At 32.4% G+C, this 72,089-nt stretch overlaps 3 protein-coding genes, 2 non-coding genes and 1 pseudogene across 5 annotated transcripts; 3 read left to right on the top strand and 3 right to left on the bottom strand.

Moving 5' to 3' along the window:
- Positions 1–13,032: 13,032 nt before the first annotated feature.
- Positions 13,033–13,106, top strand: TRNAV-AAC. The gene has a single exon. It is a non-coding gene; the product is annotated as a tRNA-Val (tRNA).
- A 2,706-nt stretch (positions 13,107–15,812) lies between these two features.
- TRNAV-AAC lies at positions 15,813–15,886 on the top strand. The gene has a single exon. It is a non-coding gene; the product is annotated as a tRNA-Val (tRNA).
- A 6,379-nt stretch (positions 15,887–22,265) lies between these two features.
- LOC124924278 (U-box domain-containing protein 52-like) lies at positions 22,266–26,336 on the bottom strand. Its single transcript, XM_047464337.1, has 11 exons — positions 26,123–26,336; positions 25,963–26,057; positions 25,771–25,892; positions 25,490–25,695; positions 25,363–25,426; positions 24,979–25,282; positions 24,248–24,349; positions 23,746–24,174; positions 22,789–23,258; positions 22,416–22,704; positions 22,266–22,337 (listed from the first exon to the last, which is right to left on the bottom strand). The coding sequence occupies exons 1-11, from the start codon at positions 26,334–26,336 to the stop codon at positions 22,266–22,268; spliced, it is 2,367 nt and encodes a 788-aa protein (XP_047320293.1).
- A 2,238-nt stretch (positions 26,337–28,574) lies between these two features.
- LOC124926792 (glucan endo-1,3-beta-glucosidase 6-like) lies at positions 28,575–31,131 on the bottom strand. The gene is made up of 2 exons (XM_047467090.1): positions 30,797–31,131; positions 28,575–29,829 (listed from the first exon to the last, which is right to left on the bottom strand). Exons 1-2 carry the CDS (start codon positions 31,129–31,131, stop codon positions 28,719–28,721), a joined length of 1,446 nt encoding a protein of 481 aa, XP_047323046.1. The 3' UTR covers positions 28,575–28,718.
- Positions 31,132–39,888: 8,757 nt separating this feature from the next.
- Positions 39,889–43,923, top strand: LOC124924277 (annotated as a pseudogene).
- A 3,101-nt stretch (positions 43,924–47,024) lies between these two features.
- Positions 47,025–48,234, bottom strand: LOC124924276 (protein ANTAGONIST OF LIKE HETEROCHROMATIN PROTEIN 1-like). The gene is made up of 3 exons (XM_047464336.1): positions 47,854–48,234; positions 47,521–47,776; positions 47,025–47,476 (listed from the first exon to the last, which is right to left on the bottom strand). Exons 1-3 carry the CDS (start codon positions 48,232–48,234, stop codon positions 47,025–47,027), a joined length of 1,089 nt encoding a protein of 362 aa, XP_047320292.1.
- Between the last annotated feature and the right edge of the window lie 23,855 nt (positions 48,235–72,089).

The following is a 72,089-nucleotide window of genomic DNA, read 5'->3' as shown; positions in this document are numbered from 1 at the left end:
GTGTGCATCAAGCCCTTTCTTCAGCTTATCACCCACAATCTGATGGTCAAACGGAAGTCGTCAATCGCTGTCTGGGAACATATCTGCGTTGTATGGCAGGACAACGCCCGAATCAATGGGATCAATGGCTTCCCCTTGCGGAATGGTGGTACAACACTAACTTTCACTCAGCCACTCAGGTTTCTCCTTTCGAAGCTATATATGGGTATAAACCCCCAATTCATACACCCTATCTAGCAGGAGATTCTCGAATTGAGGAAGTAAACCGCACCTTGTTGAATAGGGAAGCCACCCTCCAATTGCTCAAGTTTCACTTGCAAAGAGCCCAAAACAGAATGAAACAGATTCATGATAAACATCGAACAGAAGCAAAGTTTTCTGTGGAAGATTGGGTTCTTGTTAAACTTCAGCCATATCGACAACTTTCTGTAAGGAAAACATATCACAAACTTTCCCCCAAATTCTTTGGTCCATTTCGTATAACAGAACGAATTGGGGAAGTAGCCTACAGGTTGGATCTAGGGCAGGAAGCTAAAATTCATAATGTTTTCCACATATCACAACTGAAAAGTTATCATGGAACACCGAACAGGATTGAAGACATACCTAGTTTGGTGGTTCCAGACTGTATCCCGGAAGAAATTCGAGCTGAAAAACACTTGATGAAGGAAGGCACTCGGCGTCGTCAGTTGCTCGTTAAATGGTCAGGCAAAGAAGAAGAAGAAAACTCCTGGGAGGATGCTGAGACGCTGGCTATGGAACACCCTGAGAAAATCCTAGAATGGGGGCAGACAAGGAAGAGGTCGGTGAGACTTCGTTGAGGTCAACGAAGTGTTGAAGAAGAGGGTATTGTTACAAGACACAATTAAAAATATCAAAGGGCTGAGAATCTTACACGTGGAGCTGCTGAAGCCGTTGGATCTGGAGAGCAACATTATCTTTTCTTTCTTTTTAAATAACCATTTGGTTATTCTGTTTTACCTTTCTGCATTTATTTCCCTGTACTGTTTATCATTTTACAAAGTGGTCCCTAGTTTGTTAGGCCACCTCAGCAGTTAGTTGTAACCAAATTAAGAGAATCTATCTGAGCACTATATACTCAGACAGATTTCTCACGTATGGATCATGTTGAATGTTATGAGCAGTAGCTCTTTCTTTTATCTCACCTCCTCTCTATCACAACCCTGATTTCTTCATCTTTCTGGTGAAGAACTACCTTCTCTTCCCATCTTTTTCTAGTAACTGTGTATCAACTTCCTTTTTTTTTGTGTCGATTCTATGACTCGGCGGGGGATGATTGTCATCGCCCCGACGAATGCAATGACAGACCATGACCGTTGCTTCCCTCGCCGTCATCGGACTAGGGAACATGGATACACTGCTCCGAACGACGGTTCAAACCGCTAGGGAGGAACAACCAACTAGAACAGGAAGAAGTTCGCCCTAAACTCTAGACTAGAAGTCTAGAATAGACCCCCGCTCCCTGCAACCTCTATCTCTCTCTCCCTCTCATTGATTTAGAAATACAAGGAAAAAGGAATAGGAGGAGTCGTAGCTTCAAGTTCTTCAAGTAGAATTCATTCATTCATTTTGGGCAGTTATATATGATTGCTCAAACTAAAATTTTATGTACTATTTGGAAATATTTATATTATTAAATTTTTTAATATATAATTAAAAAATTCATAACATTATTTAATCTAAATTAAACACAATATCAAAAATTTAAGTAAATTAAAAAAAAAAAATTGAACTTAGTGTTTCTGTCGGTCATAGTGTTCATTAGTGTTTTTGCCCTTAGCTATCTTGTTTAGCTGGACCGATGATTGTTAGTTGGACCTCCTCAGTCCTAGGTTAGACCTCTGAGTCCTCAAAAACATCATGTGCAGGTTTTTAATTTTTGTTTTTAGCTTGGATTGTTTGATCCAAGAGCTTGAGTAACTTCACAAAACTCCCAAGAATATGTTGATCATCATCTCAAGGTATCAATCAACCTCGATGATGATCAAATCGTTCAAAACAGTTTGTGATCAAAATTTGGGTTTTTGATTTTAAAGTTGTTTTGAGGAGAAATGAGTTATCCAATAGCTTCATTATATCTTATATACTTTATTGGTACCAAATCAAGAATACTACATGTTCGTTTTGACCAAATCAAGAACTCAATAGTTTCAATTATTTTGAAAATTTTGATTTTTATCAAACATGATCGGGATGAATCAAACATAATCTAAACAGTTGTCTAACATGATTACAATCATGTTGGGAAGCTTTTTAGATTGCGATTCAAGAGAATTAGCCTAAGAACAACAATTATGTTTTTGTTTTTTTAATTCAAATTTAGATTTTTCTATTTTAGGTTGATTGATTGTCTCTAACCTATCCAGAAAGTTTATAAATGATTCTTTGATCGATTTCCAACCATAAAACACCATAAACAACAAGCATATAAGCTTATGCAATTTGAAATATAAAAATTTTAAATTCAAACTGTAAATATGAATTAGAGGATGATTGTAACTTACCAAGGATTGGAGAACACTCTTAGATCCTTAGGGAAGTTTTTGGGATGCTTAGATCCAAGTTTTAAGGCCTTAAACCGAAAATTTGAAAAATCTGAAAGCTTGAAGCTTTAATGACGGATATTTGATTTTCTTCGATTTGAAAGTGGAGAGTGGATCTCTTGCCTTCGGAATGACTTAGAGAGAGTATTTATAGCATCCCTAGGTCGGTTGATATCGAATCAGCCAAAAAACATTAATAATGTTTTGGTTATTCTTGAGTCAACTGGCCGGAATAGGGATGATTCATCCCTATTCTTGTAGGAGAAATGATCACCGGGGTAGGGTGATCATTCTGCCTTTTGAATCAGCCGAAAAGGTTGACTAATGAGGGAGTTCCACTTTTGAGAAATCAAAAGTGGATTTTGATTTTATCTTCTCTAGCGATCACGATGAAGACGAAGGTGGAGCATGAAACGACATCGTTTCATGCGCTTTAGCGCGACGTTTTTGGCGTTTGGCGTTCCATTAGCAATTTGGCAAACGAGCGTTAGCCAATCTTGTGAGATGCGGATGTGTGCCTCTTCGGTTACAGCCGACTATGCGGGCACGCTTGGGACGTTGGATGATAATTCAGCGTCCATCCGATGGACGTGGTTCCTACTGTAGAAATAAATATGTATTTCGGCTACACCCGATTACAGATTTATTTTTATTTTAAAACCTTAAGAGTTTGTTTGAAAATAATTTGTCTTTCACCCTTTTGGCTTTAATTTTGATCTTTTTTAAATACACAAAATATAAAAATAAATATGGAATATATTTTACTAATTTATTTTATTGTTTTTTTTTTATATTTTAGGATTAAATAAATAATTTTGGGGGATGAAATTGGTACCTCATTTCATCCTAAATTATTTTTTTTAATCACTTGATTTTTTTTTCTAAAATTATTTTAAGATAAATGAGTACAACAATGTGCGTTGTGCGACGCCATTTGTACACCTATAGTATTATGTGCAAAGATTAGTCAATGAGGAATGACGATCTGTTCCAAATTTGAGCGATAATGCAAGAGGATGAACCTAAGTACATGGGATCGATCATTCTCCCCGACGATAAGGTCCCTTTTGAGGGATATGCATCATGGGGATGAGGAGAAATTCTCAATTGAGTCGACGCTTCCTCTTGTTAGTGATTTTTTATGCTCTCCAACTAGGGTGAGTGGACTCTCTCTTATCATTTATCCATAGAAACAAAATCCAGTTATGATTCCCAAGACCTAATCGTTCGTCGTTCCCGAACGGTCAAGCCACGTCGAAAGTCTTTACGTGCCTACTATACTTATATAAATACGTGTTTTCATGTAGTTAGATAGACGCCCACATGTACATTCTGGTATTAAAAATGAAAAAAAGGCATCACGTTTGCTTTTCTTTGATGTTTGTTTTACATGTATGTCTACGCCACAACCTTAGCTATTTGGATAACCATGAGATATTCAAGTTACACAAGATGCCATCTTTTGAGGACAATGACTTATCCATAAAATTCATAATCAAACCAAAAGTTCAATACCTCTTATTCTTTCGAGTGGAACAACACGAAGACGATGGTGATCTCGATAAGAAAGAGATTTGACATTTGTGTCAAAGTTTCTACAAGAGAAATGCCAAAGTAAACAAATAAAATGAAAGGCTAAATGACGAGTCCACCAAAGAAACTCTTAAATTGAGCTTTAGTTCGTATTGAACTTCCATAGATTGAGCTGTGGGCATCAATGAGAAGCTATGCTACTGTAGAATCGAAGCAAAAGACAGATCAAGCCAAGCCGATTAGCGAAGGGACGAAGGATGGAACGTGAAAAGTCGATTGTGCGCCTCTTAGAAAACTGAGCTTTGTATGTTCGACTTTGTAGAACATTTAACTGTTGTTCTTTATTTGAATAGCCAGAGTTCGGATTGATCTTTCAGGAAAGGAGGAGCTCGAAGAATACTCAATTTTCTTTTTCTTTCCATTGAACGTAAAATCTTTCTTATACTTAGGTGCATTGTAAGGAGAGTACGAGTGTTGAATTCTTGCAACAATTTATTGTGTTTACTACTAACCCCCACTTTCAAATACTTTAATTTAAATAAAAACGACGAGTTGGAAAGTGTGCGCCTATTTCTTCTTAGGACACGTAAATGCATAAATGATGACACGAGTTGTCATATGATTGATTGACTTCTCTTTTTAACCAACTTTCTAGATCTACAGGTTCTTCATAACGAACCAAAAACGAGATCCTTTAATTGAAATTGTCATAAAAGTCACATAGTTTATTAGGCTTCACATTCACAACATTTGCATTACATATAGACATTGAAGGGTCATCACTCCAAAAGACGTGTTTATGCCATTTTGACTGTCCATTGCTTCGAGACAAGGACGATCATGTCATTGGACGAAGATTTTTCTCGATCCACATAAAGATCATGAGAAATGGAAGGACGAGAAAGGAAATCGTTCAAAGTCCTATACATTGGTATGCTCAACATCATGGATGTAATCCCATTTTAATTATCCCTTTGAAGAATCTTTGAATTAATTCAAACAAATGGAGTAATTAGAAAAGTTAACCATATGACAATGGAGAAATGCATTATGGATATACAAGCATGCAAAAAATGTTATCTCGATGTAAAAATTGAGAGATGGTGCATCCCATTGATGGGAGGCCTATTATAGTTTCATGGAGTCTTGACAAACTACCATATATATAAACGATGACATCTCGAAGAAACTCAAGTATGCGAAGATGATAAGGATGAATATGTGAGTAAGGATGGTCACACTTATTTATCGACCTCCAATTGAGGACATAATCTCTTAATCATGACCCACAACTTCAGATCCCAATAGCTCGACTGAAGATCGAATACAAGGACAAGAATGTACATTGTTCCTTAATGTCTTATACACTACTACGCTCAACAAACTTGAAGTGCCCTCGTTAAATTCTTTTGAAGAACATTTAATTCCATTTGAACAAAAGGGTAGCTAGAACAACCAATTATATAAATGGAGCAATGCATTACGGATAAGCAAGCATGCGAGAAATTCTAACTCGATATACAAACCGAGAGATGATGCACTCCATCAATAAGAGGCCTATTATAGTTTTGACGTGGCTCTAACAAGTTATTCGTACGAAATCTCGGAGCGGCTCAAGCAAGTGACGATGTTCAATATAAATCTAAAGTCGACAATAATTGTGTTCATCATTTTATTGGTCTTCAACTAAGACATGATCTCTCAATCATAAGCAATAACTCTAGGTCCCAAGACCACAACTACATCTTAAACTCTAAAATAATTCATGTGGAAAAGACAATGAAGTACGTTCCAAAAAAGTTGAACACAAAATTAGGACATGATCTCTTGATTCTAAGTAATGGCTATAGGTCCATGGAACGCGACTAAAGCTCAGACTCAAGAACGATGCTCACGGAATAACAATCTCAATGTCTACTCAAGCAAGTGAGTCAAACGTTCATGGTAAAATCTAATAAGACTATGAAGGATCTCCCGAACAACCTAGGGACACAATTCATTCCCATACTTGATTAATGGTACACTTGGAGGTCTAAAAATGTCATGAATGAATAATCTGAAAATAATCGACCCTTCGTTGGATTATATTTGCATATGCATGCATTAACATCATTTGCATCAACAAAAAAAAATAATGAAAATGATTATAACAACATCAACAAGAATAAAATCCTAGTTTTATGCTAAGGGTACTAAAAAATGATGTTGAATGAAAAACAACAAAAAAAGGTAATAAATAAATTATAAAAAAAATAAACGGTAATAAAATCATAGTTCTCATGCTAATGAGTTTTCTATTAATATAAAATCTTAAGTTCATACACTATGACATCTTCAAGAGAAATAATAAAAAAGAAAAATACAAAAAAAAGAAAAGAAATTCTCATACTCACGAACTACGTCAATGACCTGATTCTTTGTCTAAAGATACGTAGACAGCTTATTCACTAGGTTTGGTCATAATCGTAATGTCTCTTTATAAAAAAACAAATAAGACGATATTCCTAATTTCAATAAATAAATAATAAAATCCATATGTCAAAACTATGGACATTTTCCGGAATAAAACGAATATGAGGTCCAACCCTAAAAAATAAAAATAAAAATAAAAACGATTCGATGTAAGACATTTATCTCCAATAACATTTTAAGCCATCCAAAAAAATTAAAAAATTTTAAAATAAGAGATGTGATGTAAGGTGCTTATCACCGATACCGCATTTTAAATCATCCAACAAAAAAAAGAAAAAGAAATAAAGATGCGGTGTAAGGCGTATATTTTCGATAACGTGGTGTAAGCCATCTTAAAATTAAAAAAGAAATTGTTATAAAAATTAAGTCGTTTACCACAAGTAGCGCATTCTAAATCATTAAAAATAAAAACATAAAAAAACCTAGTTCACACTAGGGCTTTCCAAAAATAAAAAAAAAAACTAACAAAAAAAAAAAAAAACTTTAGTTCAGGGCATTCAAAAAAATGAAAAACGAAAAAAAATAAAAATAAAACACTAGTTCACACTAGGGGAATTTCCAAAATAAAACCAACATTTTTGCACCTTAACTATGTTTCGACCTAATGCATCTGTCAAGAGAATACGTAGGCAGCCTTTGTCTCGATGCCCGATTGTAACCATTCATTTTTCCATAAAATATTGTGAGGAAATGTTGTCAAGATCCCTCTCTAAAAAATGAAAGACAAGAAAAATGGTTATTAGAAAATAAGTACGAGTCGAGATGAGGCTGTCCATTTGACGGTCGTTTCAAAAGAAACTCGATAATTTCCTAGACGATTCGAGCTAAGAATATTACGATTATGAAAAAAAAAGGGGGGAAAGTTCGTGGGAAAAAATCAAAGCTTACACTCAAACCACGTGAATAAAGAAAATTATTTCGCTTCCTAAAAAAGAAAATAGAAAAAGTTTCAAAATTGGGAGTTCACTCCAAACTTGAGGCTTGAGATAATAATAATAATAATAATAATAATAATAATAATAAATTAGTCAAAATAATCATCAATGTTGAGACTTTGAAATCATCACTACGTGTTCATATAGACTCTTGTATTTATTGCCCAAAGGCAAAAATGTGAGTGTATCGATTATGTCAAATATACCAATGCTACTAAAAAAGAGCTTCTCTCATAGTTGAGATTTTGAAATCAGCACATAGTACTTATCTAGACTCTCATCTTGATTGCTAAAAGCAAGAGCATATGTGTATCGATTCTATCAGATATACCAGGTCGCCACAAAACAAAATAAAATATATATAATAATACTCAAAGTGGACGAGACATTGAAATTACCACTTGATGTTATTCAGACTCACGTCTTAATGTGCCTCAAAAGCAACATGTGTGTACATATTTTGTCAAGTAGTATCATGAGTACAATAAGAGCTTTCTCAAGACGAGAATGACGAAGAATCTCAAAAATAAAAATTATTTAATAGAGGAAGTGAGACGAAATTACAAAACACGTGAAAGCTTGAATTAAGACGTAAGAAATGATATTTGGGCAACAAAATTCCCTTTAAAAAATATATATATTTTCCAAATTATTGCGAGAACACATATTCGAGTGCATTTTTGATAACCTTCGTATCGAACGAAAATATAAGAAAAATCGGTCTCCTTTTGAGACGGTCCAAAAGAAACACTCGAAATTAGATTTTGAACATGTTTTGATCCGGGGTTTGTTCTAAAATGAGAGAGAGAACAAGACACGCTTTTAACATGCAATGAAAAAAAGTGAAAAGAATTCTAGACAAGTGCTAAGGGAATTTTTCAAAAAAAAAGTGAAAAACAAAACCTAGACAAGTGCTAGGGGCATTTTCCAAAAAAAAAAAAAACCTTAAGTCATGCACTAGAGACATTATCCAAAATAAATGAAGCATTGAAGCATTCAAAAAAGAGAGAGAGAGAGAGAGAGAGAGAGAGAGAGAGAGAGAAAACCCCAAGTAATGAACTAGGAGAGTTTTTGTGAAAAAAAAACAAACAAAAAAAGAAAAAAAAAGTCATGCACTAAGGGCGTTTTCAAATAAATAAAGTATCGAAGTCTTTAGAGAAAAAGAGAAACCCGAAATCATGATGAAAAGTACTTTCTTTTACAAAAAGGAAAAAATAAAAGTAGTCACGACCCAAAAGTTTAAAAATCCAAAATAAACTGATGAAACAATCTGATACAATCTACTTAGGATTACACCCTCTAGGTTCCCTATTTCTAGGCTTTTGTGAGATATGCACACTAACAACCAACAAAAGATGTATTTTTGTACAGAAGTTCCCCACTAAGGCATAAAGAAGCTACAAATATTAAGTAGTAAGTCGCTTGTAGGTCATCTTCTTAATGTGATACCATGGAAGTAAATCCCTAACCACGTCATCGTTTTGTACTAGAGGCTTAGGTAGGGCTTTTCTCATCCTCCGATATTGAAGAGTAGGGCCCATGTAGTCGTTAGGAACTGTTGGGGGAGGCGTCTGAGCTTATCGAGCAGCCAAATGTAGAGTATTAAAGGTGAGCCTCTTTTGCTTATGGTAAAGATTAAATATGATTCATTTAACCCCATTAGTGTCTCCGCTAGGATAATACCTAAGGGTTCCTTGTTCCCTCTAAGTAGATGGTAGGCCACCTTTAGGATTTTAGAGGATGGTTTGTCATCCACTAGAGTTAAGAAGAAGTGAGCCAATAGGATCGAGACTATCATCATGGATGAACCCAAGGTTAGAGGAACTTGTCCATTTTTTACTTCCATTTTCGGAAGTCAAGTGTAGCCTTTTTCAAGATGGTTTTGGATGTTGTTTTGATGTATCTGTATTCCTCTTGTTGTAGCTTTCTTAATGACATCAATTCTACAAATGGTTTGAGGTGTAGAATGTTTTTGTTATCAATCATTAAGATGGCCCTGAATTCCTCTATGGTTGGGAACATGTGCCTTTCTCCCATGAAGAAAGCTCAGGCAGTAAGGCTCCACTCCTCTACATTTGCATCATGAGAGTTTTTTTTATCTTGAAGTTAATAATCCTCATGATGGGAGTTAGTCCATAAACCCTATGGTTCCACTCGTTTTTGTGAAAGTTGTCAATGTAAGGGATTAGAGCGATATCGCTTAGCATAGACATCGTCTGAGATTGAAGATTAAAAACAATTTACAAAAATCTATTTTTTTAAACATACTTAAGACGTTCATTAGACTACATATACATACACATAATATATATATAGTAGTCATGTAAGGGTTTGAGTGGCGATGTTGAGTTGTTTGGGCACGACAAACAACCAGCTTAGAGAGAGTATCCATGATTTTTGTGCTAAGGGGAATTATAAGAGAGTATCATTCACCGATAGTGGAAGGGGATTACTACCTCCATAAACTAAGAAATATCAACTCAATTAGGAATTTTCTCCCATCTCCACAATGCATACGTTCTATTGGACGGCTCATTGCCAAAGAGAGGAGTTGATCTCATTCATTCTAGTTTTTCCTCTCGCAACATCACTTGGTTCGTAATAAGTTATTGTTTCTCATCAACAATATTTACCCATAATTTGTAAAAGTATCGAGCCCTATCGTGTACTTCTAAAAGTAATTTATGGTTATGTACCCTTTGTAGGCTTAGACATTTATATATGAAAATGTACTTCTGAAAGTTTATGTATCTGTTAAGTGATATATCTTTAAAGACGTGTCTATTAAGTTGAAAACGTAATAAAAAAAAGTTTTTGAAAATCTAAGTTTATATTTTCAAGTTAAACAATTTAATCCCTAGTAGAGTCGCTAGAGAGTTGTAACTCACGGAAAACCCTAGTCCTGGAAAAGCTCGAGGTTCGAGAAATTTCAACATTGATTTGTGTGTTAGAAATCTTTTTTATAAAACATTATTTTAAAAGATTTATACACATATGTCCTGACGTTATGGAATTGATTATAACAATAATTAATTTTGATCAAATTTCAAATAATCTTTTTAGATTTAAAATAATCAAATTAAAATTTGATTAAAGAAATATGTATTTAATTAAAAACAATTAATTTAAAATATTATATATTTGATAAGAGTCGCCAATTGTTTTTGAAAATCAATAAAATTATACGTTTATAAACGTATTTTTTTACCAGAGTTTCTTTTTAGTTTAGTATTTGGTGATATCTAGGAAAAGGTTTGCGCGTTATATCCTTCGTACATGTTTAAAACGGTCTCTACTTTATAAAGTTTTGGCTTTTGAAAATTAGTTTTATTGCGTTTTGGGTTTAGGATTTTATTACTTTTTAATAATCAATTATTTTTCTAGTCATAGATATGCACATGTTTTCGTTTATTAAAATTGTAACAACAATATTTAAATGCTGGTATCTGAAGTTGATGTAGACGATTAGTGATGAATATATTTGAAAAACATTAGTTTTTTGGATATTATAATTTAAAAATAAATTCCAAACAGGTCCTTATCAAAATATTTTTTATGAAAATATTATAAAAATATTTTAATGCTTTTCTAAATTTTAGAAAATTGTTTGGATTTCTAAAATTATAAAAATAATTTTGAAAAATTTAAAAGTTGAACCAAATAGGCCCTAGGACCGGTGTTCTCGGTCCTGGGTGCGATTTCTATCGGTCCTGGGATAAAGATCTCGATTGAGGTGCGGAAACTCTCGGTCGGGGTGTTGAAGACTCTCAATCAAGTGCGGAAGTCATTGGTTTTAATTGCGAGAGTCATTAGTCTTGATTTAGGAGACTCTCGGTCACATGGATGGATCATCGGTCGGATGCGGTAGTCCTCGGTCTTGTGTTAGTCTTAGGCTAACTTTCTTCAGTCCTTGGTGTTATAAACACCCAATCTTAGGTTAGCCTTAGGCTAACTTTACTCGGTCAGAAGTCAAGCCTAAGTTAACCTCGAGCTATATTTTCTTGGTTAGAAATCAAGAATGGGTTAGGTTTTCCCTGGTCTTGGGTTATCCTTGTGCTAACCTTCTTCGGTCGTCAAGAACATTAAACTGCAGGTTTCTTATTTTTGACAGGGGTCTTGATCCATTGATTCAAGGTCATGGGAAGCTTTGTATAGTTCCCAAGATTATTTATAACATCATTTTGAGGTATCATTCGATCAGGATGATGTCCCATTCAACTCAAACAGTTTTGAGGCAGAAAATGGGTTTTTGATTTTTGGATTTTATTGAAACGTAAAGAGTTTGTCAATAACTTCATTATGCTTCATATAATTGAAAGAAATCAAGACATGAAAACTAGTTGTTCATTTTAACCAATTCAAAAACTGAAATTTTTATTTTTATAAAAATTTAGTTTTTGATCAAACATGATCGAAATGGATTGGAATTGGTTCAAATATGTTTCCAACATCTCTAGAAGCCCGATTTTGAAAATTTTCAAATTCAAATTTGGGGTTTTCTTATTTAAGTCACTTGATTTTATTTTGTTTCAGTATAAAGCTTATAAATGATCTTATGATTGTTTCTCAATCAAGAAATCAGATAATAAGGTTGTATATGAAACTAGCAAAGCTAAAATATAAATTTTTAATTCATACAAATAATTCGTATTACATTGTGATTGGAAACTTATTTGGAGTTGGAGAACACTCTTTTACTCTCAGGGAAACTTCCTAAATTAGAGCATTATAGCCTTATACAAAAATTTCAAATTTTCAGAAAAGTTTGAAGAGCTCTAATGGCGAATTAATTTTCAGAGTTTGAAGAGTCTGAGTGAAGACATTTTATATTTTTTTTATTACATTAGTTTATTAAATTTTAATAAATTTTCGATAATACATTAATGGCTATGAGTTTCAATAGATTTTGTTTAATAAATTTAAAAAACCACAACATGATTTTGTGATGTAGTTGGTTTATCACATCATTCTATCACATTGAATGTCTCTGATTTGAATCGGAGCGAAGCCATTTTATAATTATTTATTACATTAGTTCGGTTCAAGTTCATAAAAAACAATTTATTAAATTTTCTATAATACAATGATGGCTATGGGTTTCAATAGATTTTGTCTAATAAATTAATAAATCACAACATGATTTCGTGGTGTAGTTGGTTATTATGTTAGTCTATCATACTAAAGGTCTCTGATTTGAGTCCGGGTGAAGCCATTTTTTCATTTACATTATTTCGGTTCAAGTTCACAAAAAATTAGTTTATTAAATTTTCGATAATACATTAATGTCTATGGGTTTCAATATATTTTATCTAATAAATTAAAAAATCACATCATAGTTTTGTGGTGAAGTTGGTTATCACGTCAGTCTAACACACTGAAGGTCTCGAGTCCGGGCAAAGCCATTTTATATTTTTGTATTACATTAGTTCGGTTCAAGCTTATAAAAAATCAGTTTATTTAACTTTCGATACTACATTAATGGCTATGGGTTTAATAGATTTCATCTAATAAATTAAAAATTCATATATGGTTTCGTGGTGTAGTTGGTTATCACGTCAGTCTAACACACTGAAGGTCTCCGGTTCGAGTCCGGGCGAAGCCATTTTAAATTTTTTATTACATTAGTTCGGTTCAATTTCATAAAAATCAGTTTATTAAATTTTTGATAATACATAATGGCTATGAGTTTTAATAGATTTTGTCTAATAAATTAAAAGATCACAACATGGTTTCGTAATGTAGTTGGTTATCACGTCAGTCTAACACATTGAAGGTTTCCGATTTGAGTCTGGGTGAAGACATTTTATATTTTTTTATTACATTAGTTCGGTTCATGTTCATAAAAAATAGTTTATTAAATTTTTGATAATACATTAATGGCTATGGTTTTCAATAGATTTTGTCTAATAAATTAAAAAATCAAAACATGAATTCGTTGTGAAATTGATTATCACGACAGTCTATCACACTGAAGGTCTCCGATTTTAGTCCGTACGAAATCATTTTATATCTTTTTTATTACATTAATTTGGTTCAAGTTCATAAAAAAACGTTTTATTAAATTTTCAATAATACATTAATGGCTATGGGTTTCAATAGATTTTGTCTAATAAATTAAAAAATCACAACATGATTTCGTGGTGTAGTTGGTTACCACGTTAGTTTATCACATTGAAGGTCTCTAGTTTGAGTCCGGGTGAATCAATTTTATATTTTTCTATTACATTTGTTCGGTTCAAGTTCATAAAAAAAGTTTATTAAATTTTCGATAATACATTAATGGCTATGAGTTTCAATAGATTTTTTCTAATAAATTAACAAAACCACAACATGATTGTAATACACGTCATTCTATCACATTGAATGTCTCCGATTTGAGTCCGAGCGACGCCATTTTATAATTTTTTATTACATTAGTTTGGTTCAAGTTCATAAAAAACAGTATATTAAATTTTCTATAACACAATAATGGCTATGGGTTTCAATAGATTTTGTCTAATAAATTAAAAAATCACAACATGATTTCGTGTTGTAGTTGGTTATCATAGCAGTCTATCATACTGAAGGTCTCCAATTTGAGTCCGGACGAAGCTATTTTTTTTATTTACATTATTTCGGTTCAAGTTCATAAAAAATCAGTTTATTAAATTTTCGATAATACATTAATGGCTATGGGTTTCAATAGATTTTATCTAATAAATTAAAAAATTACATCATGGTTTTGTTGTGTAGTTGGTTATCATATGAGTCTAACACACTGAAGGTCTCCTGTTTGAGTCCCGGAAAAGCCATTTTATATTTATTTATTACATTAGTTCGGTTCGAGCTTATTAAAAATTAGTTTATTAAATTTTTGATACTACATTAATGGCTATGGGTTTAATAGATTTTATCTAATAAATTAAAAAATTGCATATGGTTTCCTTGTGTAGTTGATTATCACGTCAATCTAACACATTGAAGGTCTCTGGTTCGAGTTCGGGTGAAGCCATATTATATTTTTTATTACATTAGTTCAGTTCAATTTCATAAAAATCAGTTTATTAAATTTTTGATAATACATGATGGCTATGAGTTTCAATAGATTTTGTCTAATAAATTAAAAGATCACAACATAGTTTCGTGGTGTAGTTGGTTATCACGTGAGTCTAACACATTGAAGGTCTTCGATTTGAGTCTGGGTGAAGACATTTTATATTTTTTATTACATTAGTTCGGTTCAAGTTCATAAAAAATAGTTTATTAAATTTTCGATAATACATTAATGGCTATGGGTTTCAATAGATTTTGTCTAATAAATTAAAAAATCAAAATATGATTTCGTTGTGAAATTGGTTATCACGGTAGTCTATCACACTGAATGGTCTCCGGTTTGAGTCCGTGAGAAACCATTTTATATTTTTTTTATTACATTAGTTTGGTTCAAGTTCATAAAAAACATTTTATTAAATTTTCAATAATACATTAATGGCTATGGGTTTCAATAGATTTTGTCTAATAAATTAAAAAATCATAACATGATTTTGTGGTGTAGTTGGTTACCACGTTAGTTTATCACATTGAAGGTCTCCGGTTTGAGTCCGGGCGAATCTATTTTATATTTTTCTATTACATTTGTTCGGTTCAAGTTCATAAAAAAAAGTTTATTAAATTTTCGATAATACATTAATGGCTATGGGTTTCAATAGATTTTTTCTAATAAATTAAAAAAATCACAACATGATTTTGTGGTGTAGTTGATTATCACGTCATTCTATCATATTGAATGTCTCCGATTTGAGTTCGAGCGAGTCCATTTTATAATTTTTTATTACATTAGTTCGGTTCAAGTTCATAAAAAACAGTTTATTAATTTTTTTATAATACAATAATGGCTATGGGTTTTAATAGATTTTGTCTAATAAATTAAAAAATTACAACATGATTTCGTGTTGTAGCTGGTTATTATATCAGTCTATCATACTGAAGGTCTCCAATTTGAGTCCGGGCGAAGCTATTTTTTTTTATTTACATTATTTCGGTTCAAGTTCATAAAAATCAGTTCATTGAATTTTCGATAATACATTAATGGCTATGGGTTTCAATAGATTTTATCTAATAAATTAAAAAATTACATCATGGTTTTGTTGTGTAGTTGGTTATCATATCAGTCTAACACACTGAAGGAGTCTGGGCAAAGCCATTTTATATTTATTTATTACATTAGTTCGGTTCAAGCTTATAAGAAATTAGTTTATTAAATTTTCGATACTACATTAATGGCTTTGGGTTTAATAGATTTTATCTAGTAAATTAAAAAATCGCATATGGTTTTGTAGTGTAGTTGGTTATCACGTCAGTCTAACACACTGAAGGTCTCCGGTTTGAGTCCGGGCGAAGCCATTTTATAGTTTTTATTACATTAGTTCGGTTCAATTTCATAAAAATCAGTTTATTAAACTTTTGATGATACATTAATGGCTATGGGTTTCAATAGATTTTGTGTAATAAATTAAAAGATCACAAAATGATTTGTGGTGTAGTTTGTTATCACGTCAATCTAACAAGTTTGAGTTCGGGCGAAACCATTTTATATTTTTTTATTACATTAGTTCGGTTTAAATTCATCAAAAATCGGTTTATTAAATTTACGATACTACATTAATACTACATTAATAGATATGGATTTCAATAGATTTTGTCTAATAAATTTAAAAATTCCAACATGATTTCATGGTGTAGTTGTTTATCACGTTAGTTTAACAAACTAAAAGTCTCTGATTTGAGTCTGGGGAAGCCATTTTTTTTACATTAGTTCGGTTCACGTTCTTAAAAATTAGTTTTTTAAAATTTTTGATAATACATTAATGTCTGATTTTGTCTAATAAATTAAAAAATCACAACATTATTCCGTGGTGTAGTTGGTTATCACGGTAGTTTAACTCACTATAATCAAAAATTTCAAAATAATTGAAACTATTGAGTTCTTGATTTGGTCAAAACGAACATGTAGTATTCTTGATTTGGTCAAAACGAACATGTAGTATTCTTGATTTGGTACCAATAAAGTATATAAGATATAATGAAGCTGTTGGATAACTCATTTCTCCTCAAAACAACTTTAAAATCAAAAACCCAAATTTTGATCACAAACTGTTTTGAACGATTTGATCATCATCGAGGTTGATTGATACCTTGAGATGATGAATTCTTGGGAGTTTTGTGAAGTTACTCAAGCTCTTGGATCAAACAATCCAAGCTAAAAACAAAAATTAAAAACCTGCACATTGATGTTTTTGAGGACTCAGATGTCTAACCTAGGACTGAGGAGGTCCAACTAACAATCATCGGTCCAGCTAAACAAGATAGCTAAGGGCAAAAACACTAATGAACACTATGACCGACAGAAACACTAAGTTCAATTTTTTTTTTTAATTTACTTAAATTTTTGATATTGTGTTTAATTTAGATTAAATAATGTTATGAATTTTTTAATTATATATTAAAAAATTTAATAATATAAATATTTCCAAATAGTACATAAAATTTTAGTTTGAGCAATCATATATAACCGCCCAAAATGAATGAATGAATTCTACTTGAAGAACTTGAAGCTACGACTCCTCCTATTCCTTTTTCCTTGTATTTCTAAATCAATGAGAGGGAGAGAGAGATAGAGGTTGCAGGGGGCAACGGGAAGCGGGGTCTATTCTAGTCTAGAGTTTAGGGCGAACTTCTTCCTGTTCTAGTTGGTTGTTCCTCCCCAGCGGTTTGAACCGTCGTTCGGAGCAGTGTATCCATGTTCCCTAGTCCGATGACGGCGAGGGAAGCAACGGTCATGGTCTGTCATTGCATTCGTCGGGGCGATGACAATCATCCTCCGCCGAGGCATAGAATCGACAAAAAAAAAAGGAAGTTTAGTTGTTATTCTGTGAGCTTGAATGGAGATTCTTAGTTTTGGTGCCATTACTTAGGTTGCTTAGGGTTTATCGTAGCGTGTTCGAATAATTTGGAGATGAAATTTTGTTTTTTCTTCCTTACTACTTTGTAGATACTTTTATTGGATGATGACAAAACTGTGGCAGATGGAGATAGTGACTGTACAAGTTCCGACTCTCCAATCATGGAATAAATCCAGATGGTTAGCTCGCAATCATAATTTCCATACATAGTCTTGCAAACATTTATTATCATAAACTTCTCTCCCTTTGTTTGTGTTAATAATTGTCACAAAATTCTCAAGTAATTACAGAGATACAATTTTTATCTGTTTTCAATCCCAACAATTTTTATCTATTACAGTCTCTCATTTTGGATTTTGTACAAAAGAATGTCCTTCTTTTGGGTGAGCTATTCTGATTCAATTGATAGTCTATGTTTTCTTATTTGCTGACTCCTACACTACGGATTGTCCAAACCATAACCATGGGTTTCATCGAAGATTAGCGTTTAAGAATACATATCTTTTCTTTCCAAGGATCTTTTAACTTTGTTCATTTTTTTTTTAAGATTAGCAAATTTGGATATAGATGCTGGATGAAAATAGGGGGAGTGGAGTGGATGCCTTACCTGTCTGAATTTCATGTTTTCTAGATATGTATGGTAATTGGTAAATGAGCAAATCAGCAGGGTACAACAAGTAGGAAGGAGGGAAGACATTATTCCCACATTGCAAGATTAGAAAGGTAATGTTATGAATTTAATTGATTAGAATTCAACTTATAATCGCGGGGCTCAGTAGCATGGGCCTGTAACCCAAGCGGGGGCTATAATGTGACTGAATAATGGGTTCAATCAATTGGGTGGGGTTCGGGGTTGCTACTACTTCCCTCTCTTTGCAGTGGAAGGATAACGGGCCGGTGCTGCCCAAGCCCTATCAGCCCATTGGTTGGTCCTAATTGGACAGTCACTTTTTATTATTTTTCCATGTGTTATTTGATTTTTTGAGTTCTAACAGGTTTGTATATCTCTTCTCTTGCTTAATTTGTTTGTGTAGTAATTGTGCATGCCAAGGGAAGTCACACATACTGATTTAATCGTTAATACTGAAGAAGAACATTTTGTCATTGAGAAAACACCAAAATTAGAATAAATATATAATACGTCCCATGTAATTTTGGTGTTGCTTGTTCTGAGAACCAGAAGGCATGAATGGAAGAAGAATTGAATGAATGTCGGAAAAGAACAATGCATCAACTGATATGCAACCCTTATATTTATTTATCTATTAAAAAACTAAATTTTGAGTGCTGGGATTAGTATCATGCCTCAATGCATGTACCCAAAGTTGGGTTATTAAAATGACTGGATGATTTGGTAGGTTTCTAATTGTTCACCAAGCGTTTTGGTTAGGTCACTGTTCTTGAAGGATTTAACGTTTCGCTCTCTAATAAGTAATTTGAATATATTGTCTGTTTTTAATAAGTAATTTAAATATATTGACATTTTGCTGACCCCTTATGCAAACTATAACTGTGTAAGAGAATAGTAGTTTTTTTCTGATTAATAGTGGAATGTTGGTCTTATGCTGCATCCAAATTAAATGACTATTAGATTCAAATACTTTGTTTGTCACTCTCAGCATAGAGTATAGGTTTGGCTCCATTTAGAAGAAAGAAGTGTGATACTGTAATGAAAGATAAAAAGCAGAGCATAAGCTTTGTTGAATGATATTAGTAGGAAAGGTGCTAGAAATCTCACATTGCTAGATTAGAAAGGAAATCTCATGGATATAATTGATATCTAGTGGATCTAAATTGATAACCACTTTTTCTAAGCTCCTATTCCCATTGCTAGTTACTTTTTATTACTTGTTCATTGATTTATTACTCTATTTCCTTGTAAATAAACAGTGCTAGTTACCTTTTTTTTTCTAAGGCCCCTATTCCCATTGCGATTTTTCAACAAGATTAGCGTTTACTAATAGTCTAATACCTATCTTTTCTTTAGATTGTGATTTAGATGAGAATGTTTTGAATTGATAATAATCCAATATTTTGTCGAATGATGTGAGGTCATGTTAGCATCCTACATTAAAAAAATATAGTTTTGGAGGAATGGGTTATCTTTGCTGAATAAGCCAGACCAATGATTCCATTGCCTTTGGTTGGGAACAACAAATGCTGTATATTCATAATGGACAGCAATGCAGCAGTAAGACAAATTAGACTTTATTTTGCAGATAGTGCTGGTAATTGTTGACATGTTGATTTCTGATTCGATGATGAACTTGTTTTAGAATGATATTTAAAGTACTGTTGGCATGAATTTATCATCATTGTTGTCTTTTGGATCATCTATAATGTATGCATTATTTTCACATATTATGCATTGCAAAATAAGGATATAATATTTATGTAGGTTGAATTATGCTAGTAAGGTCATGTGATCATGAGAAGAGTACACCAACCAATAACCAGGTTTTCTAATTCCATGGGAGACATGATCGGCCAACAAGCACAGTGTAATCTCAACTCTGTTGTAGAGTTTTGAGTGCTAGTTCATCATTTTGATGTTTTTCTAATTTATAGTGTTATAATGTTTTTATTAGCTTGTTTTCAATGCTGATATGCGACTTTCACGATTTTTTGGATAAATGAAAGTAATTTCACATAATTTAAAAAATGAACAGGTTTGTTTCTCCATAAGGATACATATCCTATGTTCATCTGTGCAAAACTTGGTTGTAGGCATATGTTGACGCATTTGGATACCGTGTTTTTTGGGATATTGAGACCAAAAAGCAATGGATTCTCGACGAGGAAGGGGGAGTGGATGCCTTACCTGTCTGAATTTCGTGCTTTCTAAATATGTATGGTAAATGAGCATATCAGCAGGGTACTAGAAGAGAGGAGGGAGCACATTATTCCCACATTGCTAGATTAAAAAGGTAATGTTATGAATATAATTAATTACAATTCAACTTATATTCGCTGGGCTCAGTAGCATGGGCCTGTAACCCAAGCGGGGGCCATAATGTGACTGAATAATGGGTTCAATCAATTGGGTGGGGTTCTGGGTTGCTAATGCTGGCCCGCCCGTTCCAAGCGAAGAGTTAGGACCACGGGTCTGGGCGAAGGTTCAGGCCTGTGTTCCTTTAGAGTGGAGGGCACAGCGCCAGGCTGGTTTCACAGAGCAGCGACTACTTCCCTCTCTTTGCAGTGGAAGGATAACGGGTCGGTGCTGCCCAAACCCTATCAGCCCATTGGTTGGTCCTAATTGGACAGTCACTTTTTGGGTAAACCAGCTCCCTTTATTTTCTAAGGTCTTCTTGAATTCATCCTTCAACATCTCTTTCTGTTTTTCTTCTTGCATGATCGAGTATTTGCTAAAACCTAGTTTTGTTTTCATGCCCGACAGAAATGTTAAGAGTGTTATTGTGAAGCGTTAGCAAACGTTGTATGTTTATTCATTCTTTTATGTTATTGCTCTGCTTCATGAAATTAACCCAATCATTCCATTTAACTTTCTAGAATCGAAGAAATACGATTATTTTACTTCCTCAACTTGCATTAGAAACGGGAATAATATTTGTAGCTGATGATTGATTATAAGGAGATTAGAAACTGTATGAATTTGATTTAAGATATTGAAGTGGAGGCTATGACGGTTAGGGTTCTAGCTTCCTAAATTCAAAAAGAAAAGAAAAACTAGTGTTTTGGTTGTCACTATGTTATTCATTTCTTAAGAAAGTGATCTTATTAGCCTGTTTACATCCTGAAAAGGGAATACTTCAGTTCTGAAGCTAACTTGAAGTCACAAAAAGGGCTTCCTTGGTTCATTAGTAATCATTTGCTTGCCTTTTGATATGGTTTGTGACTTTCAAATGCAGTTGATACCCTGTTTCTAACTATTATTTCGAAAGATAGTTGATCTATGCATTCAAAATATATTATTGCTTGGATGGTTTAAGAGCTTTATGCTTCTATACGATATCTTCACCAAAGGTCTTGTTTCTTATCGATTTTCTTTTTTACATAGTAAGCTCACGGTTTGTGCATTACCATTTTACTTTAAGGGGATAAAGATCTTGAGGCCTGGAATAAGTTTTGGTGAAGTGAAGATTAAGGGAATTGAAAGAGAGAAAGGAATCCCCTCTTTTAGGAAATAAATCAACCTGAAACTATTTAAGTAAGTAACATTTGTTGATTTATATTTTTAGCTAAACATTTAACTTGTTATATATCTAGTTCTTATTGTTTATTTATTTTTGTTTCAGATATGAAAATTCGTATGTTGATAAATAAAGTATTTAGGGTATGTATTATACTTGAGTTATTGTGGACTCCTGTAGTTGTTCAACATTTCAACTGTCTTTTCTTACATCTATCTATTAGAAAACTTTATTTAAACAGTTATTATCTATTACTATTTGCTGGTACTGATAGACTTGATTTTCGTAGCCATCTTTCTAACAAATCAAGTTTGCTCAAGTTACTGTCTTCTTACTTGTCTTTGTTTAATTAGTTGCTTAATTCACAAGCATGTGAAATGCGAAATTTTGGATATATAGTCAGATCCAAAAATGACAAATGGACTCTATATTTGATTTGTCAGATGGGGTCGAATATAGGGTATTGATAGATAATAAACTGATCTATTAAGTTCATATTATATTTAGCCAAATAACCGAACCAACCCCTGATGCTTTGATCATCCCTAACATGAAATAGTATTGGAGAAATAAAATGAAGCATCTAAAATATGTATCTTTCTTGTTGTGTTGACTGTCGATTCAATTTTGGTATTCTCCACCATTCTTGTATCTCTTCGGCTTGGTTAGTTAGTTACCCATGCTGATATTGCTTCTCGAGCTCTCGTACCCAGCTGATCGACCATATGAGCTCATTTCATCCTTCACAAAACATCATGTAAGATTAGTTAGACAAATTATTACTTACAAAAAATGTTATTAAGATGTTTTTGCTCTTACACTTGTTAACGATACTTGGCTTTGGTTATATGAGCCACTGTAGCCTTCATATGGTGAGTAAGACACAGTATGGTCAGCAGCAAGTTTTCGCAATCTCTGAAGTTCTGGCATTACAACTTTGCCTAAGTCAGGCCGATCTTTCCTTCGCAGCTCTACACAGTTGAGTGACAACTTCGCAAATGAAAGCGCCTCCTCAACCGGCCAATTGGGCACGGTTGGGTCCAACATTTGAGTGAAAGTCCCCTTTTCGATCGATTTCTCAACATGGTGAGCCAAACCCATTGGAGACCTGGCGGTTATTTTTTTAAAAAGTGACTCTTTTAATTACACATAATGAAACTACCAAATGAAACAACATAAAAAAAATTCAGACCTGGCAGTTATTATCTGAAGGAACATGATTCCTAACGAATAAACATCGGATTTTACACCAAGCATTCCGGTTTGTTGATACTCGGGATCTATATAACAGAATGTCCCGGCTGTCGACGTCATTCTATATTGAGTGACGGTGTCTGCTACTGAAGGAGGGACTAGTCTTGCCAAACCGACATCGCTAATCTTGCTCACGAAGTTGTGATCTAGTAAAATATTTCCGGGTTTTAGATCACGATGGACAATTGGCTCCGGTTTGGTTTGGTGGAGAAATAATAATCCTACCGCGATTTCACTCGCTATGCGAAACCTTTGTTGCCATGTTAGAGATGTGGTGTTTCCTTTACGTAGAAGTCGGTCTTCTAAGCTTCCATTAGACATGTACTCGTAAACAAGACAGCCATATTCCGGGCAAGCACCTAGTAGTAGGACCATGTTTGGATGCCTTATGCAGCTAAGCACTTCAACCTGCATCCATCAAATTGTTGTCATCAGTCTCGTAACCAAATTCTTTAGTTGTATCTTGATTCCACTATGAGCTTGTTTGAAGTGGGGATTCTTAAAAAATATTCGAAAAACCCGGTTTCTTTGTGTGTGTATTGTCCTATATGCCCTTTTAATTGTAGATGAAAAGTCAATAAAGGTATTTTAGAACTTTTTTCTTTTTATTTGCGACCCTGTTTATTCATGGGGTGGTTAGCATGACCTCAACAATAATTCAAGACCTTGTTTGATCTTGGATATTTGAATGACTAAGTGAATATTTTCAAATAATCTTGTTTGATGTAGGTTATTTTGATCAAATGTTGTGATTGATGATTAAATGGTGTATTGGATAGTGATTTTTTTGAGATTAATAACTCAAATTAAAAAGGCAAGAATAACCTTTCATCAAACTAATTCTTAATATTTTACTTGATTAGTTGATCGATAGATAAGTGGTTTAAAACTTTACCTCACGTTGAAACTGTGATCTTCCTTGTGCAGCATCAGGCCGGAGAACCTTAACTGCAGTGGGTGTATGATCTAGGAAACACTTGTAAACCGGGCCATAACCGCCTTCACCGATTTTCAACGATTGGGAGAAGAAATTTGTCGCGGATTCTATCTCCTCGATAGAGTACCTCCTGTAACGTACATCGGTTTGTGCTAACTTACTCATTACTTTGTTCCTTTCTTCTGCTTCCTTGAGTGCTTTCATTTCCACACTTATTCTTTTCTGTGATTCCAATGCTGCTATCCTCTGAGCAGCTTCTGCATGTTCCATGGCTGCTCTAGACTTTGCTCTTTCTCTTTCAACCAATGCCAATGCTGCTCCCTCTGCTATTTTTGCCTCTTCCAACTTCATTTCTTCTTCCAACTTCCATCGCTGGAGTTCCTTTGTCTGCAAAATAAGCCGCATTTGCATGAAATTTCGAAGTTCATAGTATATAACATGGTTTTTCTTTTTATTATACCTTTTGTTTTGCTGTGAGTGCTTCTTTGCAGGCTGAGCTATACATGTCCATTGTTTGCTTGAGTTCTTGCTTCAACCGCCTCATTTCTAGTTCGACTTCATCCTGGTAAACATTCTATACTTAAAAAAATCTTGCAGATTAGGCATTATTTTATTTGGGTGTTTTGTTATTATTTCTTTTATTCATGTTGCATTTTCTTTCTTCAAATTTCATCACTAGATCGTTTTGCTTACTGAACTTTTTAAAATTGCTCAAATTACTTTTCATATTCTCTGTAATTGTATGGATAGAGCTTACATCATCTTGAGAAAGCAAAACAAGCTATTTGATGCAAATTGAGTATATTTGTTATATAATTTGTATACAAGTAGAGGATTCTGGTACCCTAAACGATTTTATTTATTTAAATATATTCATTTTATCTTTTTAGTAACAATAGCAACAAAAATTACTTTAGTGTAGTTCATTAAATAGTTGAATTAGGTTCAAGAGTTTGTTTAATCTTGGTTTTTGTAGGGTTTTTGGAATTTTGTCCAAAAAAACCTTGGTTGATAAAAAGATAGGTTATTTGGGTGTAAGAGTATTTTAGTTTATGAAATGAGTAATTTGATAATTAAAAGGATAGTGATGTGATAAGAAGAGAATATTTAAAAAATTGGGTGAAATCCCAAAAACTGATATCAAACTTTGACGATTTTATAATATTAATTTTCAAATAAGCACAATTTTACCATTGATTGGGTAGAACATGATCTATCACTGTCATCGGAACATAGCGAGAACCTGTTGGGAGTCATGGCCTCAATTGACTTTCGTCCTCCATAGATGCTGTTATACTCAAAGCTGTCTCTATCAGCATCTGATATACTTGACCGAAATGGAGGTGTGCGACTAGAATCCATGCTATCGTAAAACGAAGGAAACAGATTATCAACGCTCGGCCTGCCCGAGCTTACAAAGGATATGTCATTGTCCGGAGGAGGAAGCTCTGGATACGCCATTCCATTCAAACCTTTTCGATGAGTAAAAGGAGACCTATGAAAATGATCGAACCATCTTATTAGACTAAATAATTTTTTTCATTTTTGTTTTGCATTGGATTTGGTTTTGAATACCTCATATTGTCTAGATCATGCAACATGCTGGCTGTTACATGTTCGGTCTGCGATCTCGGAATTCCTGAAGAGATTGAGTCGAGTTTAGATTGAAGAAAAACTCAACAACAGAACAACTGAACCGAACCTTTAAAGGCACCAGCTACGGATGAAGAATTTGACTGAAATGATGGGTTGCTTTGGTATAAAATTTGGTTGCGGAGTTGAGAAACAGAAGGTGCTGGACGAGTGGCTGCTCTTGTTAATGAAATCTTCCCTTTGGAGATAATGTAGACGGTGCAGAAATCGGCCACGCCTTTTGAGACTGTAGTTGGAATATCTGTTACTTTGAACCTGTTATCGTGTTACTACTTTTTCATCAAACAAGATGTTTTTCAAATAGCTCAAATGATTTCCCGCTAACATTACCTGAGAAGTCCATTTTTTGTGGTGGAACCGAGGACCAAAATTTCTATCCCAGATTGGGTAACATATTCCGTCAATGCTTTTACAATGTCTTGGTCGTGCAACACGACTTCAAAGCATTTTAACTACACAATTACAAAACATGAATGCATGGATATTGTGGACAGAATGGTAATCGCAGTTATTTCAGCTTACATCTTTTCTGGTGCAAAAACAACGAAAAGGGAGAAACAACTCCTTCATTGTTGAATCTGTTTCGGAATGAGATGACAAGCTTTCTTCTGGAATTCCTGCCAGTAGAGATCAAATTAGTTTAATTCACGGAGAAACTAAACTAGGTTCGTCTTGTTCGTACTTGGTGTGGCAATAGATGGAGAAGAATGGAAAGAGGTTCCTGATGGTTTAACATTAACATGAATTAGAACAACAGTTTGGCCTTTGTTAACCAAATTATCCGTGGTCCATTTGAGAGCAACTTGGCTGCCTTTATCCTTGTCAATGGCGACTGCCACTAACTTAGTACTCATATCTTTCGTCCCATCTCCCACGTTGCTTCGATTGTTCCTCATTTTCCTAATAACTTAACGATGTTTTAGATAAATTGTTTGATTAGAAATGGTTCATTTCTCATGATAACAAGAAATGAAAGAAAGTTAAGCTATGGAAGCTGTTTTCTTTCATTTTGTTTGTTTTGTTTAAACCCTTTGTGAGGAGGAAATGGGAGATCAAATCTAATCTTTGCTTCCCCAAATTTAGCAGATATTTTTATTCATTAATTCTCTCAATAATTTGAGGAATATCCATCTTTAGCGGGATGTAGGATTAACTGCTTGTTCTCAGCCTAAGGTTATAAGAAGATTAATATAAATAAAGGTATTAAATTTTAATATTTATTATTGAATTTAAATTATTTTCATTTTATTCTATTAACTGCCCAATTATTTTTGCTACACATATGTGATTGCATATGGGATTGTATTTAAATTCAGTTACTAAGTTGATTATACTCTATCATCTAGAGTCTAACAATATCCGACTAATTAAACGTATTAGATATTTGGTCTATTCAATCTTTTACCTTCAATAATTTTTTAGATATTAGAATTGGGTATATCGGTCAAATTTATAATTAAATTGTTTAAATAGTTTATATATGATATATCCGATTATAATATATTGCTTTTTATTATATAAAACCCTTGTACCATTATACACATTTTAATATGCGTGTATATCATGACTTATTATTTGATTTTAAGATGATTAATGTTTTTAATTAAGTTTATTTGCTTATAGAATTGAGTAAGTTATAGAATTAATTTTAAAGGATGTTTTTCTTTCATAAGGCACTATCGTTTTTTTTTATTTTTTGTAATAGAGGCGTGGTAATAGGCGCGCTTGTCCACTTTCATTGGTCTAGTCTGGTCATTTCTTATCTCTTTCTTCTCTATCGTAAATTGGGGGACAATTTGGTTTTGAAAAGATATGACACTCAAAGTTGTATAGCTGGTCGTCTTTCATATTTAGTCATTGAAGCAGCGCGTCCATCGTATTATGAGCGCACAATTCTGAAGAAATAGTAAGATACTAGAACTGGGCATATCTTTGTTTTGGAGTGCGAATTTGTTTAGTACGATTATTTAAATAGTTCATATATGATATCCGATTATAATATATTGGTTTTTATTATAGAAAAGCATTGTATCATTATACACATTTTAATATAGGTGTTATTATTGATTTTAAGATGATTAATATTTTTAATTAATTTTGATTGCTTATAGAATTGAGTAAGATATAGAATTAATTTTAAAGGATGTTCTTCAACTGTAGGGCACTATTGTTTTTATTTCTGTAATAGAGGCGCTTGTCTAACTAATAAAATCCTTGGTATACTTTCATTGGTTTAGCTTGATCATTGCGTACTGTAGGGCACTATCTCTTTCTTTTCTATCGGTGGATTGGGGACAACTTGGTTTTGGAATATATCGCACTCAAAGTTGTATTGATGGTCTTTTTCAGTCATTGAAACAGGGCGAACATTCTATTATGAGTGGACAATTACGAAGAAATAGTAAGATATGAGTAAGATACATATTGTGAATTTGTTTAGTTCAATTATTTAAATAATTCATTTAAGATATCTGAGTATAATATATTTGTTTTTATTATATAAAACTCTTGTATCATTATACACATTTTAATATAGGTGTTTATATCATGATTTATTATTTGATTTTAAGATTAATGTTTTTTAATTAAGTTTGTTTGTTTATAGAATTAATTAAGTAGGGTTGAAAATCAATTTTCATAAACAAGTTGACTAGTTGAATATATACATTATTTTGTTGAATTTTATACTTAGAATTGGATTTAAATTTGTTTTCTTAATATATTTTGTATTGAATTTTTTTTAACATTTAATTTCTAGTTTTATCAAACATGTATAAAATCCTTTGAAACTTATTATCTTTCTTCACAGGTTTCTTACTTGACTTTATTTTTCGGAAAGTTAGCCGATACAACATAGTTGTAATTCCTTTTAAATGTATTTGTAGTATGTATAAATTTGGTTTGAACTATTTGAACATATAATGATGTCAGAATGCTGCAATTTGCAAATAATATCACTTAGAGTTATGTAAGTGAAAGTGATATTAGTTACCCTAAATATAAAAATTTCATAACACTAAAATATTTAAATTAAAAAAAAATCGAAATTTTAAACTGAATTCTTATTGAACATTCACTCAATAAATGAAAATAAGAGACATGAAGATATAATATTAGGGAATGAAAATTTCAGATACATTATTTCTAAACAAAATTTCATCCGAATTAACTCCGATGATAAAACCATAATGTACTGAAATTTGTAACATTTTTTCATGACAAATTTTTTAAAATCCTCTCTAAACCACTCATCCATATTCTAATGTAAAAAAAAAACATTAGAAGCATATGTGAAACACCAAAAGAACCCACAAAATCATAAAAAACCCGGGTCCTTCTAAAGATCTTCCCCTTCCAAGGTTAACCGTAGTTCGAACCATAACCTTAAATTTACAACTCCCAACCGACGGATCAACTGTCGTAACAACCGATAGATTAGGAAACCGGCACGCTATCCCAACTTGGTCATTTTGTTGATAATAACTATTAAACGCGTACGAAATATTCCCTCTCGCGTCAAGGCCCCCACACGACGTCCCATAACCGAGGCTCGTGCAATCTGCATGACTACATGCATAACTCAAACTATCACCAAATTGCGAATCATCATCAAGTCTAACCGAACTCGATAAAACACACCATTTCTTCGCCAAATAATGAACCCCACTTGCTCCAACCAATTCACCGTCGTTAGACCCCATTAGATTAAGATGGTATTTCGGTGTCCCGTCGTAATTAAACATTCCCCAATGTCGTTCAAAATTCCCCGGTTGAATACTCTTCGCATCTTCATCGATTAAACTAAACAAATACGCCTCAATCGGGCCAGGCCTCAAAGGAGTTCCAACTCCAATATGAGAAATCAAACCCTGGTTGAATTTCTGAGCATAATTCGGATTCGCGTATCCATCCCCGTCAGTTGGCCAACCAACTTCCCCCACGATAACCGACATTGTTTCGTACCCATTCTTTTGTAAAGCCCAGAAAAGGGTGTCGAGATTTGCGTCGAAAACATTTTGATAAATTCTCCCATTGTCATTTATTGGAGAGGAGTATCCGTTGAAGAATGCGTAATCGAGTGGGAAATTCGGGTCCTTATAAAGACTAATGAAAGGATAAATGTTAACCGTAAATGGGGAATTGTTTTCTTTAAGAAACTCGAGGATTTGTATCATGAGATCGTGTATATCGGCTCGAAAATCACCCGTGGAAGGGAGAGACGTCGACGATTCGTAAACGTCGGCGTTTAAAGGAACCGTTACTTTTACTAAGTTTCCAAATCCTGATTTTATTAAGGCGGTTTGAATGTTTTGAAGAGCGGGTAAAGTTGTAGTAAGGTATGTACCGTTATAAGTTGACAAGAATGGCTCATTTCCAACTGCAACATATCTTAAAGAAAAAAAAATACAAATTAGCTTCATAAGATAGGTGAGAAATTAATTTGTATTACAAAATCACATTTATATCTCCATTTTAATTATAATATTCATTTGCATAATCCTATTTATTATTAGATTAAAATCCTCTTAAAATTCATTAGGCTAGCTCAATTGTAGCCAAATATCTTATTGGAACCTTATTATCTCCTTGAATGAAAAAAAAAATGTTTAGATGATTTGAAAAAATAGATAGAAAATAAGTTATTTGAGAAAACAAATGACCAAACTACTATTGTAATTAATAGTTTAATTGAATAAGTAATTAACAAATAAAATAAATCAAATGTCATCATTCATGTTTAGAAGATAAAAAAAATAAGTATAATTTAACCATAAACAAATTCACAATCTTATTAGAGAGTTATTAAAATATTAACCAAAAAATAAAAACACTAAAACATAGTGTTATAACTTAATATTTTTTTATGCAAATTTATATATGCTAGCCTAGCCTAGAATGACTATCCATTATTATTATTAACTTAGTTTATTAAAAAATATTATATTACAATTAAATATCATTTTATTCATTTTCTAATATCATGTATTTCATTAATCAAAATATTTTAATTTAAATATATATTATATTATATATTAATATCATTTAAATCTTTCTAAAATATAAAAATAAAAATACATTTCCACTCTATCAACCTATTTTAAAATAAATCAATAATCAATTTTATAATATATATATATATATATATATATATATTTTTAATTAGAATTGAAACCACTTAAATATTTTATCATGATATTATATGATATCTAGATATATATATGTATTTATAAATTTAAATAATACATGCCCAATAAAATTTATCTTATTTTATCATAAGTATGATTGAAATAAATAAATTTCAATGTTTTATTTTTAATTTATTAAGAGAGAGAGAGAGAGAGAGTAAAAGTAAAACCTGATTTTGACATCATTGGTGGTGATATGAAAAGAGACATTAGTATCAACCCAAAGTTGAGCGGCGGTAGCATTTCCGGCGAGAAGACTCAACATATCATTAGGAATTCCGGCCATAACTTCAATCTCCGATCCACTTAAAGCATTCAGAGTTCCCCAGTCTGCATCAAAAACCTTCACTTTCTTTATCCCATTATCTTTCAACAGTTTCACTATCATCGTCGCCGGCAGAGGATGACTTGCCTGAGTTCCCCAATTCGCACCAATCCCTCCTGCTCCTCCGTTCACAAAACTAATCATCATCATCATCGATATTAATAATAATAACAAACCCATTATATATGGAAAGAAGAAGAAGATTGAACCAGATAGATAGATAGATAGATAGATTTGGAAGAAGTGAAAAGAAAATGAGCTTTAATGGGGGAATCAGAAACAGGAATCGCCTTTTGATGATCCGCAAGTGGCAAAAGAATGGCGGTTCTTTCTTTTTATAAAGCAAGCAAGACAGACGGGGAATCTCAAGAGACGTTATCATTTGGGTTCCCGTTATTTTGAATTTTTATTAACAGTTTTTTATTTTAGTGAAAATGAGACATAGGATTCTTAGAGTTTTATTTATTTAATTTTAAAAATTAGTTTTTTAAAATGTAATGATCATTTTATTATTTAATTAGGATATTAGAGATAATATATTAAATAAAGAATATTTTAGTATTAAATGAATAAAATTTTAAAAACAAATCAATATCAAAAATCTCTAATTAATAAGAAAATGATAGATTGGGGGTAGACCTGCAAACGATTCAAATTAACTTGAGCTCGAGTTCGAACGAGTTTATAAAATTGAGATCGAGCTCGACTCAACTATTTACCTACAAGCTTGAACTCGAACGAGTTTATAATTTGAGCTCGAGCTTGGCTCGACTATTTACCTACAAGTTCGAGTTCGAATGTGTTTATAAATTTGAGCTCGAGTTCGACTCAACTATACTTGAACTAAAATTAAATTTTCAAATATTGTTCAAAAATTAATATTTATTTTAAAATTTAATTTTTAATATTAAAATAAAGAAATATATATATTATTTATTATCGTGCTAAAAAATGTTCGACAAACCATCGATCAAGTATTATATGAGCTCAAGTTCGACTCGAATTCGACTCGAACTTGATCAAAGTTAAACTCAAGTCGAGTTTTGATCGAGCGGCTCACGAGCAACTTGACTCATTTGTAGTCCTAATAGAGCTAATACCTTTTTGGTTATCGAGGATTTCTATTGGGTTTTTGTTTAAAAATAAAATATATTTTTAATTATTATTTTTTTTGTTAAATTATTAAATGTTATTTTATATTTAAGATTTAAATTTTATAAAGATAAAATAAAAGTATTTTAGTATTTTATTGATTAAACGATAATAAATCGATAAAGAGTTTAATTTTTTAAATAAATAAAATTCTACAAAATTCACATTAAAAAAGTTCAAAGTGACCATAAATTATAAATATAGATTTTTTTTTTTACTTTAAAATTTGTCAAGTTATTTTCAATTCAAGTTATTCAGTTTGAATAAGTTTTTTCTTTTGTAAATGATATTTATCTTTTTCGTCCACACTTTGAATATTAATTGACACAAATAAATAATGTTCAAAAAGGGAATAGAAAATAAATATATACCACTAAAAATAATTTATTAATTCTTAAAATTTTATAAGAGATATTTATGTTTCTTTCACAAATATGATGATTCACTTCTATAAATAACTTCTCATAATAAAAAATCATTACTCTTATTAAATAAAAATATTTTTATAATTTAAAATAAATAAATAAATAAATATTTTTTTAATCTAAATTAAAAATAGATTTTGAATTTTATAATTTTATTTTTTATTTTGAAATAACTCAGATCAAACAAGGAGGAGTGTGGACTGTGTACCATGTGCATCAATTCTTTCAGACTGTCAGGTGGCTCAGTGTTGGCACAGTTTTGTCCTTGTTTGTTTAGGTTTATTTGATTTTTTTTTTAAATAATTTAATATATGAAATTATATCATTCAAATTATTGTTAAACATATAAGTATCATGTATTTAACTTTTATAAGAAACAATTGATCCATTTAATATTTGTTTTTGTTATAAATCAATAATTTATTTTAATAAAATTTCAAACTCATATCATTTTATACTATCTTTTGATTCACAAATAAAATTATTTAAAAATAACTATATAATTTATATGACATTGAGGTTTATGGGTTTTTTCAATAGGTATTATTTTTGAATACCTTATTTGTTATTTAATTCATTTTAGGGCTGTTTAAAATAATTTTATAGGATTTTACTGATTAGAGAGTAAAGTTATTTGAATATTAAGATATGATGACTCTGAGTTATAATTGTAAGGGTTAATATATTATTAGTGTATTTTTTTTTTTTTTTTTTGTTAGAATGAAATATATTTTAGTATTTAAATTGACAATTTAAATAAAAATAATTTATAATATTAATATTATTATGCTTTTTGATATTTGTCTGAAAGGGAATCGTTTGTAATTTAAAAAGATATATGTTTAGTCGTTATAATTAAATATTTTTTTTTTATTAATTTTTATATAATATAACTATTTAAAATAAATAAAAGAAAATATAATATAAAATGAAACATTAATTATTAAAAAGAAGAAAAAAAATAATAAAACAGAGCGACCAGAAATGAGCAGCTGCACTTTTGCTGCTAATTTTCAGGAAGGAGAGATAGTGGGAACTGATAGGGAAATGATGACGAATTAATTGAATATTATAATGCATATTTATAACGGTAACTTTTTTTTAAAATTTATTTTTACATTTGTTTATAATCACATTATCTTTAAAATCAAATCTACAAAAGTAATTTTAAATGGAAGTATGTTTGCTTTTATTTTTATAAAAAATTATAGTTATTTGAACATTCAAATAAAATAATCACAATTCAATTATATTTATTATAATATTTTTAATATAATAGTCCAATTTCTTATTAATTACATTATTTAATTCATTAAAAATATTAAATTATTTTATATTTATTTTAAAATAAATTTATTTTATCATTATATAAATATCATTGAATTTTAATAATGGTCAATCAAATTTTAAATAATCCAAAATCTATTTTAGAAACCTATATAGAACAAGTGCTTGAATGGGTGGATTCTTTTAGTTCGCTAATGTTTTTTAGATCTCGTTTGATTTAATTCTTACATTATACAAATAAGTTGTTACAAAAAAGTTAATAAAATGACCTCACCGTGCAATTAAAGAAAAAGTTTTGGACATAAGAAGTGGAATCAAACCAATTAGGAGTTTTTTTAAATGTATTTTAAAGATTTTTTTTTAATTTTATAAAAAAATAAAACATCAAATATGGTTTATTTCTCAAAGTTTAATTTCTAAAATTGATAAAATAAATAAGAACTATTTAATTGAGTTCTTAAAAAAAAAATTAAAATAATATTATTGATTTAACGAGTAATCTTTACATTAGTTTATCTATTTATAATAGTAATTGAGAAATAACTAAATTGAGAATATATAAGAATTAGTTATTATATTTCGTTTAATTAATAAGAGATAAATAAATAATTTCTCTTATTTATTTAATACTTTATCATCCCCTCCAAGTAAAAAGGTGAGGCACAAACCGTGAGTTTGCTACGTAAAAGAGCAAATCGATGAGAAAAAAGACCTTTGGTGAAGATATCAGCCACTTGATCTTCAGTAGGAATATACTGGATGAGTAGTAGTTTACGAACAACTTTTTCTCGAACAAAGTGAAAATCAATTTCAATATGTTTAGTGCGAGCATGAAATACCGGGTTTGCTAAAAAGAATGCGACGCCAAAATTATCACACCATAGAACCGGGGAAGAAGAAAGTCATGAAACTCGAAGTTCACTAAGTAGAGATTGAATTCAACAAAGATCAGTAGTTGTATATGCAAGAGCACAATATTCAGTACTAGAGCGAACAATTACTTGTTGTTTCTTAGAATTCCAAGAAATGAGGTTGTCACCTAGAAAAATACAAAATTCAGTTGTTGAACTACGATCATCGAGACATCTTGCCCAGTCAGCATTAGAGTAGGCAGCAAGAGTGAATTGTGAATTTGGACGAAGAAAGATCCCATGACGATGAGTATAACAAAGATATCGAAGAATACGTTTAACCGCTCCCCAATGAGAAGATGTGTGAGTTTGCATGAATTGACAAACTCGATTGACAACAAAGGCTAACTCAGGATGAGTTAGTGTAAGATATTTTAGAGCGCCTACTATACTACGATAGAGAAACGAATCAGATAAAGGATCACCATCATGTTTAGAAAGGGATGAGCCATCAGAGACGGGAGTGTGTAATGGCTTTGCTTGAAGCATATCATCCTGAGTGAGAATATCGTCAATATACTTGGATTGAGAAAGAAATAACTCATCTTTGGTACGAGTGGCTTCCATTCCAAGAAAGTAATGTGATTGACCTAAATCTTTAACAGTGAATAATTTATTTAATTGAAATATAATTTTTGTTAGAAACGATTTAAAGTTGCTTGTGAGAATAATATCGTCAACATATACTAAAAAGTATGTTGTTATTTAAGGTGCATGATACGTGAAGAGAGCCGTGTCAGATTTTGATTCTATGAAATCAAGAGATAGTAGAGCAGTCTAGAGAGTAGTATACCAGGAACGAGAAGACTGTTTAAGACCGTATATTGCTTTATGAAGTTTGCATATATGATTAGGAAAATATGGATGGACAAAACCGGATGTTGTGCCATGTAAACTTCTTCTTGTAAAGACCCATGAAGAAATGCATTGCTAATATCAAGTTGATGAATTAACCATTGATAAGATATTGCCAAAGAAAGAATAACACGAATCGTAGTGGGTTTTGCCTCAAGACTGAATGTCTCTTCATAATCAATACCTTATTGTTAATGGAATCATTTAGCCACGAAACATGCTTTATGTCGATCAATAGACCCGTCAACTTTATGTTTGAGTTTGAAAACCCATTTACATCCAACAATATTATGAGATGGTGTACGAGGAATAAGAGACCATGTTTTATTATGAATAAGAGCATTATATTCATTTGTCATGGCAAGACACCATTACGGATCCTTATTAGTTTTGGTAAAACATGTAGGTGTAGTAGCAGAAGAAGTAGCAGTGAGAGCTGATCAGGACATAGACCGTGCTTTATTGTGTATGATCATCTGATGAGTAGAAGATTTAGGTGCATTAACTGTTGTGATAATTGGTTGTATTCAAGGAACAGTAATAGTAGTAGAAGAAGATGATATAGTGTTTGGTGATGTTGTGGAGGTCGAAGAGGGTGATGATGGAGACGGTGAAGTGATATGAGATAATAGAGGTGGTATTGATGAATTAAGTGTAGTTGTTGGAAGAGATGTCTCATTATCTTTTTGTGGTTTAGACAAGTGCACAAAGTCCTTACTTTTAAAAGAAAAAGTGAGTTCGTCAAAAGTGACATGTCGAGAGATAAATATTCATCAAGACGGAATGTGAAGACATTTATAACCTTTATGAGATGAGCTATAACTAAGGAAACTGCATTCAGTAGTATGAAAATCGAGTTTGTTGATTGTACGGCCGTGTGAGTAGATAACAAGAACACCCAAATATCTTCAAAAAAACCCTAGTTAGGAGAAAAGTTAAATATAGTCTCGAATGGTGAACGTTGATGTAATGTCGGAGTAGGAAGACGATTGATAAGATATGTGGTTGTTTCAAAAGCTTCACTCCAATAATGTTGTGGCATAGATGCATGAGCCAATAAAGTGAGACCAGTTTTCGTAATATGACGAATTTTTCGTTCAATAATACCGTTTTGCTCACTAGTATGTGGACAAGATAAACGATGTAAAATACCATGATTATCCGTTAATGATTTGAAATTTCTATATTCTCCTCCTCAATCAGTTTGCAATATTTTGATTTTACGACTAAATAAATTTTTAACAAGTCGGAGAAAGTTGATAAACATATTCAAAACATCCGAGTTTTTCTTTAGCGGATATATCCATGTGAATTTGCTAAAATTATCCACAAAATGTACGAAATAACGACAACTAGTAGACGAAAATTCAGGAGCAGATCCCCAAACATCCGAATGAATTATATCTAAAGGAGCCATAGATGTAGATTTTGAAGCCGAAAAAGGTAGTTTATGTGCTTTCCCATATTGACATGATCCACAAAAGTAATAGTATTACTACCTGAAACTGGTAATTTAAAGTGTGATATAACTAAAGTTGTAGTAGCGCTAGAAGGATGTCTAAGTCATGAATGCCAAATTTGAGTCGGAGATCGAATACCAATAAATACTTGTTTATTAGAACATGTTGAAAACGAACTTTCAGTAGGTTCAATGCAATAAAATCCGTCCTTGAGTAATCCCTTAAGAAGCACTATCTTCGTATATCGGTCTTTAATAAGACAAACATTTGGGTGGAATTCAAAAATACGTTATTATCTAATGAAAATCTCGCGACACTCATCAGATTTTTAGTAATATACGGAACGTGTAAGATATTACGTAAGTAGAGATATTTTTGTTGATTTAAAATTTTAGTGGTACCAATATTATAAATATTCAGAGGCATACCGTTTCCGATTTTGATAGTTTGAGTACCTATATAAGGAGCATGTACGCGTAGATTATTAAGATCGAAAATAATATGGTCGGTAGCATCTTAATCTGGACACCAAATGAGATCTACAATAATAGACGATGTAACTAACATTGTCGTAGAATTTATAGAATTGATAAAATAAGTGGCGACCTAGATTTAAGGCGGGGTATATTTTCAACATAGATGGTGTGACACATACTTTTTTTTATGGCCATACCCAGAATTTTAAAATGGGGTGGGGGGCTTGAATTTTTTTTTTAGGGTGGACTTAAATAAATAATGAATTTTTTTTTGATAGAACGAGTGAATAAATGTAAATTTTGTCATTTTTTTAATAACTAAATAAACAAAATAATGAATTATATTAAAAAAAAATAAAAAATTAGTAGACATAAATGTTTTTTGTTTTGTTTTGTTTTGGGATGAAATACATAAATCCGTTCCTTACTTTTGCTAATGTCAAAAAGTTTGATCACACTAACAACCCTCTAGGTCATACTAGCCACACGCACGGAACTAAACCCCGTTAAAAAATAAAAATTAATTTATTAGTTGTCTAAAATTATACAGATTGCTCATTACTAAATTGATTGTTTCTTGATATTAATAAAATATCTTTGAAAACAATAAAAAGTACAATTTTCAAACATTACACAAACACAAATTTCAGTCCAGATTTCAAAAATTGAGCTTAATGCATTACAAGAAAACATAAAGTTCACTTACACTCTAATACTCAAAATACTCACATTTGGAAATCAAGAAACATAGCCAATTTATCAATCAAAGATGAAATGAAATTTGAGTTGCGATCATTTACAAACAATCGTTCAAAACATTAGTCAAACATTATATTTTTGCAAGGGGATAACAATCACATAGCTAAAGTAGACAACATCTTTATTAAAAAAAACTTCATTATGAATTACTGGGTAGATGTTTGGATGCATAATGATCATCAAGTTGATTTTCATTTGCTAGCCGAACTTGTAACAAAACCCATTTAATCAAAAACTTTAGTGAAATAACCTGAAATTTTCTTTCCAAATCTTATTTCAATCTTAAAACATAACCACATTCGTAGTAAAAATTCACTTTGAGCCTATTGAACTGTGATCCCATCTGTCCACACTTCTTTCACCATATAAAAACATATATTTCAAGAACAATTTTAACGAACAAGATATGACCAAATCAATTGGGAAATTTGAACACCCAATTAAGAGTTTGACAATGATAAGATTGAATTTTGTTTGCACCACCAACTAATGAGTTTATGAAAACTCGAACAAGTATTTTTCTAAAGATTCAGTCTTTAGAAAATATATTAATATGAATATTTTATTTATTTATTTTTTCATAAATGTTGCATAGAAAATAATTTAATAACATTTAAAACCGTTTAGACAAAATTTTGTTTTGTATATTTTAATAACAAAGAGCCCCAAATTATGAGGTTTAAAAAAATTGTCCAAAATTTTATTAATTGGCCCAATAAGGAGTCTCAATTTGACAATTCGATCATTTATTAAAAAAATAAATTATTTTAAGTGTAGATAGTTTATTAAAATTAATTTATAATTGTATATACTTGTGAACTAAACAAAATACACTAATTTTTTTTAAATAAACCTTAATTTATTTAAAAATTATTGTTTAAGGATAAGTTTGAGAGGGTGTAAGAAAAATACTTATAATAATGTAGATATCTAAATTTTACGCTATACAATTTAAAAAATTAATAAAATAAATTAATAATTATTCTAGACTATTTTTTGAGAAATCAAATAAAAGAAAAAGAAAAGGTAAACAAGTCTTAAACCAATTTGATTTAAGTCAAAAACTTAAACCAAACTAGCATAAGCCTTAACACTAGGCCACACCCACCAATAGACAGGCCCAACATAAAGAAAATAGGGAAATTTGATCAAATGACCCTAAAACTAACATTCGTCTCAAAACTAAGCCTCATAAAACGTTTTTACAAAATAACATTTTTTTTAATTTTGACCATTTTACCCTTAATATTTTTATTTATTTATTTCAGTAACCTTTCCTTAATTCTTCCCCATTTTTTCTTCTTTTCTTTCCCTCTTCTCCCCGAACCGACCATTTCTCTCCCTTCACTATCTTCACTGGTTTCCTCCCCAACGATCGCCAAGCCAAGCAACGACGTACGCCTCTCCGCAACCATTCACCGCTTGCATATTCAAGGGAGTTTTTATATTTTTCTTGCTTCTTTTGCATTCTGTGTATGATAAGTTTTAGGGTTTTAAGTTTTAGGGTTTTAAGATTTTATGTGGATGTTTTTCTGGTTTCTAGGGATTAAATTTCCCTTCACTAACCCTAAATACAGACAGAGAAAGAAGATTGAAGAAGCAAACTTGGAAAATGGGAGTGGAGAAGCAGATTTTGAAAGCTAGAAATTGTCCCAAGCCCTCGGCCAAACCGTCACCATTCACTACACTGGATTTGGTTATTTCTTTACTTTTATCTATATTTCATTCGATATCTAATCTATGTACTGAATATTTGCTAACTCCCGCCATCTTTCTTTGCATGCAGGCAAAAATGGAGATCTTACTAAGAAGTTTTAGAGGTACACTTACGAATCTATTGAACAACTTCAATTTTGATTTCTCCTTTTATCGACCCACCCCTTTATCTTATTTTTACTCTTTTTTGTTTGTTTGTTTATCACAAAGGACCCTGGACAAGAGCCTTTCACTTTCAAGATTGGCCTCAGTTCTGTTATTAAAGGTTATTGCTGAGTAGACTTGAATATTTGGGTTACCTAAGAAGATGTTAAGCTATCTTGGAGACAACTCTAGATCTAGAAGAGAGAGACGAGTGAATCTGGGTCATCTGGTATCGACGAGTGCATTTGGGTCATCTGGCATCGACGAGTGCATCTAGGCCATCCGGCACCGGCGAGTGCTTCTAAGCCATCCGACACCAGCGAGTGCATCTGGGTCATCCGACACCGGCAAGTGCATCTGGGCCATCCGACACTAGTGAGTGCATCTGGGCCATCCGACACTGGCAAATGCATCTAGGTCATCCGGCACCGGCGAGTCCGAGTGTTATATAAACTCGTGTCATAACCCTGATTTGTACTGTTGTAATCTTTATTCTAGTCTCCTAATAAGATTTTCTCTTTATGGTAGTTTTATCTTGTTGAACCACGTTAAAATCTGTGTCATTTTTTATTGCTTACGTCATCTCACGCGTTCCGTTACAACAAACTGGTATCAGAGCTTCAGGTTATTTGATTGTTTGTTCTTTCAATTGAGATGATAGTAGTAAGAATCAAGACGACAAGTTCAGGAGGAGAAGACAATGTGGCAAATCAAGATGCGGGCTTTGCTGAAACAACAAGGCTTACGGGGGTCGCTGAAGTTGTCAACAGGAGCAGAAATAACCATTGAGATTTTCATTCCGGAGGAAAAGATAATGTTGCAGATCAAGATACGGGCTCTACTAAAATGAGAAGGCTTATGGTGTTGCTGAAGTTATCGGTAGGAACAGAACAACCGTTGAGATTGTCAATCTGGAGGAGAAAATAATGTGGTAGATGAAAATGCGGGCTCCAATGAAACAACAGGGCTTATGGGGGTCGCTGAAGTTGTCAACAGGAGTAGAAAAACCTTTGAGATTGTCATTCTAGAGGAGAAGATAATATGGCAGATCAAAATGCGTGCTCTACTAAAAAGACATGTCTTATGGGCTTACTAAAGTTATCGGTAGGAGCAAACAACCGTTGAGATTGTCATTCTAGAGGAAAAGATAATGTGGCAGATAAAGATGCGGACTCTACTACAACGGCATGACTTATGGGCTTACTGAAGTTATCGTTAGAAGCATGAGAACAATTGAGATTATCATTATAGAGGAGAAGATAATATGGAAGATCAAGATGTGGGCTCTACAAAAACGATTGGGCTTATGGGGTTGCTGAAGTTATCGGTAGGAGAAGAACAACCGTTGAGATTGACATTCTAGAGGAGGTGAATACGTTAGAACCATTCACCTACAAAGAAACTGTATTCGGTTCTGAAGTTGCACAATGGTTTACAGCAATGAGAGTATTCAAGTTAAGGTGGAGATTTATTAAGTCGACTTAAATATTTGGATTAACAAAGGAGTTGTTAAGTTGTCTTAGAGACAACTCTAATTATAGAAGAGAGAGATAGTAGATCATCTGGGCCATCTCTAGCATTGACTAATGCATCTGGGCCATCTCTAGCATTAACTAATGTATCTAGGTCATCTCTAGCATTGACTAATGCATCTAGGCCATCTTTAGCATTGACTAATGCATCTGGGCCACATCTGACATTGACTAATGTATTTGGGCCATATCTGGCATTGACTAATGCATTTAGGCCATCTCTAGCATTGACTAATGCATCTGGGCCATCTATGACATTGACTTATGTATTTGAACCATCTCTGGCATTGACTTATGCATTTGGGCCATCTATAGCATTGACTAATTCATCTAGGCCATCTCTGACATTGACTAATGCATCTGTGCCATCTTTGGTATTGACTAATGCATTTGGGCCACATCTGACATTGACTAATGTATTTGGGCCATCTCTAATATTGACTAATGCATCTGAATCATTTTTAGCATTGAATAATGCATCTGGGCTATCTCTGACATTGACTAATGTATATGGGCCACATCTGATATTGACTAATGTATTTGTGCCATCTCTGACATTGACTAATGCATCTGTGCCACATCTGACATTGACTAATGTATTTTGGGTCATCTATAGTATTGATAAATATATTTGGATCATCTCTGGTATTGACAAATACATCTGGGTCACATGTAGCATTGATTAATATGTTTGTGCTATTATGGTTTGCAACAATTAGAGTATTCAAGTCAATGTGGAGATTTGCTGAGTAGACTTGAATATTTGAGTTACCTAAGAAGATGTTAAGCTATCTTGGAGACAACTCTGGATCTAGAAGAGAGGGACGAGTGAATCTGGGTCATCCGGCACCGACGAGTGCATTTGGGTCATCAGCATCGACGAGTGCATCTGGGCCATCCGGCACCGGCGAGTGCTTTTGGGCCATCCAACACTGACGAGTGCTTTTGGGCCATCCGACACCGGCGAGTGCATCTAGGTCATCTAGCACCGACGAGTGCATCTGGGCCATCCGACACCGGCGAGTGCATCTGGGCCATCCGACACCGGCGAGTGCATCTGGGCGATCCGGCACCGACGAGTGCTTTTAAGCCATCCGAAACCAGCGAGTGCATCTGGGTCATCCAGCACCGACGAGTGCATCTGAATCATCTCTCATTGACGAACGCATTTGTTAAGTTGTCTTATAACAACTTTGGATCAAAGAGATGAGATATAATATTTGGGTATTGATTAATACATTTGGAGTATTTGAGGGAATTCAAGTCAAGGTGGAGATTTGTTGAGATGCCTTGAATTGATGATGCAAGGAAAGAGAATATTGAACAAAAGAAAAGTATATCTTTTTAGTGTGTAATCTTGATTTAAAGAAATAAGATTAACACAAAAGGAAATGTGATCTTTTGTTATGCTAATATAACTAGGAAAGTATTGTGATAATATTTTGGATATTATTTGCCAAAATATTGTGTTGACCTAGTTGAATCCTATTTAAAGGTGTAGTCGGGCACTTCTGAAAGTTGAAGTCTTTGCCTTGAGAGCATTGTTTCCAGTCCTAGTTCTGTAATTATTAGGGTTTCAGGGGACCGAGTGTTATATAAACTCGTGTCATAACCCTAGTTTGTACTGTTATAATCTTTGTTTTGATCTCCTAATAAGATTCTCTCTTTCTGGTGGATGTAGCAAAGTTTTATCTTGGTGAACCACGTTAAAATCTGCGTCATTCTATATTGTTTACGTCATCCCACGCGTTCCATTACAACAGTTATAATACTCTACAATCTCAATTCGTTCGTTTGGTTCTGTGCTTAATATTGCAATTGATATGTTTTAATAATGTTATATAATAGAATGGAAGTTATCAACAATCAATTATTATTATAGTTTGCTTAATATTAAATGGATGTTCAAAAATCTGAACTTCCCCTCTAAAACTAGAGCTAAAGAAAATCTCTCTGTTTGTATCAGGATTGAATGAAGGTGTTTTGGGAATGCAATTGGGAGAGGTTGCTTGTTTAAAGGTAATTTTTGGACCTTATATTGCCTTATTGTACCGTGTTCTATGAATTTTCATTAGATTGTAAGTTTGAATAACAAAGAAAAATGCAAGAACTGCAGTTTAGGAAGTCAGCATTGATTAAAGTTTTCCATTGTTATCCAGCAATGGCCTTCACTTAAATCTAGAATTCTAGAATTACCATTATGTCTCAAGATTAAGGCATGCAATGGAAGAGTAGTTGGAGAGCCTATTGAATAACAAGGTTGATCGTATATACATAGAGAATCAAATGCCTTAAAGGAGAAGCTTGATTTTAACTTTTTACTACATGGGTGATGGATAAATGTGGATTATGATGTTATATTATGTTTATATAGTTATTGACATTGATCATGTTGATTTTAATAACAGTGGCTAGTATTGAAGTTTAAGGTCTCTTACATGGTTCTCATCAATTTTGAATGTGAATATTTTTTATGCATAAGAGATCAAATAAATAGCGATATATGTGTAAACTTTAACATCTATTAATCAAGTAAGGCATGCAATGGAAGAGTAGTTGGAGAGCCTATTGAATAACAAGGTTGATCGTATATACATAGAGAATCAAATGCCTTAAAGGAGAAGCTTGATTTTAACTTTTTACTACATGGGTGATGGATAAATGTGGATTATGATGTTATATTATGTTTATATAGTTATTGACATTGATCATGTTGATTTTAATAACAGTGGCTAGTATTGAAGTTTAAGGTCTCTTACATGGTTCTCATCAATTTTGAATGTGAATATTTTTTATGCATAAGAGATCAAATAAATAGCGATATATGTGTAAACTTTAACATCTATTAATCAAGTAAGCAAATATTGAAAAATTTCTGGGTAAAAACTGTTAATATTCAAATCTTATTAAAGTTCGAGTTTGTAAGTCAATTACCACTGAAGATTACACTAATGTGAATGAGAACCCAAAATCGAGCAAGAGTAACATTAAATGTACAAACAAATGAAAAACCCTAGTTCATGCAAATAACAAGTTTTCTAGATGAAACAAACCATCGAGAACCTTAGAATCTCGAAAACTAACCCTAGTTCTACCAAATGTAGGTACATAAATCAACGAGATCAAGACAGAACATGAAGCGGTGGTAAAAGAATAAAAAAACATGACATGTATTTGTAAGCTACATTTTGTGCAGAGGTGGACAAACTGTATTTTGCGCAGGAGTGGGCAAACTGCGTTGGGCGCAAAAAACATTTTGCGTGGGGAAAAAAAATTAAGAAGGGTGTGAGGCGCAAAAAATATTTTGCGTGGGAAAAAAAAGAAGTAAAATTTAAGAAGGGTGTGGGGCGCAAAAAAAAGGAAAATTTAAGAAAGGTCGTGGGGCGAAAAAAAAAATAAAAAAATTAAGAAGGGTAAAATTATCCAAATTTATAAAAAAAAGGCTATTTTTGCAAAAAGTTATTATTGAGGTTAGTTTTGAGAATGACCCTCTTTTTGAGGGTCATTTGATCAAGTTTCCCCAAAAAATACCATTAATATAGTCAGTTGGGTGTAAAAATAAATAAATAAAGAGGCCAGGGTCTCTTTGTAACAAGGAGAGAAGATTTCAAACTCTACGTGCGTTGTTAAAATGCGAAAATCCCTCATTTTCCACATAACCTTAACATTCTTTCTCTCCTCCCATCCGACGAAGATAAAGCAATTACCACCTCCTTCACCACCTTCATAAAACAACTACGATTTCAATCTTATCTCTTCTGACGACGAACGTTGTCTCATCTTTCTTCGCGTCAACAAAGGAGATAAGCTTCCGCCGAAATGTAATACTATAGGAAAGCTTCTCGAAGCCCACAAAAGACGAATTCAGTCGAAGAAGTCAAAGCTCATTAATGACAATCGGACGAAAAAACGAAAAGAAAAATTGACTTCTTTTGAGACGATCCAACAAAAGTGGTGTTTAAGACTAAACTCTGAATTTTTTTTAATCCTTATAATAAAAGAGGTATTAACCCTAAAATCACAGAAAATGTGTTAATAAAAAAATTCGGGGGCAACAATTCGTCGACTATCTTTGATAATACAAAGTAGTTCTTACAGAAATTTTGACTACAGGAAACAGTAAAGAAAATGAAATTAACGGAATAAACATTAACAAAGGAACTTGACTTCTGAAATTATCAAGATTTGATTGACATAACAATCGTCAATTAGAAAATATATTGACAAACCATCAAGATTTGATTAACATAAAAATCGTCAATTAAGAAATATTTTGACACACGAAACCATCCAGATTTGATTGACATAATAATGGTCAATTAGGAAATATCTTGATACACAAACTATCATAATTTGATTGACATAACAATCGGAAATTAAGAAATACCTTGACATATCAAAACCATAAAGATTTGATTGACATAATAATAATCAATTAGTAAATATCTTGACATACCAAAACCATCAAAATTTGATTTAACATAATAATAGTCAATTAGTAAATATATTGACTTACCAAAACCATCAATATTTTATGAACATAATAATCATCAATTAGTAAATATCTTAACTTATCAAACCCTGATATAGTGAAATGTTACCCATATCCTAGCATTAGAGATAGAGATCTGTAAAAAAAAAATCATGATACACAAGTCTCGTGAGAGGCTTGATATGTTTGATCTTTATCCTTTCAACCATTTTTAAAATAATATAAGTCTGAATAAATTGAGAATTGTAATTAAGTGTCTATTAGGCCTCGTTTGATCTTTGGGTTATTGGGATAAAACCCAGGTTTTATCCCAAACCCAAACAATCCCATCACAACTCAAATCAACCATTTTATTAATTAAAATACCAAAACTACCCTTTAATTAAATTTAATATTATTTTTATTAATTACCTTAAATAAAAATTAAAACACCATATAAATCTAACTATAACATATCATATTATTTATCATAACATTTAAATTTTAAATAATTCAAATAAATAAATAATTATACTAAAAAATAAAATTTATATATTTATCTAACAAATATTAATTAATTTATAAAAATATCTCATCTAAATTAAATATTTATAAACAAATTTATTCTAACTTTATTTTTTATATAAACTAACTCTAAACCATAATTTTAAATAAATATATTAATTAATTTAAGTTCATATTTTTTCAATTTAATAAAATAAAAAAATATTAGAATGTAATTTTAAAAAAAAATATTATAACTCTAACAATCTTATATAAACACATCTATTATCAAATTTTTATTTGTATTGATATAATACATGACATTCAAATAAAAAAAAGTAATGACAATAAAATCTTAAACAACCCATATAAAATTATCATTTATTCATGTCTAATACAATCATACACTTTTTTAGAAAGCTCATCTCGAAATTGATCCATTTCATTACGAGGTAAAACATTAGGCGACAATAAAATATCATCGTCTACTAATACTTCAGTGTCATCATTGGGGTTATCATCCACTATGACTTCTATATTATTCTTCCGAACAAAATTATGTAAACCTGCAGTTGCTTGAATTATTTGAAGTTGTTTCTTAAGATTAAATCCACGTAATGATTTTCCGTTTGAGATAATTCGCCACTTATTTTTCCAAATTCCGAATGTCCTCTCTATGGTTGATCTGAGCGAAGAGTGTTGCATATTGAACATCTCTTTTCTCGTAGAAAGAAGTACTCCTCCGAAATGATGAGGATGGTAATTTGTTCGAGGATATGGGGCTAAATACCCTATTTGATTTGAATACCCAGAATCAACCAGATAATATTTTCCTGTAACAAATTAAGAATTAGTTATAGTATTATTTACAATAAACCTGATATGTGTTTAATTAACGTACCCGGGAGTGGATGTGGAAAAAGATATTGAGGAGTATGTCGTGCTATATCAAGCACCGTTGAGTCGTGCATTGATCCTTCTGCACCAGACACAAAATAAGTGAACATGAGATCATGGTTACATATTGCTATTACGTTAGTGGTTGTGTGTCCCGATCGTCCACGCCAACAATACGAATTTTCTGCTTTAGGATACACTTCCACGTGAGTACCATCTATAGCACCAATGCAATTCTGCACATATGACAACATAAATTAGATAATTTCTTACATAAGACAACACATATAAAATTAAAAAAATTAATTGAAACCTTAAATATTTGACGTAATGGTGTTGTTGTAAACTTTGGATGTATAATATTTTGATCAATCGGTTGTATCTCAGCAATACTTAGTCGATGAAGGGACTTTAGTACCATTGAAACGTATCGAGATACTGTTTGTTTAGAGTGACCAAATGTTATTCCCACACAAGACATACTATGACCATGTGCTAAATATTGTAAGGTCATCACCACTTGTTCCTCAACTCGAATTGAAGATCGTAAGATAGGCAACTCATACACTTGTACAAGTTGTTCTATAAGTAGTCTAAGACAATGAGTCTCCATTCTAATCATGTTTAGACATTTCTCATTGTCAGACATTATCACTTGTACAAGTTCCATACCTCGAGTAGAAGGATCCTTCATTGGGCGTGTTAATGAATAATTGAACGTGTCTCCCAATATCTCCATCAATAATGTTAAAAAAGATAGATCATATTCGTCTAACTCTGGTGGTAAATTAGAATGATCCATTTTTTTCCTGCAATGTAATGAAAATATAAAAATTAAACTATATAATTATAAAATACATTCATAGATTAACATATAATAATAATAATATATTAATTATAAAAGTGACACATAATTAAACAAAGTACTTAAATACCTTAAAAAAACTCTTACATAATTAATACGATAGTGGTTAAATAACAAATACAACAGATCAATAATCCGGTGGTGGTGGGTAAGGATAGTATGGTGGAAAATTAAGGTCACAGGGTTGATGACTTGGGAGATCTTTACTCATTGTTCCTGGACGAATATGCTTATTTTCATCAACTATGAACCGAAGATAGTCTAATTGTTCTTCTTGATCATCAATTGCCAAGAAACTAACCATTAGATCTGGAAGGGCACTAAAAACATTCACTCCAACCCTGTAGAGCTCTGATCTGCTACTAATTTTGTGTACTTTAAGCATTGTGTCTATACACTTCTTTATAGAAGGTTGAGACCCCACCGATGGATTTACAGAACCGTGTGCAAACTGCATACTATCATTCGTGTGTTCATACGGTTCCGATATATTCATGTAGTCAGATTTCTCTTTGTGCTTATCTTTCTCTTGAAAGAACATAGAAATTACTTTTTTGCAAGGAGATAACCATGCATTCTTTTTTTTTGGGTGCATTGGATGAACTTGCTTTTCGTTTGCTCCCTGAACTGTCATAATTAGACTCCGTACCTTGGCTTTGGTTACCAACAAGTGGGTCATGAAAACCTTCATCAATGGTTTTATCAGAATCGCCAGACCCCTCGTCTATATTTAATGCATGTTCCATATTTTCACCAGTAGCAGCACGATGAGCCCCAAAATTTTTTTCCAACAAATCATAATCTGCTATTTGTTTGTTTTTTAATTGTGATAGCCCTTTCCAATTCTAAAAAAATATTCCAATAAAATTAGAATCAAATAAAAATTTATTGTTGATTGACTTTCTAATTTCAATTGACATATTATTACCTTATGTTCTGCCCACCATTCGTCTGAGGCCGTAATCTCTTTTGTGTCGTTGTTAAATCCGATTCCAGTTGATTTTCTAGCCCGACATATCAAGTTCCATAATTTTTTTTTATTCTTGAAGTGGTTTTTGAATTGTTCATTTGTGTGATAAATTCGAAATCTCTCCCAAAATCTTTCAGCCAACATTTCACACGTGGGTTTCCGAAGCCCTCCTTCTACAAGTTTTTTATTCTCTTTTTCAATGACTAATAGTTCAAGAAAGTAGGTTGCTCTTTCGGGACATGCTTCCCACTTCGCAGTATTTGGAGCAATACCTTGCCACTTTGACAAACTCATTTTCCTAACTGAAGGGAAATTATTATTATAAAATCCAACAGATAATATTATGTTCATATACTATCATATCTATTGTACCATATATACACCATTTATATAACTTAAATATTCTACCAAATAAATACACCTATACAATAGATACATGTATTATTCTTTTCTATAACTTAAATATTCTACCAAAATAATACACAGATTCATATTCTTTTATAAATTATTTCATTCACAGACTATTCATATTCTATTATAAATTACTTCATTCACAGTAATTCATAATTCACAGACAGCAGCAGTATAATTATATATAACAATGATAATTATAATTTCAATTATTATTATTATTTTTTAATTAGCTCATTCACAAGCAGTAATTAATATATGTTTAAACAAAAAAATCTCTTTTAACGTAAATCTTACTGATCAACAAACAAAATGAAATGAAAAGCAATATTAATCAGTATAAATATTAATCAGTATATGTTCAAACTAAAAATTTCTTTATTCAAAAAACGGTACTAAACCGCATACGAAATGAAAAGCAGTACTAATCAATATACAAAATGAAAAGCATATGCGAACAGAACACTAACCTGGAGTTGCAGCCGTTCACCTGAAAATAGGATGCGAGGCGAAGATCTTAGATTTTTTTAAAATGAGTTATTTCCAGGTAACTACGAAGGGATAAGTATCAATGATCAAGTTTATATAGGGTTGATGGATGATAAAAATTGATCATGAAGGATGAGAACGAATCTTACCTGCTTCATATTCGCTGAAAATATTCACTGATTTCTGATCAGATTCCTGATAAAGGATGAGTTGAAGGAACTGATCAGTTTGAGTTGAAGGAACTGATCGGTTGAGTTGAAGAACTTATCGGCTGAGAGTGAATGGAAAGATCAGAGGAGAAAGAGGAGAAAGATCAGAGGAGAAAGAGATCAAATGGAATCAGTAGAATCTGACCTTTCATACTGTTAGAGAGAGAATCTGACCTTTGATATGCATCAGTGAAATGAAATTTGAGAAGAGGGGGAGAGGATAGATAAGATATAAATAATTAAATAATTAAAGGGTAAAACTGGAATAAAAAAAAAACCTAGACTTTTACCTAATTTGATCAAACATAGGTTTTTTAGAAGAAACCCAGGCATTACCCAGATAACCCAAAGATCAAACGAGGCTCAAGCAGCCGAATACCATCATGTCTTTCATCAACGAGCCCCCCATGTTCTGCATCGAAGAATATGTTGATTGGAAGATACGGATGGAAGTGCATTTGGCCTCACAAGACGACGACATGTGGTATGTTATTACCGATGGTCCGATAAAGATTGATAAGCCAAGATACAAATGGACGATGGAAGATAAGAAGATGAATAACTTGGATAATGTTGCCAAAAACATTTTGTTCAAGTCGTTGGACAAAAACATGTTTAGTAAGATCAAGTTGTGCTCTTCTGCTAAAGAAATTTGGGAGAAGTTGATCCAACTGTGTGAGGAAAGCGACCAAATAAAGGAGAACCGGAAAGAGGAGAAGGCTTTGATAGCTATTGAAAGAAAGAGAACATGGGACGATAGCGATTCAGACGACTCATCATCCAGCGACGGTGATGATAAAGCTGATACATGCCTCGCGGCTGAGAAAGAATCTGAGGTATTTGATTTTTCTTCTGAAGAATTTACTAAAGAAGACTTAGTTATTGCACTCAACGACATGGTCGATGAGTTCAAAAATTTGTCTGTTTTAATACCGACCCAAACAAAATATGAAACCGGAAAGTCAAGTGGTACCGCTGGTGAGCCAAGCGGAATCGAGACTTACGAACCGGTTGGACTATCCTTAGAGAATGAGAAGCTCAAGGAGACAGTCCAATCGTTAACCGAAGAAAATGAGAGAATTAAATATGTCACGGCTTCTTGGAAGAGATCTAGTGAAGCGGTAAGCCATATGTCTAATTACCAAAGACATCCCAAATGTAAATTTGGTATTGGTTATAACAAATCCGCCACTCACAATCATTCCAACGGGATGAAACTCACAAAAGACAATCTTCCTTTCATAAGATTTGTCAAGAGTTCATCAACCGACAATGAGGCACAACGTGACTCAAAACCGGAAAAAGAAATAAAATATGTAAGTCCAACTGACTCGGAAAGATGGCTTCATCCTGAGAGAAGGAAAGCCAATCGGCCAGTAGGTAAACAAACCAATACACACTCACATAAAATCAATCAAAAGTCACCACAAAATAAGGCACTCTTAGGACAACAGAAATATGTTAAGTCAAGAACCGGAAAAGTGATTAGAACCATAACCGGGAAAGTTATCCGACTTATTAAAGTCTGGATTCCCAAGGGACTAATAAGCCACGGACCCAAAGAAAAATGGGGACCAGATTCTTTATTGTCTATAAATGCAGGTAAATCAAGACAGAAGTTTGGAAGAAATAGCATGGCATCCGGACAGCCGGCTGCTGATGAACACATCATTTGAAGGGAACAAGCATGAAGTGGCTAACATCCTCACAAAGCCACTTCTCGAGTCTAAGTTTTCTTCCCTTATAAATATTTTAGAATTGTTAGATTACAAAATTTGAAGAAAATTTGTTAAAAAAAAAAAAAAAAAAAAAAAAAAAATTCCTTAAACGAAACCGTTTTTCCAAAAAAAAACCGGCCAAACAAATATAAGTTTTTCAAAAACCGGCCAAACAAGTGTAAGTTTTTCAAAAACCGGCCAAACAAGTGTAAGTTCTTCAAAAACCGGCCAAACAAGTGTAAGTTCTTCAAAAACCGACCAAACAAGTGTAAGTTCTTCAAAAACCGGCCAAACAAGTGTAAGTTCTTCAAAAACCGGCCAAACAAATATAAGATTTTTAAAAACCGGCCACACATTACAAGTTTTGAATATTTATTCTAAATAATCAAAAAGGGAGAAATTGATAGAAAAAATTAAGTAAGTTAATTTTCTCAAAACCGGCCACACATTACAAGTTTTGAATATTTATTCTAAATAATCAAAAAGGGAGAAATTGATAGAAAAATTAAGTAGATTAATTTTAAACCGGTTAGAAAATAATTGTTATAACTTATGAAAAATATATGTTAAACCGCTAAGTTATATCAAATATATTAACTGGTTTAAATATAACAAGAAGCTGTTGTAGCGTAGTTGTAAATGCCTCTGCCTGTCACACAGGTGACCAGGGATCAAATCCCACTGGCTGCAAATAATATTTAAAGTTTTGCTGTTTCAGGGAAATTGAGCAAAATCCATTCGGTTGGAAATATATATATACTGTTCCGGTTGTTTGACTTCGGTTTGAAGTAAAAGCAACCGCAACCGGTTTGTCCAAGAAGTTCAGTCAAGGAGTCCGGAACCGGTCAGTAAAGTTCAGTCAAACCGGATTGGTCAACCGACACTTAATGCAACCGCTCAGTCATAAATGCTCCGGTTGATTAAGTGCAACCGCCCAGTCATAAATGTTCCGGTTAATTAAGTGCAACCGCCCAGTCATAAATGTTCCGGTTAATTAAGTGCAACCGCCCAATCATAAATGCTCCGGTTAATTAACTGCAGCCGCCCAGTCATAAATGATCCGGTTGATTAAATGCTCCGGTTCCGGTTGATTAAATGTTGTATGTTCCGGTTGATTAACGGTTGATTAAATGAGCCGCTCAGTCATAAATATTCCGGTTGATTAACTGCAGCCGCTCAGTCATAAATGTTCCGGTTGATTAAATGCTGTCAAGCATGAGTAATCCAAATCCAGAAGCAATCTCCAGGCAGCAGGTAGCTGTCAGGCATGCTTGTCCAAATCCAGAAGCAATCTCCAGGCAGCAGGTAGCTGTCAGGCGGCCGGCTAAGAGCTGCCATGTGTCCAAAATGCAAACCGGCTAAGTGCATGTCTGCCATGTGTCCAACATGCAAACCGGCTAAAGCGCATGTCTGCCATGTGTCCAAATTGATCTGTCCAAGAGGAGGCGTGCAAGCCTCTTGATCATTACCAGGAGAGAGAAAATATAACCGTTGTGTCGGAGAGAGAAAATATGACCGTTGTGTCCTCTCAGCTATAAAAGGAAGACGAGACGTCTTCATTTAACGCAGTAGCAATCAAGCGAAAAATATCAATCACATTTTTTTAAGAAAATCATTAAGTTAGAGAGATAAAGTCATATATTCCAAAAACCGGTTTGCCTAAAACCGGAAGCTTTTTTTTGTGTTGTTGTGTTGAGTTGTTGTATTACATCAAAGAGTGAGTTTGGTGTAACCGGCGAGGAGCGAAGTTGGGCTCGACCGGAAGTGTTGTTGTAACTCTAAAGAGTTAGTGGAGATCCTTCTCATAACCTGAGAAGAAGGGGTGACGTAGGAGGGTTTGCTCCGAACATCCATAAACAAATCCTTGTCTCGTGTTCTTTCCTTTGCTTTTATTTACTTTACCTAACCTCAAACTAATCATACGCCTTAAACCGGTCACTCATATCCTTAAACCGACTCCTCATAAACTTCATCCGAATCGTATTCGTTGCTTCAGATTGAAACGGACATTTCCGCACTTGAACTCGGTTCAAGAGTCTGTGACAATCTGTGTAGTGTTAAGAGCGGTTTTAGTCTCTAACCGGACTATCACCAAAAAGTGTGTGTGTTGTAAGCGGCCACCCTTACCGAAACCGGAAAACACCCCGGTCCTCCAAGGGCGTCCCCGATCCTAACACGAGGCCTTAGTCAAATTTGAACAATCATTTTTAAAAAGAAATTGTTTTTCAAACTCTGTCCCAAAGGGACATTCTAGAGACACCTAAACATTACACTATCCAATTTAAATAATTAAAAATAAATTAATAAAAATTCTAAACTATTTTTGAGAAATAAAAAAAAGCCAAACAAGTATTAAACCAAACTGGCCTAAGTAGATTGGGGACTCAGCGTGGTTAAAAGGATAAATCACTAATTTCCCACATAATTTTAACCCTCTTTCTCCCTTTCTCGTCGAACCCCCATCGGACAACCAAGATGATGCGACCGCCACCACCTTCACCACTTCCACAAAACAATTACGAATTTGTCGTGACTGTCCAGCAATTCTAAAAAATTCATTTCAGATCTTGGAGAAAAATACGGGAACTGGTCTAGAAGATATTAATGAAACTGGTTTAGAAACAGAAACGGTTCTTTAAATTAAATATCATTTAAAAGGCCGAAATAGTTAAATGGGCTTTTAATAATAATATCCCTATAATAATAATCAATATATAGATTAATATAAATAGTGGATAGAATGGTTGTAAAATGTTATGATTTTGAATGTTGAACTTCTTCATCTTTTCTAATATATCATCTTCAATATCTTTACTTTCTACTTATTCTCTTCAACCTATTCTCATCTACACAATTTTGGATATAAGATACATTCACTTACCAAAGAGACGTTGTTCAAGATCGTGATCGAACGGGTCACGACAATTGGTATTAAAGCCATCTATCCTCGGCAACACTTCCGTTGATAATATGACGAGATCACAAGCTACAGAAGAAAATTTTCAAAAATTAGGCAAGCGAATCAACAATATAGAGGCAACATTCACAAGAAAAGTCGAAGAGATACATCAAGTAATTCAATAACAACAAAGAACGATAGAATCAAAGATTATTTCTCAATTCACTTTGCTGTAACAAGAGAACGTGAAACAATTTGAACTCATACAACAAGAATCCACAAGACACCAACAAGAAACCGCAAGACACCAACAAGAAACCGCAAGACAACAACAAGAAGCAACTAGACGACTGAAAATAATGCAATCATAGTTTTTGGAGAACTTAAAAGCAAATTATAAATCAATACCAAAATCTACCAATCAACCGGATGAAAGAGAAAAAGTGACCAATTTTTCAAACACAAGAAGGAAAGACACTCCTCTAGGAAATGGCATTTTCCGACGACCGAATGGAAGCCCGTCAGACAATAATTATGTTAAAACGACATACGTTCCACATATAACAAAAAGGATGGGGTTATAATCAATAGGAAATTTATCATTAAGAAATCCTAAAATCGATCTTAATAAGTTTGATGGAATAAATCCAAGGGGTTGGGTACGAAGGGCAAACCAATTCTTCGGAAATTTCATAATGGAGGATTACGAAAAAATGAATTATGCTATATATTTCTTTATGGGAGGAGCTGATATTTGGATCAAAGATTATTTAGTATATCATACTATTCAATCGTAGGATGACTTTACTAATGAAGTTCTACTAGCATTTCAAGAAGTGGGCCACCAAAATGTTATCATTGAATTTCATCAGCTAAGACAAACCATGACACTAACTGATTACATTGACCAATGGAGGGAGTTACGATCATTGGTCATTTCCAAGAATGTTCCTCAAAGTGAAGGATATTGTATTCAAAGTTTTATGGGTGGTTTGCGTGATGAATTAAGAGAGGCATTGAAACTGCTAGAACCTGAAACATTAGACAAAGCAATTCGACTAGCAAATGCAAAAGATGAATTCTTAGCTCCATTACCAAAAAATGTTAGACATACGAGTAGAATTACAGAAGAAATCATAAAATCTAAAACCAGCATGGACGAATACCACTAAGGATAAGGGAATAACCTCAAGTTCAGAACAACATGCTCGATCTGTAAATTGGGCATCGATACAAGAAAAGAAATAGAAAGAGATTTGTTTTAAATGTGATGAAAAATATACTAGAGGTTATTTTTGTGAAAATTGACAATTATTCATGATTGAATTAGATGATGAGTTGGAAGAAAAACTGAGATTGAAAAAAGTAGCAGATGATGATACAATAGGGGATGGAGGAGAACTGTTTGTTCAAACCATAAATGGTACTACAAGTAATTCTACTCTAAAGATTGTGGGACAAATCAAGAAGAGAAAAGTAACAATACTTATCAATAGTGGCAGTACTATGTGCTTTATTGATTAAGGGACCGCTCGACAATTGGGATGTGAACTTATAGAGGATAATCAACTAACGGTAACAATTGTAGGTGGAGGAGTTCTGTACAGTCGACACATTCTCCCAAATCTTAAATTGTTAATGCAAGAATATAAGTTCGTATTTAACGTAAGGACAATCAAGCTCGGGGGTTGTGATATGATTTTAGGAGTTGAGTGGATGACAAAGTTTGGACCAGTAAGTCTGAATTATTCGAAAAGATGTATAAAAATAAGACTCAACGGATCAAGAATATATTTATACAGGACTAATAAAAGAAGTATTTTTAAACTGATGAGTGGAGAAACAATGAGCAAGAGTATCAAGAAAAGATTGGGATGCTTTGTAGGTTAAATATATCATATGGAATTTAAAGATACAGAGAAATTGGACCAACATAAAATAATCCAGACAAAAGAAATACCTGATATAAATATTCAGAGGTTGATCAATAAATATGAAACGGTTTTTTAAGTTCCAAAAAATCTTCCACTTATACGAATAACGGACCACGCCATAACTCTCAAATCTGGTTCAGATCCATCTAATCAAAGACCTTATTGTAGACACTCATTTTTGTTCCCCCAAATGTTATTATTTTTGAGTTTATAAAAATATTATTCTAAAGGGCTAATAGTATTGGAATTAGAAATTATTTTAAGCGACAATGCCGTATTATTTGGATCCTAAAATAATTAATTGAAGGATTATTTTAAAAAAAAAAATCCGAGTGTTATAAACAGATAATTAAGGCGAATAATAGATTAAAGGAATTATTATCATTATTTATTAGATATTTTGGAAAAGATAAAAATTAATTGATCAAAATATATTAATAATTAAAGTTTGAAAAAATTAATCTATTATTATCTATAAATATATTGTTGGATGTTAAAGTATAAAATAAAATACAAAATAATAAATGGTAAGTGGATTAATAATCAATATACTTATTAATGTTATTTTTATTTTAGTTAGAAATATTTTAAAAATGCATAAATAAGATGTAATAAATATATATGATTGATATTAATTTTATTATTTTTTATTTTGCAGGCCCATTGATTTGTAAAGGAAATAAATAAAAAGACCAAATCCAAAAAATATGAGAGGCCCATCAACAATGAAATCCAAACAAATAATATATATATATATATTTTTAATTTTATTATGATTATTATTTTATTTTTATTTTGTAGAGAGAAAGATCTCAGCCCAAACCGTAATAAAAGCAGGCCCATCAGAGTAGGCCGACCTAATACACTAATACAAAAAGGCTTAGATAATAATAGCCCATGCTGATAAAAATAGCCCTAGTTGAAGATAATTAAAAGAAAAGAGATTTTTTGTAACCGCCCCCATCACTACGACTTCTTCCTGAGAGAGTGAGCGAGGTTAAGGGTTTTTGACCGATTCCGCCGCCGACTTCCCCTCAAGCCAGAAGCCAGGTATGCGGTAGATCTGGTCTTCCGAGAAGACCTCGTCCTCTGATATAGTATTCCAGCCGAGAAGTTTGATCTAGTCTCCCTATCAAACGCCTATAAAATGAGATCGAGCAGACGAACAGATGGAGGAGGAAAGAGGAAAAGAAGAGGGGAGGACGATCGAAGAGGAGCGGATTATGCTTTCAGGTTTTTTTGATTTTTTTCTTCTTCTTGGAGTGGAGTGACAGAAAGTGAGAGATTTAGTTAGAACATCTGAGTTAGCTGTTCGAGATCTTAATCTTCTGTAAGATTTCCTTAAATCTGATATACTGAATATTTCTTATTATTTATTCTAAATCTCTGTTTATATGTTCAAAACTTTGCTTTTCTGTTGAGTTTATTTGTAAATATGACTTTTGGCTTTAGAGTGTAACATGTTTGTGGTTTATGTTTTGATATTGGTTTTGGAATCGCCCATTCTGAGCTGAGGCTCAAGAAGGGTGACTCAAAAAAGAATATGATGATGATTTGAGGGTTTGATTAGGGTTTTCGAACCCTAATCGATCCACACTAACTTGACTGATACTAATGATTGTTTCTTTATAGTAATTACTAGGTTTTATGTTTAATCTCTTTTTGAAAAAGAGCATGAAAGATCCATGTTTTCGAAGATATGGTAATCCAAACCTGTGGGTCAAACCCGAGATCCGAAACTCTTTCCAAACCTGTAGGTCAAACCCGAGATCCGAAAATCTTTCCAAACCCGTGGGTCAAACCCGAGATTCAAAACTCACAGGCCAAATTTAACAAAAAAAAAAAAAAAGAAAAAAAAAAGAAAACACATCAATGGGTTACTGTCCAATTCTTATGCCTAAGGTCCATTTCTATGTTTATTTTTATTTCACTAAATAATATTTATTATTAGTTAAATAATTAATAATTTGGAGATGAAAAATCAAACTTAACAAGAAAGTAATATTTTTTTATGTAAATTAAAATTTTTATTACAAGTTTAATAGGATTTGTTATCATTTCTAATTGTTATTTCTTTTTTTTCTTTTATTTTTGTTGAATTTGGCCTGTGAGTTTTGAATCTCGGGTTTGACCCACGGGTTTGGAAAAGTTTTGGATCTCAGGTTTTACCTACGGGTTTGGAAAGAGTTTCGGATCTCGGGTTTGACCCACGGGTTTGGAATACCATATCTTCGAAAACATGAATCTTTCATGCTCTTTTTCAAAAAGAGATTAAACATAAAACCTAGTAATTACTATAAAGAAACAATCATTAGTATCAGTCAAGTTAGTGTGGATCGATTAGGGTTCGAAAACTCTAATCAAACCCTCAAATCATCATCATATTCCATTTTGAGTCACCATTCTTGAGCCTCAGCTCAGAATGTGCGACTCCAAAACCAGTATCAAAATATCAAAACATAAACCACAAACATGTTACACTCTAAATCTAAAAGTCAGATTTACAAATAAATTCAACAGAAAAGCAAAGTTTTGAACATATAAACATAGATTTAGAATAAATAATTATAAATATTCAGTATATCAGATTTAACGAAATCTTACAGAAAATTAAGATCGATTTGAATAGAAGATTAAGATCTCGAACAGCTAACTCAAATGTTCTAACTAAATCTCTCACTTCCTGTCACTCCAAGAAGAAGAAGAAAATCAAAAAAACCTGAAAGCATAATCCGCTCCTCTTCGATCGTCCTCCCTCTTCCTCTTTCCTCCTCCATCTGTTCGTCTGCTCGATCTCATTTTATAGACGTCTGATATGATATGGGAGACTAGATCAAACTTATCAGCTGAGAGACTAGATCAGAGGACGAGGTCTTCTCGGAAGACCAGATCTACCGCATACCTGGCTTCTGGCTTGAGGGGAAGTCGGCGGCGGAATTGGTCAAAAACCCTTAGCCTCGCTCACTCTCTCTCAAAGGAAGAAGTAGTAGTGATGGGGCGGCTACAAAAAATCTCTTTTCTTTTAATTATCTTCAACTAGGGCTATTTTTATCAGCCTGGGCTATTATTATCTAAGCCTTTTTGTATTAGTGTATTAGGCCGGCCTACTCTGATGGGCCTGCTTTCATTACGGTTTGGGCTGAGATCTTTCTCTCTACAAAATAAAAATAAAATAATAATCATAATAATATCAAAAATATATATATATATATATATATATATTATTTGTTTGAATTTCATTATTGATGGCCTCTCATATTTTTTGGATTTGGTCTTTTTTATTTATTTCCTTTATAAATCAATGGACCTGCAAAATAAAAAACAATAAAATTAATATCAATCATATATATTTATTACATCTTATTTATGCATTTTTAAAATATTTCTAACTAAAATAAAAATAACATTAATAAGTATATTGATTATTAATCCACTTACCATTTATTATTTTGTATTTTATTTTATACTTTAACATCCAACAATATATTTATAGATTATTAAAGATTAATTTTTTCAAACTTTAATTATTAATATATTTTGATCAATTAATTTTTATCTTTCACAAAATATCTAATAAATAATGATAATAATTCCTTTAATCTATTATTCGCCTTAATTATCTGTTTATAACACTCGGATTTTTATTTTTTTTAAATAATCCTTCAATTAATTATTTTAGGATCCAAATAATACGGCATTGTCGCTTAAAATAATTTCTAATTCCAATACTATTAGCCCTTTAGAATAATATTTTTATAAACTCAAAAATAATAAAATTTGGGGGAACAAAAATGAGTGTCTACAGAATGCCCTCTTGGACAAAGTTTGAATGAAAATTTTAGTTTTAGTAAAACGCATGTCCAAGCTTGAGTAATAGACAATTCATTTGAATCTCCCAAATTTATTATTTTCTTGGATTTGTTTACTGAAAACAATTAAAAGATAGAGAGATAAAACCTGATGATGCCCATGTTCACGACATTTCCAACTTGATACTCGTATGACGTTTATTGGAGAATTCAAAATGCAATGGCTATCCATTTAGTTCATCTTGACAATGATTGGTTTTGAGCTTAATTTGTCCACTTAAACTAAGAACCCTATGTCATAACTTAATTTGTCCACTTAAACTAAGGAATATCTTTGTAGCTTGTCCACTTAAACTAAGTTAATTCTATATTTAGCTTGTCCACTTAAACTAAGAAATGAAACTCTTGTGTTTGACTTAGTTTGTCCACTTAAACTAAGAATTAAAATTTTATGGTGTTTGACTTAACTTGTCCACTTTAGTTAAGAAACGAAAATCTTACGTTTTGACTTAGTTTGTCCACTTAAACTATGAACCATGTGTTATAAATTAATTTGTCTACTTAAATTAAGAAATATCTTTGTATCTTGTCCACTTAAGCTAAGAAATGAAACTCTTGTGTTTGACTTAGTTTGTTCACTTAAACTAAGACTCTGAAGTATTTCTACTTTTAACCTCACTATTACTTAGTTTGCCCACTTAAACTAAGAAATATCTTTTAGCTTGTCCACTTAAGCTAAATAACTAAATCTAACTTGTTCACTTAAATTAAGAAATTTTAAATTACTTAGCTTGTCCACTTAAGCTAAATAACTAAATACTTTTTTCATTTTTATTTTAATAAAAATGCCCCTAGTATAGAGGGTTCCTTAATTTCATCAATTGATTAGTTAACCACACTTTGAGAAACGAAATGTATACCTTCTTAACCTTCTAGGTATTTTAGCGCCTCTACGTTCTCACATTTTAGTGACGTTGGATCAAAACATTTTCAAGAATCGGTTCAGTACATTGTCTCTTTGACTATTCAGAAAAAGACCAATCTTATGTGCATTTCTTCGACACAGAGTTTATCAATTACGAATTCGAACTCTAGTACAAACGATAGCGTCGATTTTCCTTGAAGGATCCTATAAGCTCGAACATCAATATATGAAGTTCACGTCAAGCTTAATCTTTCAACCACGTACCATGAGGTTAGATCTCGTTTCTCTTTAGGAAGTTATGTGATTCGAACTCTAAGCCTTAAAATGTATTACTTAGACATACTTAAACATACTCGAGGTATATCTGATAGAATTGATACACTCTTGTTCTTGCCTTTAGCAAATCTGACAAAAGTCTAGGTGAACAACAAGTGGTGATTTCAATATCTCAACCATTATGAGTGTCTTTTCACCATTTTTCTTCCAACGACCGGGGTATATCTGATAGAATCGATGCACTTTTGTTCTTGCATTTAGCACTCCAGACAAGAGTCTAGGTAAAACAACAAGTGGTGATTTCAATATCTCAACCAACACAATCTTGTTTAATATAATTCTTGTTTTTTTCTTTTTTAGAGACATTGGGTTCTTTCGCATAACCTCCTTTAGAGATGAAACGCCTCTGTTGGTAACAATGGTTCCGAGTTTGGGCATTTTGACTTTTTCCACGAGCTTTTCCAACAATATTTCAGACGCTCCGTAAGACTTTCGAGTGAGTTCAATCAGATAGTACTCTATTCGAATTTCAAGAGTTACTTTGGCTCTTTTTGAGACAATCAAGGAAACGGTTGACCTTTCCTTATCCTTACTTGTTTTCTAAATCCTCGTTTCACTTCTCATCAAAATGTCAACAATTGTCTCAATGTGACCATAATCAATTGCGTGAAAGAATGTTAATTTGATCGTTTTCGATGTTGGATTTTGACGTTTGACCTGGTTAAGGTTAGCTTTTTACCTAAGCTAAAAGTTCATCATTTTAACAATCATTTTTATTAAAATGCCCCTAGTGTTGACATATGGGTTGTGTATTTATAAAAAAGTTTAGGACCGGGCTCATACAAGCTGCCTACGTATCCCATAGATAGGGGAATTCAGGTCCAACGTAGTTCATTACAAAAGATGTGATTTTTTATTTTTTTTTTAGGGCCGAACCTCGTGAGAGGTTGTCTACGTACTCTCATAATATGAGAAAATCAGGCCCGACGTAGTTCATTGCAAAAGATATGAAAATCCTAAAAATAATTATATATATATATTTTATACACTTGATTATAATTTAATATTTTAATACATGCCTATTAAAAATGTCTAGGCTTATGATTTAAATATTATTTTATAAACTCTATTATTCTTTATGCTTCATTTTGTAATTAATGCTTTGAATGAATTGAAATGATTAATATGTTTAAACATGGTTGAATGATATTTCTTAAAAATTTATTGTTTATATGTTTACATAATATTTTATTTTATTAATAAGATACATCCTTAGCATTAAGATTTAGTACGGTAGAACACAAAATGTCTAAAATGTAAGGTATAATAATATATTTTTTTAAAGGCCAAAATTGTTAAAGTAGAGACTGTTTTTTTAACAGGCATGTGAGACATAGCGCCAAAAGCCCTTTTTCACATGTAACCAAGCACTGAACCTTTAAAGAATTTCTTTTTCAAAGGCGTTATTGTTTTACATGCCAAATAATTTATTTTTCCTAGTTTTATAAAAATTTAGGTGGCGACTCTTTAGTCACAAACTGGTTTTTTAAACAATTCCCCAATTTGATTTGATTTCAAATTTTGTTTAAGAGATTTTTATATGTTATATTTATTTCTTAAAAGTCAAGAAAATCATTTTTGGGGCAAACGTTTTTAAACGCGTACACTTACCGTTATCTTTTTATTCAGAAAGGTGAAATTGAATCATTAGTAGCTGAAATGAAGACAACAATTTTATAAGAAGCAACACAAGTTCGTTTGCCTCTCTAGTGATCCTGGTAAAAAAAAAAGATGGAACTTAGAGGTTTTGTATGGATTATAGACAATTGAATGAAATAACAATCAAAGACAAGTATCTAAAACCTGCAATAGATGAGTTGTTGGATGAACTACATGGAGCAACAATCTTCACAAAGATGGATTTACGGGCAGGTTACCATCCGATACGAGTTCACAAGGAGGATGTACATAAAACTGCTTTCAGGACGCATTCAGGGTTGTATGAATTCTGAGTTATGCCTTTTGGATTATCTAATGCACCTGGAACTTTTCAAGCACTCATTAACGAAATTTTCCGAAAATGGCTAAGAAAGAGAGTATTAATTTTTTTTGATAATATTCTTATTTACAGTACTAATTTAGAATTACATTTATCCCATCTTGAAGAAGTTTTGAAAATTTTATAGGCAAATAGTTTATTCGTTAAACTGTCCAAATGTTCTTTTGGATTAAAGAAGTTGGAATATCTAGGACATTTTGTTAGTGGTCAAGGTGTTGAGTTCGATCCACAAAAGATTAGTTGCATACAAGAGTGGCCAGTTCCAAAAAATATAAAGGCTCTAAGAGGATTCCTAGGGCTAGCTGGATACTATAGGCAGTTCGTATGTAACTTTGGTGTTATTAGCAAACCTCCACGCGGGCTTTTGAAGAAAGGATGTTTAAATGGTCAGAGGATGCAGAAAAGACATTTATAGATTTAAAAAATTCCCTCATTACTACTCATGTATTAGCACTACCCGATTTCAATATTGATTTAAAAGTTGAAACAGATGCGTGTTACTATGGAATTGAGACAGTTCTAATGCAGAAGGGACGACCTATTGCATATTTAAGCAAATCCCTATCTAAGGCTCATTTAGGGTTTCCTACTTATGAAAAGGAACTACTAAGTATTGATGGCAGTTACAAAGTGGAGACATTACTTATATGGGCGACACTTCATTAATAGAACGGATCATCAAAGTTTGAAATTTCAAATGGAACAAAAAATTACCACAATTTTACAACAAAGATGGATATCTAAACTACTTGGGTTTAATTACACAATAAAAAAAGAAAAAACCAATCGGGCTACAGATTCCCTATCGAGACGAGAATCATCTTCATTATCAACGGTATCCACTGTTACGTCAACCTGAAAGAATGAGGTGGAGGAATCCTACAAGGAAGACCAAGAAATACAGAGAATCGTAGTTTTGTTGGCTTCACAACCTGATTAATGTCCATTATACAAAAATGATGACAATATCATCAAGTATAAAAATAGAATATGTGTGAGAAGCAAAGGAACTCTAAGAGAAAATTTTTTAAATATTCTGCATAACACAAGTTTAGGAGGTCACTCAAGCATACAAGCTACATATCAAAAGGTAAAAGGAAACTTTTTCTGGACAGGACTTAAATGAGAAGTGGAAGAACTAATTAAAAATTATGATATTTGTCAACGTTTCAAAAAGGAAAGTTCTAAGAAAGCGGGACTATTACAACCATTACCAATTCCAGACACACCATGGTTACACATATCCGTGGACTTTATTGAAGGACTTCCAATATCAGACAACTTTACAACATTGTTAGTGGTGTTAGATCGATTTACAAAATATGCTAATTTTATCAAACTGAAACATCCATATACTGCAACACAAATTGCGAATCTATTTGTTGAAAACATTTATAGGTTATATGGGCTACCACAGACTATTGTGACAGATAAAGATCCTATATTTATCACTCTTTTTTGGCAAGATTTGTTAAAGGTTATTGGCATCAAATCTCTATTAAGTACAACATATCATCCAGAAACTAATGGACAAACTGAACGTGTAAATCAATGTTTAGAATCTTACTTGAGGTGTATGAGTGGCTACAAATCAAAATAGTGGAGCAAATGGGTGGCTTTAGTAGAGTGGTGGTATAATACCACTTTTCATACGTCATTGAAACTAACACCATACCAGACTGTGTACGGATTAGCTCCACTTCCACTGCCATTGGGAACAATGACCAAAACTTCAATAGGAGCGGTAAAAGACTTCATGCTTGAAAGCACTCGAATATGTCGGATAATGAAGTGCAATCTAATCATTTCCCAAAACCGGATGAAGTAGTATGCTGATCGGAATCGACAACATCGACAATTTTTAGTGAGAGATTAGGTTTTCCTAAAACTCCATTCATACCGACAAACAACAACAGCTACACGAAGAAACATCAAACTATCTGCTAAGTTTTTTGGACCTTTTCTTGTTTTGGAAAAACTAGGGCAAGTAGCTTACAAATTAAAATTACCTGAAAATTGCAGGAATTTTCTGGTGTTCCATGTCACTCTTCTTCAAACTAAGATGGGACCACTTGAAGTTGTACAAATAACACTGTCGTTAGTTGGAGAAGATGGAGAAATTAAACTACAACCAGAAAATATATTAGAAAGGAGGATGATTAGACGCAGAGGCCATAGTGTTGCTCAAGCCCTAGTTCACTGGACACATACCCTATAGAAGATTCGACATGGAAAGATTGGACGTTCTTTAGATCTCAATTTCCAAACTTTTGTGAACGATTTCCAGCAAATAAGCCCCGTTCTACAAGGGGATCTTTAAGAGAAGGGGAATGTCGTGACCCTCCAACAATTCTAACAAATTCACTTTAGATCTTGGATGATAATAGATAACCGATTTAGAAGATATTAATGAAACCGGTTAAAAAACATAAACGGTTCTTTAAATTAAATAACATTTCAAAGGCCGGAATAGTTAAATAGGCATTTCATGATAATATCCATGTAATAATAATCAATATATAGATTAGTATAAATAGAGGATAGAATGGCTGTAAAAAGGTTATGACTTTGAATGTTGAACTTCTTCATCTTTTCTAATATATCATCTTCTTTCTTCTTATTCTTTATCAAGATCATCTTCACTATCTTTACTTTCTACTTTATTCTCTTCAACCTATTCTCATCTACACAATTCTGGATATAAGATACATTCACTTACCAAACAAATGTTGTTCAAGATCGTGATCGAACGTGTCACAACATAATTCCTCTAAAAAGGGCCTTCGATCAAAATCAAAGACTCTGAGAGTCGGTTGGTCTACCTATAAAAGGGCTTCAGATCCGAAGGAAGAAAATAAAATAGAATAGGAGAATAGAGAAAGAGAAAAAGAACGAAAATAAATATGTTCATATTTTGATTTCTCTTTATCAAAAAATAGATATGTGTAATTTGTTTTATGTTTTTAAAAGATGATTTTGGAGTCTTTGTTTATGTAATTTAAATTTACTTTTTCTGATATTAGTTACTGATATCAATTTTATTGTATATTTTCTATTTTGAATAGTTTTGTTAAAAAAACGAAGTAGTGTCCGAAAGAGTAGTGTTTCTTCGGTCACTACTTAGAAATTTCAATAAGATGTTTTTCTTTTGATTCGTAATGCCGATAATAGATCTAGGACTGTTCATATATTAGTTATATTGGTTGTTGATTTCTAAAAAGAAAAAAGGAAAATGGTTTCTAGTTGAGTTATGCTACGTTCGGATGTTGTCGATCTTTCGATCTCATCCGAAGATTTCATCAACCATCCCAGCAACACTTTCTGATGTTTGAATGGCTGATGTCTACTTGCCCTACTCGCTCAAACAACATACAAAATTTGACCTAGATCGATCCATGAATAAAACTGACCCGATATTAGCATTTGACCACCAGAGTCCATATCCGAAAAGGCCCTTTAGGCTTATTAGCATTTGTGCTTTTCAAAATAAATATATGTATATTCAAATGTTTTGGTATAAAAGAAAAGAAAAAATAAAAAAATCCTTCAAATTTGTGCATAAAGCTTGTGCTATAATCCTTAAAATCAAGTATTTCAAAAACTGAAACAAATAAAATTTAATGACTTGAACCATACTATTAAAAATGGTTTCGCCCGAACTCGAACCGGAGACCTTCAGTGTGTTAGACTGACATGATAACCAAATACAACACGAAACCAAGTTGTGATATTTTCATGCGTTCTATCAAATTTATTTTAACTCATAGTCTTCTCGGTCATAATATCAATGATATATTTATAAGGAATTAATTCTTATTAAATCAAATAAGAAGTTACAAATAATAATTAATTTAAAAATAATAAAATATAACGAAGGTTAAATAATACATATTTGTAAAAAAATAAAATTGTAATAAAACTCATCCATCATGTAATTTTTTTAAAGTTAATTCCAAAGACGAACTAATGCCAGTTACATGACAATGAGGGAAGAAAGAGAATAAGTCGAACAAACTAATTAATTAGTTTTCGATTATTTTTTATCCAAAATTATGAACGAAATTTGTCTTTTTCCAAAGGTTGGTAAACAACGCCGAAAAATATCTATAAAATGATAATTGCTTAACAATTACAAAAAAAATCACAAACTTAACTATTGAGATAAATTGAGTATTTCAAACACTAAAACGAATAAAATTTAATAAACTGAGTTGAGATGAATGATGTTGAGATACAAGGTTTGAATATAGAACGGAGAGAAGAAGAATCATGGGGTATAATGAGCGTGCAAATTTGCATGGCCTGATGAATCAGATTACCAAGCTCTTATACCAGGAAAAGAATGGTAAAATAGTTGTTAATAAAAACAGAGTGAAACATATAAGTGTACAACTAAACATCCACTATTTACAAGACTGGAATTTGCTAAAAAGAAAATAATATGATGAAATTGTTGGTTGGCCGGTTGAAGTGATGAGGGAACTCATGAAATGTGAAAACAAAGGTTTACACCCGGAGAAGCAATTCAAAATCAAACTGGAAAGTCAACAATGTTTGAAAACAGAATGATCTGGATGATACAAAAATAGGGGACAAATTTTTTGGGGCATATAATTCTAAAGTGAAAATCCTTAACTCACCCTTTGAGTTTTCACTTCTCGAGGAAGTTGAGGAGAAATCTATCAGATCATGGGAATACGTAATTGTGGGAAATCTCATTGGTAAGGACCATGTACCCTACCAAATCATAAAGAATGTTATATTTAAACAATGAGAATAAGATGGACCGGAAAATGTTTACTCCAATGCGGGTTGTACTTCTTAACGTTTAGGAATGGGTCCAACTTGGATCTCATTTTCAAGGATGGGCATACATACATTGAACAAAACTGCATGAAGTTAGAAAAATAGACAAATGGTATGGACTTTAATAGTCGTCCAAAAGAGATAGCCCAAATCTAGATCAACCTCATAAATATTCCACTTCACATGTACAACGCTAATGCTTTTAGTCATTTTGCTAGCCTCTTAAGAAAGTCACTCTATATGGATCAAAATACTGAAGGATATGAAGAAATCATAAAAGTAAGAATAAGCATTAAAGTCCAACAAAGAAGTGTACTCCCAAATCATCTAACATTAATTGACACAAATGACGATTCTTATATCATAGTCATCAAATATGAATGGAGACCATACAAGTGTGTTGTTTGCAATACCTTTGAACATTTCATCACTAAATGCGCAAAAGTAATTGAAGAACAGCAGAAAAGCCAGAAACCTCAAGAACGGAATGGTACAGAAAACAAAACTGAAGAATCAGGATTATGACGCCCCATAAAAGAAGCCAAAAACACATCAGAAGAGAGAAATGAGCAATCACTAGGGGAATCAAAAACAGTCCAGACAAATAGAAATAAAGACAAGGGTAGTAACAAAGAAGCTAATAGTCAGATTGCCAAGAATGTTACCAAAAATTAAGATGAAGAATCAAGAGATGAAAGTGTAGATGAGACAAGGAAAATACTCTAACACTCGTTGTAACTCAGGTAAAGTTGAAGTAGGAGAATGCACAAGTAAACACGAATTTGGAATAAGTAAGAAGACAATAATTGATAACTCTATGAGGGGAAAAGATGAAAATGGTAAGAAAGACAGGGGTAGTAACAAAGATCCCCTAACATAATAAAATATAATCTTAGTTAAGTTTTAATACAACTAAAATGAAGTTTCTAAAGAAAGTCCCATGGAACAAGGTAATCATTGCTCACAAACATTCCTCAAATGAAACAATTAAATCATCAATAGTGGAGAAGAGAGACAAACAGTTTTAATACAACTAAAATGAAGTTTCTAAAGAAAGTCCCATGGAACAAGGTAATCATTGCTCACAAACATTCCTCAAATGAAACAATTAAATCATCAATAGTGGAGAAGAGAGACAAACAGAAGAATAAGGGAGTTAGACTTAGCCCAATCCCTTACAAACAGATAATCAGTAAAGACACAAAGGAAAATAAGTGGAACAATCATAAAAAGTTGTAGTTGAGAAACAATATATTTACAGAAAAAAGAGGAATATTCATAAAAGAAAAAATATAACAACGTTTGAAATAAATAAGAGCTTAGTCAAATATAAAATTTCTCATTTGAATTAGACTTGTAATGTTTTTAGGTTTTTTATGTTTTTTACTTATTTAGTTTGTTGTGCTTCTTCTAATCAAAGCTAGGGTTTGTCTAATTTTGTCCGGACTCGAACCGGAGACCTTCAGTGTGTTAGAATGACGTGATAATAACCAACTACACCACAAAACCAAGTTGTAAATTTTTTATTCGTTCTAAAAGATCTATTTTAACTCATAGTCTTCTCGGTCATAATAACAATGATATATTTATAAGGAATTAATCTTTATTAAATCAAATAAGGAGTTACAAATAGATAATTAATTTGTAAATAATAAAATATAACGAAAGTTAAACAATACAGATTTGTAAAAAATAAAATTCTAATAAAACTCATTCAATAATCATGCAATGTTCAAGGTGATTCCAAAGACGAACAAATGTCAGTTCCATAACAATGAGGGAATAAATAGAATAAGTTAAAAAAATCAATTAAGTAATGTTAGTGTTGAGTTATAGAGCCTACACTTATAATAAACTCTACAAAAGTTAATTAGAGTTTATTGGGTTTGGGTTTGAGCTTGACAAAGAGTTATTTAGATTTTATTACTTGAATGTTTACCATATAAATATGTTATTATTAAGAGTTTAAGTTGATAAAACATAATTTTAGAGAGATAAAGTATGAGACAAAAACTTTATATTTATGTCTTCTTGTGTTTTTCTTTTCTTGTGTTTTTATAAATCGTTTCAAACATGTCAGATTTTAAGGATCAAAATCCTAACAGGTATCATAGCTGATAGGCTAAATCGGAGCATTGGAATTGATGCGAAGTGAGAACAATATAGAATTTGACATTTCTCAAGGGTTGGTAAACAACGCCGAAAAAAATCTGTAAAATGATAATTGATCATCTACACATATGGTCAAAATAACAAGAAACTTATAAAAAGTTATTATAGGATACTTATATGAGCCTCTAGATTAAAGATAAATTCTAAAAACTATTTATTAGAAAATTAAAAAATAAGTTTAGATCCGATATCACTATTTCTTTTGTTGCAAAGAATGAGATAGACACAAACTCGAAAAATGATCACCAACACAATTGGAGAGTATAAACAACAGTCGACCCACAAAAGATTGAGTGCATTATTTAGATTACAAAATTTCAAAAGACAAATTCAATCCAACTAAATAAAATGTCGTACCGATCGAACAAACCACAACATTAACTCAAATATGAGTGGTGGAAAGAAAAACAATGCATATTCCGATACTAAAAAAGCAAGGACCTTAAAGAGGATGATTTTTAATATTTCTAGAGTTTTTTTAGAAAAAGAAAAAAGGAACCTATCACCTAGTTAATATACTTAAAAATACATAATATCAAATTCACCTTCATCCACCCGTTCTAGGTCATTCACCAATGATACTCCATAAATTATGGATAGATTAAATCCTTAAATTGTGGGGGAGAATATCTAAGAATGAATTGGGTCTTATATATTGTTCATTACTAAATTGATTATTTCTTGATAGTAATGAAATACAACTTTGAACCTAAGAAAAAAAATACCATTTTCAAGCATAAAACACAAAGTTCTTAGTTTAGATCACAACTTTGACGTGTTTTAAAAAGCTCAATAACACTAAAAAAAGCTTTAAGCTTTCGACAAGAACTTCAACAAGATCGCTAAGTGAATGAAATAAAAAAGAGCGATTTGGAAAAACTTCAATTAAAATTCTTTCAAAATTATAGAAATAAAGGAGAGTGTGTTGATTCTAATTTAAGGAAACTTTCACTATAATACTCAAAAGTAGGACAATAAATTAGCCACTTTTGGAAATCAAGACCAAT

This window comes from Impatiens glandulifera, chromosome 2 (genome assembly GCF_907164915.1).
Source record: "Impatiens glandulifera chromosome 2, dImpGla2.1, whole genome shotgun sequence".
In the NCBI taxonomy this organism is placed as follows: domain Eukaryota; kingdom Viridiplantae; phylum Streptophyta; class Magnoliopsida; order Ericales; family Balsaminaceae; genus Impatiens; species Impatiens glandulifera.
The sequence above is the reverse complement of the archived record's forward strand: the minus strand, read 5'-3'. Positions and strand labels throughout refer to the sequence as shown.

Bases quoted from the DNA above. Each gene is read 5' to 3' on its own strand.
- LOC124924276 (XM_047464336.1), bottom strand. From the start codon at position 48,234: ATGAAGGATCCTTCTACTCGAGGTATGGAACTTGTACAAGTGATAATG. The intron at 47,777-47,853 runs GTTTCAATTAAT...TCATATGTGCAG, and splicing joins CATTACGTCAAATATTTAAG to AATTGCATTGGTGCTATAGA. The intron at 47,477-47,520 runs GTTTATTGTAAA...AATTTGTTACAG, and splicing joins GTTAATTAAACACATATCAG to GAAAATATTATCTGGTTGAT.
- LOC124924278 (XM_047464337.1), bottom strand. From the start codon at position 26,336: ATGAGGAACAATCGAAGCAACGTGGGAGATGGGACGAAAGATATGAGT. The intron at 25,893-25,962 runs GTAAGCTGAAAT...GTAATTGTGTAG, and splicing joins GTTTTTGCACCAGAAAAGAT to TTAAAATGCTTTGAAGTCGT. The intron at 25,696-25,770 runs GTAATGTTAGCG...ACACGATAACAG, and splicing joins ACAAAAAATGGACTTCTCAG to GTTCAAAGTAACAGATATTC.
- LOC124926792 (XM_047467090.1), bottom strand. From the start codon at position 31,131: ATGGGTTTGTTATTATTATTAATATCGATGATGATGATGATTAGTTTT. The intron at 29,830-30,796 runs GTTTTACTTTTA...TTTTTCTTTAAG, and splicing joins ACCAATGATGTCAAAATCAG to ATATGTTGCAGTTGGAAATG.